Source organism: Pinus tabuliformis, chromosome 4_2 (assembly GCF_031772625.1).
Source record: "Pinus tabuliformis cultivar Carrire ecotype Pingquan chromosome 4_2, CPIR1, whole genome shotgun sequence".
Taxonomy (NCBI): domain Eukaryota; kingdom Viridiplantae; phylum Streptophyta; class Pinopsida; order Pinales; family Pinaceae; genus Pinus; species Pinus tabuliformis.
Window position 1 is genome coordinate 1,086,450,270 of NC_142304.1, and position 72,089 is coordinate 1,086,522,358.

The window sequence follows — 72,089 nt, forward strand, 5'->3', positions numbered from 1 at the left end:
ACAACATGTGAATATGTAGCCTAAAGATGTACCTAGTCACCAAAAACAATTTTGCAATAGTTTCAATACCGCAAAACTTGAGGACAATGTTGTTTTTTTAAAGGTGGGAGCATGTTAGATCCCTACCCTGACCAATTACGTAATTAGTGTGTGGTTAATGTCAAACGATTGTCTTTATTAAAAAAGGCCCACTAAGTGGTTGGTACTCATTAAAGATGGGACCCTAGGTAGTTCGGGTTTTACTAGTGAGAAATTATTTGAAATATAGGAGGCCATGTAAAATTTTGTCAACTATTCTCATGATATTGGAAGTCTACTAAGTTGGAGAATTCCCCCTCAAAGAGACTCACATACATTGGCCTCTTTCTAGATTATCAATGTAAGGGTTGACATTCTGTAGGTTTAATATTCTTGTTTCTCCTCTTTTACATTATATAGTTTATATTATCTTAGATATTACTCATGAGTTATTGTTTGAGTTGATTAAGTACACTAAGATGTGGCAATGACATCATTTTGTATCTAATAAAGAAATATTATAACTAAGCCAAAAATGCAAAGACAAATATGGAAAATTGACACACAGTGGTATAATCAAGGAAATGATTGATAAGTCAAAGCAATAGTTTTATCATGTGTTTCCCATATGTGCATTTGCACCTAAAGGCCTTGTCCATGACCTAGCATCCTATTCACAAATCAATATATCAATGAATTCAAGCACTTCAATCAAAGCCCATATGACAAGGATAAGAGATGCATGGATAAACTTTGATTTTGGTGACACAACAATCCATGTAAAATTTGTACTTTAAGCCTCCAAGGGATTTTGCACGCAATTTTGGTGATTCACATGCTTGAGGTTTTGAATCTCAAAAGGGGCTATATAGATATTTTTGGGCATGCAAACTTAAAGCAACTAATAGAATTCAATTCAAAGGCTTCCATATATAGAAGTGCTATTCAAAATTTATCTTGCAAGTATGGGTTTCCTAGTTTATGAAAACTAATAAGATGAAGATGAAATAGAGACTCTAACAACTCATTCAAAATGTATTCACCAACGAAAGAAATCAAGTGAAGACAAATCTGTTTTCATCTCAATTGATTAGGAATGTCAGCAGAAAGGAAGTGTTGAAAGACGCCTGCGAATATCGAACCTCGCCGATATCCATAGACATATACAATTACTTTGACCACCCTTACATACATTCAATCTTCTTGAACTCTAAGGCTAGGTATACCTTGAATTCTATCATGACTTACATTACCACCTATAGGGCTGCTACCTTGATGAGCCCTAATATATAATCATCTACATCTACCTATTATACCCATAACACGATTACTCTTCTAAAAACTAAATGGTTTGATAAACCAAGGTCTAATGGAAGAGTTGAGGGTGTATAAATGCAAGAAAACCAAGGGATTTTGTTGGCACTCAGTTTAATTGTTTTTAATGGTTTGTCCAAGCTGCTCCAAGGTTGTTTTTTATCTTTATCATGCTTGTACAATGGTTGTGAAATTGTAACAAGTTTCAAGTCTTGATTCAAAGGGTAAAGAACCATACAGCCATCAGAGGTTGATTGCTGTAATAAGCCAGAAAAGAACATTAAACCAATTAACAACAATGGAATGCTATGTTTTAAGCAATAAGAAATGTATTTATAGCAAAGAGTGAAAATTATGGCATGAAAATAATTATGAGGTTTTCCTTAGCTCCAAGATGGGCTTCATATAAAATAAATAAATAAATAAAATTGAAATCACTCATACAAAAAATCTTTGGTTTTCCAAGCTAGTGATTTGCCTCGGGAGGGAAAATAATTAAGTATATAGGCCAACATGCTACCAATGTGAGTAAAAGCACAAGTTAGCCTTGAAAACTAGCAAGCTGCCAAGGACAACAATCAGGTCATCTTGCTCCTTAAGGTCCACAATTTCCCTCTAAAAGACAATTTCCCTTCCATAGCCAGTAACTAGCCTCCTTAACCCTAGAACATAGTTATTAGCCTTTTTTAGACAAATTGCTCCCCTAACAATACTAGCTAGACCTAGAATCAAGCAATTGGGCCATTCATAGTCAAACTCAACAACTGGGATTTTTATTTTTGAGCTCCCCGTTAAATATAACTCCCTTTGTAGCTTAAAGATTAAGCAACGGGATTATTTAATATATAGTGCTTCCTCTTTACCTTTGTTTCTCCTCCTTTCTAATATAGTGATCTTTTCCATCTTGTTGGTAGCTCTCTCCATCCTTTAGAGCATTTTTCAAGCTTGAAAAAGAAATGGTTTATCTTTTTGTCAACTTTTAAGTTTTATGTAGTGCTCAAAGATCTTAAATAAAGTTGTAGTAAAATTTGGTATGCCAATGTGTTGGGAATTCATAGCTAAATCGTTTAGTTTCAATGGAAACTAAAGCCTTTGTGCTTACAAATGGGATTAGTAAACTCGTCTAATAGTGTGTTTTTGGTCACAATGTAAAGGGATTAATCCCCTTGGTGTCCAAAGTTGCCATAACCTAAAATTAATGTCATTGTTTGGCTGTCAAAAAATTGGTAGACAATGAAGAACTTGAATTTTAAATTAATCAAATGTGCTTTAAATCCTTTGACATTGCCAAAGGTGGGAAAAAATCAAATGTTCGCATACATTGTGAGAGACAAAGGAACTTTCACTTATCTCTTGGATTTTTAACTTCCCCTTGCAAAAAGTGAAGTTAAACCAAAGCAAATGTTCTTATACATTGCGAGAGACAAAGGAACTTTCACTTATCTCTTGGATTTTTAACTTCCCCTTGCAAAAAGTGAAGCTAAACCAGAGTGCTTCGATTTCTTGATAAGTTTTGCTAGCATTTTGGCTTCCAAATTTAATTTCTTTTCATTTGATTTCTTGCGTTCTCTCATTGTAGGCAAGTTCTTTTCATTTGATTTCTTGCGTTCTCTCATTGTAGGCAAGTTTGAGATACATTTGATGGATTTCCTGCTAAGTTTTGCTAGCGTTTTTGCTGCCAATTTTCATTTTTCAATTCATAATCTTTCTTGTGTTCTCTCATTGTAGGCAAGTTTGAGATACATTTGATAAACCCCCTGTAGAGCAATCTATCCATAAAATTGTTGGAGTACTCAATCAGATAACGGATGAAGCCATGTTTTTTAATAGCCTCTCTACTTTTAGTACTCAATCAGAGAATGTATGAAGCCATGTTTTTTAATAAAACCATTAGATAGTGAGGAGTTAATGTGTTAAGGTTCTCTTTATTTAAAAAGGCCCACTAGGTCATTGATTCTCATTACTAATGAAACCACAAACAATTAGAGTTTTTGTTATTTAGAAGTGTTATTATATTTGGATCTTTGCTCATAGGAGGTTCCCCGTAGAAGGGGCCTATTTCAAGTTTCCACCAAGGAAATTTTTAGGGGCTAATACTTACAAGTGGGTTAATTTTCTATTCTTTTTCCAAAAAAACAGAGTCGCCAATTGCCAGTTTTCTAAAAATAGTTCCCCCAAATTTATAGTATAAAATTATCTTATCTCACCAAAATTTTGTAGACACTATATAAAATCATTGGAAAATTGAATATTTTTTACAGAGTGCATATTAGGGACTAGTAAGATTCGCCAAACTTTCTAAACTTTAAATTTTTTCTTGATTTCTTCCACCCATCCAGTGAAGAAACCCAACCACAATAAAATTCGCTAAAATTTCTAAACTTTAAGATAAATTTCCATCCTTAAAAATTTTCTTGGTTTCTTAATTTCTTCTACCCATCCCGACCTAAACGGTGTTGGACCCGCCAACATCAGGGGATCTCCCCGGTATGAAGTCTCAACTAGACCTCACACTATTTCGTGTAGGAGTCCCATATGGTACAATGACCCAATTGCCATTATCTTAAAGATATGTCTTAGCACTTGCTTGTCAGCACGTGAGAGTGGTCTACTTTGTCTGAGAACAAGAAGGTTCGCATGCTTGGTGAGTGCTAGTGTTACTTGTGTCAAGGCTCTTTCACCGCAGAAAGAGAGGGCAGAAATGAGTCTCCAGTCGAAAGGGAAAAATCCCAACTCTGTCAAAGGCACACAACACAACATGACATGCACAACTTCCGGAGGAGCAATCCACACGGATGCGGCAATCACAACACACAAGAGAAGGTAGCACGTACAACACCCAGGAGAGCAGCGCGTACGAGTGTGATGGTCGTTATAACAAGTTTATGGGAAAGGTTTTGTCTAATGTCCAGTGAGGCAACCCACATGGGAAAAACAGTGTTAACAACTCATACAACACATTTCATAGATAGATGTATTAGAGCAACCGAAAGAGTTCAATTATTTTAACACGAGTTAAAGCAACATGCATTAAAATGTTCAAGATTAGTCTTACAAACAATTACAATACATGTGCGAAAACGCGTTGGCCTATTAATAGGGTTCTGAATTAAGCAAAAGTTCCAAGACACATCGATACAACATTACATCACTAACCCTGTGGGTGAGGTGTTGGAGCCACTACTCGCTCCTCAAAAAAAGATTACAAACTCCCAAGGCTATGTGGGAGGGACCAATGTGAAAAGTCTTTTGCATGTATAAATGAGGGCTATTTATAGCCAAGGGTAAAATTGGCCCTTATGACTGTTTGACATCCCTCGTGATTGTTTGAATTTCATGACTCTTCATATTAAAAGTGGGTCTCTTGGGCTTCCACGTTACATTACATTGATTTACACAATATGGCCCACAATAGTGATGTGGCCTGACATGACTAGTGACACGACTCGACATGACTCGTGACACGACTCGACATGACAGCGCTAGTATGTTCATGTTGTTGTTGGTGTGCATGTCGAGCTACAATGTTGTTGAGTAATGGATGTCCTCTTGGTGTATCACAACTTCACCTTTGCATGGTCAAGTGTGTAGAGTCCTCGATGGTTATTGGGTTTGCTTGATGTTGCATGTGCATGTTGATCCTTGCATGTGCTTTGGCATACTTGACATGTTCGTTCGTTCGGGAAAATTGCATGTTCATCCATTTGTTCGTCCGCAAACGCATCTTCACATCTCCGTCCATCCGTCCGTCCGCGGACACCTCTTCGCATGGTCATTTGTTTGCGAACACATCTCTTCGCATGCATCGTTTGTTCCTCTGTTCACGAACATGTCTTTTTGCATGTACTCCATTTGTTCATTCCATTTGTCATCATGTCATATTGGTTATTGGGTTTGCTTGATGTTGCATGTGCATGTTGATCCTTGCATGTGCTTTGGCATACTTGACATGTTCGTTCGTTCGGGAAAATTGCATGTTCGTCCATTTGTTCGTCCGCGAACGCATCTTCACATCTTCGTCCATCCGTCCGTCCGCGGACACCTCTTCGCATGGTCATTTGTTTGCGAACACATCTCTTCGCATGCATCGTTTGTTCCTCTGTTCACGAACATGTCTTTTTGCATGTACTCCATTTGTTCATTCCATTTGTCATCATGTCATATTCCTTCATGTCCCTGTATTTGCAGTCACTCATGTCGAAACGACATCAAATCCAAAAATCTCCTAGTCTACCATGAAGCATGATCGTTTTGGATGCAGGTGACCGAGAGAGCGGAAAATTGTGAAACCACGTGAGGCAAGTTTCTGGCTGGGATGCAAGCTTCAGGCACTGCTGGTGAAAAATTCGCATAAGACACTGGGAGATGGAGACAGGCAATCTGAATTGGCAGTGACTGTCTGCGGGGTTTGGCTCAGCTAGAGGACAGATCTGCGAAATTTCTGAAGGGAAGTAGTGCAAGCTGCAGGAAGGCTTGGCAGACAAATCTGCGCAGTTTCCGGAGGGAGCTGGAAGCAGGGTGCGGGAGCTTGGCAGCAAAAATTGCACAGTTTCTGGAGGGAACTGGCAGCGGGCTGATGTGAGCAGTTGGTGGGAAAAACTGTACAGTTAGTGGGAGGTTGACCTACTAACCACCTGTGTGCAATTTCTAAGCTGAGTGGACAGTCGAGCTGCAGGTGGCTTGCTTAGGAAATCTGCACAGTTTTCTGGGTGAGCAGTCGGCCAGTTGACTAAGTGACTGGCTGGGAAAACTGCAGAATTTTCTCTGGGAGACAAGGACGGGCACCGAGTGTCTGTCCAGTCTGTCTGCACAATTTTCTCAGTCAACAGAGCGGGCAAGATCTGCAGCCTCTGCGCAATTTTTTAGGGGAGTCAGTGCAGGGGTGATTGCCCAGTCAATCTCTCTGGTTGACCAACAAGAGGGTTGATTGATCAGCTTGCGAAGCAGCGCAGCTTGGAATGGCTTACTAGATGCTTCTACGATGTTCTGGTGATAGTTGGTCGAGTCGATGGTGGGGTGAAGGTCCGGTTGTTAGAGGGGGATCTGGTCGTCAGAACTTCAGCAAAGTGGCTAAGTGTGTGAGCAAGCGAATTTGTGTATACGTGACCTTGCAAACACACACTCACATGACTTGACGACAAGACGCCTCAAACCATCAAGACGCACATGCTCAACATGACTAATCGACAATGCGAGTGACAAGCACGGCCCTTGTGATAGATCATTGGAAGACAGTGACAATGCTTGTGTGACAGTGCATACAACTTCGTGTGTGAGTACGACATATGTTTACACAGAGAACACAACATGTGTGCATGGAGCGAAGACCTTGAACATCACTAGAACGAGGCCACAAGCATGACATAGCAATCAACACGCGGAAGACAACAGTTGGTTGAACAAGTGAAAAAGAAGCACGACATGTAGAAGCAACACATAAAGTGACTTTTCGTGTTTGTGCACATGCATGTTACTAAGGACAAGATGATATGACAATGACAAGCAATCCTGCAAACTCAACTAAGAGGCGTACTTCGAAAGATGTGCAATACTTACCATACTTACCCTCAAGATGATCATGCATGCAATCCTGATCTTTTCCATTACTCGATTCCTTGGTCCTTCTCCTCAACTCCTTGGAAGTGATTTCAGCATGTTACATTTTCCTGTAATCACTGAGAGGTAGATCTGCGCAATTTCAGTAGACAGTGACTGTTGCCAAAATGAGGCCCTAGGAGGCCCGTCTGCTTAGCGTGCAAGAACGACAAGACAACTTGGACAACACTGCACAGTTTTGAGGCTCAAAGCACTGTTGTAGGACAGGGGTCCCGAGAGGACACCTCTACGCAATTTCTGAGTGCAGTGCAACTGAACTACCTTGCGCATTTCTGGAGAGCAGTGTTGGATGGGGCCTCAACAGGGTGCAAGGTTTCAGCAGGCAAGGGAGGTTGGTTGATGGTCGCAGAAACAAAGTGCATAGTTCCGAGATGCTGGATGAGGCTAGGTTGCTTGGGAAAATGGCTAAGTGTGAGATCAGTGAAACATATGCAAACATTGATAGGACTCAACTGTGATCGCACACAGACACTTAGTGACACAACGTAAACCATCCAAAATACATAAAACATACTTTGCTTGATGCAACATCCATCGTGACGTGAGTGCGTGAGGTGAGTGAAACATATCTATGTGATGACAACCACTCACACACACACAAATCCCTTGAACCAAGACAACATTCCCTTTGAATGACAAACAACAACCCATGTGCCGAAATATGACACATGCTGCATGAAGATGAAAACGCGAACAACTCTTACGATCAAGGAGGGGAACCTGAAATCGTCAACTTACCAACAAGCGACCAAGGATAATTGATCGCAGAATCCAAAGTAGGCTCTGAAATTTGCATGCGAGCCAAAATTTTGGAGGGTGGTTGTAGCCGCTACAACACCACCTAGCCTTAACTTTGTATGTACATGTATGATAGATCCTATCTTAACCTTGTACTCATCAATCTTGGGAAGGGGGCGATAATGCAGGCACATGTACCCTGAGAAATTATCACTGCCATCGAGAGTCCCGAGAACACGTGCGAGGAGAAAGCTAATAACCCCAATTTATGTCCGTGAATTGAAATATTTCACAATGGACACAGGAAAGGGAAAAATCTAATCTAGATATACCTCAAGTAAACACTAGAGTGCACACAAGAATCTCGCATGTGAGCATGGAAGACAGCAGAGTGGTTAACGAGTGGGTGCGGTGATTAGAAACGCGATGAGCCTTTTACCACTTCACGCACAGAAATCAAGTTGTGTCTGTACTCGCTATAGATGCATTTTATCTTCCAGAAAATGTGTTGTTTGCTGGTTGCACCCTCTTTCCATGGTAATGGTGTGACAATAGGGTCTGGTTTGGGCCGAGAATTGGGTAACTTGGGAACAAGGGGCAACATTCGACCATCACTTGAGATGTCGTGAGTTCAAGTAGCCACAAGAGACGAACGATCCTGAACTCGTTGAATCCCCATTGAAATGCTACTGGAAATCTAGGACGAGCTCCAGATGTATGGTTCACTGGAGACAATACCTCTGAATTGAAGACAATTAAAAAGGTTTCAAGTATCTGCAGCCTTTTGCTGTTGAAGGATTTCAAAGATGTGAAGTCTGAAGCATTCATCCTTGTTATGAATCTCAAGTAATTTCACCCTTCTGATTTCTGACCTGTCTATTTATTTACTTATTTTAAATAGCTCTTGGTTGCAGAATGCTACAGAAGGATTGAGTTTCAGATGGCAAGTTCTCATGAATTTGCCACAGGGTTTCGCTGATGTCAAGGGCATGTTTGGAGGCGTACCAGGCAGCATGACTGTGGCATGGATAATCATCTACACTTTGGTCACAGTGTGCAGTGACACGATTGTTTTAAATTATCTTGGGCCACCAGGTATAAATGATCTGGAGCGAGTTTCTCTTAAAGAAAGGACACCAGCGATGTTAAATTCTGGGTGTTAACCGTGTATGGTCACCTTACACCTGCACAATCAAAAAAGGAGTACAGGTGGAGGTCGCCGTTAAAGAGGATACAGCTGATGGGTAGTTTCTCAAGACTGCGGGTCTCGCCAAAAAAGTTTCAAGATGCTACCCGTTTAAAAATGGCTTTTAGCGTAACACATATCTACGTGGATAACTAGACACAACTACAGCGTAAATATGCATTATCTGCATGGATAATTAGATAAACACCCCAATCACAAAGCAACAGAGAAATTAAAAATCATCACAAGAACTGGATTCACAATTGTTTGGGAGATCATCGTTCCAGTTCCGCCATTCCACTCACCAGAGAAATTTCCAAAGAGGAAATGTACATAAGCTATGAGGTATAGATTAGTTGGTTTGGGTAAGATTTTGTCTTTGTCAGATTACTAATTCAAATCTTAAACAGAGAGCTTGAAGGTAGAAGCCACCTCCAGAAGATAAAAGTTGAGAGTAGAAGTCACCTCTAGAGGATAAAAATTATTCCACTGAACATCCAGACGCCTCACACAAACCTTGTAACATGCTCCCACAAACCTGATAACATGCTCATTTTTCCATCCAACATTAAAACTAACTCAACCTAAATAATTGAAAAAAGAAAAGAAAAAGCATAATCAATGCTGCGCACCTTGAACCTACAAGTCATCATCACAATCACCAATCCTCCGACTTCCCATCTACCATCGACTTTAAGCTGAGTTCATGATTGCATTGTAACTATTTAATGGTATCATATTCTGAAAGTATAACTATGATGTCATTTTAAGTTAATCGCTACATTATTACATTATAAACACAGTAAAATACAATCAAGTCTTTCCGGTCATTACTTTGACAATTGAATTACATCGCATCCTTACATTATTTCATTGTCGGCACAGTAGAATACATTCAAATCGTTTTCGTCCTTTTACTCTAAGTTGTTTTACACTGCACCAGTGGTGACCATAAGATTCCTGTATACGGAATATTTCGCGGGACCATAAAAATCCTGTATATAGAATTTTTGGCGTGGGAGATAGAGGCCATTACAATATTTTGAACAGAAATTATAGGTCAGTCATTACTCTGTCAAATTGTTTTAAACTGCACTAGTGGTGACCATAAGAAATCATAAGAATCCTAGAAAAAGGCAAAATGAAAATCAATGACATTGGTCATGTGCCTCGCCGCTGTTCATTTTGATTGCAGGAACTTCTAAATTTTTCTCTGTATCATTTAAGATGGATTGATTTAAGCTGTACTCTCATTCAACTAGTCAGAACTCACAACTTGTGAAAATAAGAACGATGTAAAATTACAATTTTTCATATTTGCATTTTATAAAAATCATATTTTTAGAGTATTTCTGTTGATGTATAAGTCGAGAGACTCTCTTATTATCTCTGTATTTAACACATTATGTGTATGTATCAATTCTCTCTCTTTCAGTGCAATAAGCATCTATTTTAAGCAGTTTCACTCATTTATCAAAACGCATAATGAAAACAATTGACTAACTATACAGATTGGTGAATGAGTTTGCACAAATGATGAAACAGTTTATTCAATTATGAGAATCATATAAAACTGGTTGACCAGAAAGATTTCAATACAGATTACCCACAAAAGAATACTTTCAGCTTTCTTGGAAATATGGAAGCAAAGGCACTTCCCAATGTCCAGAAGGGTATAATAACACTTTCTGTTATATCACCTGTCAAGTCGAACGCCTCCTGCTACCTGCATATACAATTTCAGGTCTACGAAACGTATAGCATACATACTCAAATCGGCAGGCTCATTATGGCATAGGAATGCTAGCACCAGGACGATTTATTGCTTTCGAGTGGTGGAACAATCAGGGTAACAAAGAATGACAACTCCAACACCCTCCAGTCACATTATGAAAAGAAATTCTCTGTCTAATCCAAATGGCCTATATGTTATCGGTGCTACAATTTTCTTCCCTTCCAAAAGAGGTAGCTCATCTAAAGGAGGTAGCTTATCATGCCATATGAATTCATTTTCATGCTCAAACTTTCTGAGCATCTTATCAAGAGCATCAATCTCTTGCCTGAAAATCTGCCTCCAGGAATCTTCACCTGAAATAAAGAATAGATTCACATACATGACGAATATACATACTTGAAATATATTATGAAAACATACATGCCATATCTTACCTGAAAAAGAAAATAGATTCTCATACATATTAAATGTATATACCTAAACGGTTAAAGATATTATGAATATATTATAGGTTTTATAGATAATCACGTAAATATTCAACAAAGCTCAACTTACCAGGCAACCTCCCTTGGAAATTGCTCTTGGCGTATCGCAGCACTCCTAAAGCAATGCCCAACTGCTCTGCCGCTTTCAATTCACTTGCAATGTATCTTTGACTCCGAGCCTCATGGAGAACAATGCAACCAGAAAGAAATCTCTGCAACCACCACAAAATATTATTGCCTATAGTTCTTCAGAAAATGCATATAATACTGGACACTCGACACTATTTGCTCATGTGAAGAAGACAACTGCAATCAAGAAAAATGGTGACTGATAACTAAACACCCCCACCATTGAAACCAATAAGTGCAATACGGGTAAAAATAAATTCCACTATGCCTAAAAGTATACTCCAGTGGTTTAAATATTAAAACCACCTCCAGGTTTCAAGTCGCTACATTTTCTGCGTGACTGTCATCCCACTTATTACAAAGTATTTGGGTATATTTGCAAGCATAATCTTAGAAGCTCTCTAGACCCTCCTATGTGCAGTCTTCAAACAACTTTGGAGCTTGTATAACTTTGGTCTAATCTACAGGACTTTCATCAGGAAGTTCGTCTTTTGTCAATCACTAATTTTAAGGTAATTCACGTCACCAGTGGAAAAGTAGAGACACTGCCTACGACAGAGAATTGTCATAAACATGAGCCTCTTAACATGAAATAGACTTTGGAAGCAAGACTCTGAGAACCTCCAACACACAAATCATTAATTAAAGAATGCTGATATTGTCCAACATGAATATGAAAAATAAAACAGCGGAATGTCCACAACAGTATGAATGACGTGTTTTGGGGCCCACAAAACAATCTATAATTGAATAAAACTGCATACCCACCCTGAACCGGTCTGAAATGTCGTTCCAGTCTGCAACACTGAACCTGAGCAAATTGCTGGCCTCTTCAACAAACTGTGCCACACCATAATGCAGCTTTGCAAGAAGACCTATACTCGTAGCTTTTTCTTCTGCTTTTCGAACTGTAACAGCCTGATCAATAGTTCCAGGAAGAAGACTGATTAGGATGACAGTAAAATATAATTTAAGTCAATAATACAACTAAACTCAGTACCTTTTACAGGTTAAATCACATATTTGAAACGTATAAAGTGATTCTCAATGGTAAGATTTGTTATTAAAACACGGAAAAAGACTTTAAAAAGGAGAATGTATGATAGGCTTTGGTGTCAAATACCGAGCTTACATCAAAGGCATTTACTTGAGATTGTGCCACATGCTTGATGTCAAATTTCGTTGAACACCAATCAAACCCATTGCATTTCAAGTTAATTTTGAATAAACATTATTCTAATTTACAATTCTTTAATACCTCTTAACCAGAGTTTTGAAGATCTAGTTTGCTATTTGTTAGCCAAAAACAGAAGTGTTGGACAGGGACCCCTATAACATATTATAACTTGGTCTGCTGGGCTAAATTAAAATGTTTCAGCTGGCCAGAATATTGCCAATTCCCACAAATTTATCATCTACTTGTTCCCGAGCTACATGCTCTTTGGTCACTTAACCATTGTAGCCATGGTTATTCCAATGAACATTCTCAGTTTTCCCTCGTAAGACATTTTTTTCTGGATGCATTGGGTACACTCGCTTATGTCTTGCTCAGACATTGAAATATGCCATGCATGTTTCCTTAATCGAGGGCAACGAACCTTTATTTATCATCGTCATCCTGAGCAAACTAGCAACTTGGGGTTACACCATGTTACTAACGCTGTCCAAGAATGTGCTTAGGGCCAACAACATAGTTTAAGCATATGTTAAAGAACATTTGAGCAGCAAATGACACAATTAGTGTATCCAAGTAGGCACGACTATCAAGAAATACTCCATGGTTAAGCACACTTGAGCCAAAACAGACTTGCATTGGGTAACCTTTCCAAGTAGTTGTGAACATTACGTGAAGTTACAAAAGCAATGACTGATGCCATGCGTTTCATTTGACTAGTTTCAATCCCACATCGCCACCTTTCTGAGCATCACCTGGTCCAATGAAAGTGATAATTGATGCCATGTGATTCATTTCACCAGTAATCCCATGTCTTCGCGTTAGGATGGTAAAAAATTTAGCTTCATACTGAAAGTCCATGTGTGAATACAAAAAGGTTGCCAAATTAAGCAGATGGAATTGACTTTATTAAGGAGATGATGGAATTAACATTATCGAACGGAATATGAGAGTTAAAGAAAATTGCACTTCATAGTTGATAAAATCATTATCGAAAGGAATATGAGAGTTAAAGAAAATTGCAATTCATAGTTGATACAAATCTGATAAATTAGAAGAACACCAACGAAGCACTCTTCAAAGTGTTAATGGAGGAAACAACAATTTGAATTCAAGGCTTTCCATGTAAGGAGATGCCATAATGCAAATCTAAACAAGTTCACAAATCAATGGTTGTTTTCCAAGATGGCCAAGTATTGGTGAATCAATACTAATGTGGCAATTCCTGCATCAGTACCTATACTTTATGAGCTAAGCTTTGCTTGGGGTTAATGCCTTTCAACTTTCAAGAGATACACAAGCCTTTCAAATTCAATGTTATCAAGATTCAAAACCAATGGAGCCAACTCGTCCAACCATTTTCAGTTCCTAATTGCTTTGACTTGTAGCATAGAATCGGAAAAGGCTAGTTCAGTACCAATTTCCAAACCATCATTTTTCCATACAATGCGACAAGGGACTTGTTGTCTCAAAATCTAGCAGGTCTTGTGAGAGGCCTCACAAGACAAAAGCCAAAGTAAGACACAAAAAAGAGGTGGCTGTCATTGTCACCTCAGCACTCTACCTCTTGCTCTTTAGTGGAATTTCAACACATGTGAGGCTTCCCAATATATCTAGGTCAATAAAATCAATGTGACACTTTGATAGGCTTAATCAAGGTGCTCAAATTGGGAACAAGGCTCAATTTGTTGTGATATAGAGTAGCATACCTATGAAGAGGCCTTGTAGCCTAGGGTTTTCAAGATGTGGCTCAAAATTTCAACAATGGCACATCTAGGCATACAAGTGGAAAGGAAAAGGTTTGCTTGAAACATATGATAAACAAGTAGAATGCAAAACCTTCAAATGACCCTAAGTTGAAGCTTTGATGCAAAATTAGGGTTCCACAAGCCTTGGAATTGCCTACAGTTGATGACATCAGCCCTAGGGAAGCACTTTCACCGATGCAATTTGCTAGATTTTGATAATTTTTGAAGGGCCCAAATTTCACAAAGGGAAAGAGATAATTTTTTAAAGTTTTTTATCACAAGATGGATGCCAATGCCTTCTATCTACTTGGGTGATGGAGTCTTAGGGACTTTGATCATGGAAATGTCAATCCCTCGAAGGGAGTAAGTGGGGAAACCCTAGGTTTTTCACTTGGTAACCCTAGCTATGAGGGAAGAAATTCACTAGAAAAATGCTCTTTAGGAGGTTATCTAAGGAATTCAAGGATACAAAGTAACATATGTATTTAGACAAAGAACACAAAAACACTAGAAATAATCATTACATGTAATAAACATAAATGATATTCAACAAAAAGTACAGACAATATATCCAAGAACATATCTTCTTTCAATCCCAAAATGACGTCTTTGCAACAAGCACTAGTCTCCAATAGCCAAAAATCCACATAAGATCACATCTCCACAAAGTAGTGAAGTGCAACAGTTAAGCCGAGTTCTCTAAGAGAGGTTGAATTCCACACAAGTGACGATGAATAAATGAGTGGAGATACTCTATTTATATAAAGTCTGCCTCTTCTAATTTATGACTAAAAGCCCCTACACAAGTTTGAATTTTAGGTGGACAAAAAGTAAGTGGGCTACAAGCCAACCCATTAGCTTTACAACAAGATACGCCAAAATAAGCCCACATATGTGAGCCATAGGCCTAACTCTTAGAGCTCCAAATGCTCCATAAGGCTGAAAATGCCTCCAGGCATCATAATCATCCTCCATTTGAGGAGAATCTCCAAAACAAGCATCAAAGTAGCTCCAAGGGTCCAAAATCCAACTGTGGGTGCTACACATCATCTCCATGGGTGCGAAGTAGGCAATGTGGTGCCTTCTCTCTCTAACATTAGGGCTCCATCAAGTGTAACAAGCCCTCCTCAATCATCCTAAGGATGACCATCCTCATCTAGGCCCTAGATAATGGTGTTCTCAACAAGTAGTGTCAAGGCCAACCTGGGGGCATGTTGGGTCCACTGGTACATCATCAAGAATCCTCCATGCTAAGCAAGAGAAGCTCAATGTTCTAGCTCCTAGGGTGCTCTAGGATGTATATCAATTGCTCAAGTCATCAAAAGGCCCAACACTATGCCAAAAGTGTGCAACGCTGCATCTGTGAAGTCACCATACTCTTTAGAATGTAATGTATGGCCTGGGCATCATGGGGAGTGGGGTACCCTCAAGGCCTCTACTGCTCTAGACCACCTGACAAAACCAACTCAAACTCAAGTGAAAGCAACCATTCATTAGAGACTAAGATCATAAATGCATCTAAGTGGCAACCATTCATTAGAGACTAAGATCATAAATGCATCTAAGTGGGCCATACTTAGGTGTTAAGGGTGTATTAATGCTAATTGAGATCACCTTCAAATATCTAACTAGACCAAGTTCCGTAAAGGTGTTCCCTATCTTTGTGGGGGTAGCTAAGCAGTCAACCATATTAGGTACTTCCAATGACGAAGGGGAGGTGGCATTTCTAGAGTTAAGGATTTAATCAATAAGTGTTGGTGTAAGTGACAATGGAAGGTAAAGACTTCATGGCCAAATGCATGGTTAGGGGACCAACTAATGGGAGTTTTCATCCTAAGTGCATAGTGTAATGATGGAAGTAATCGTTGACCCTGTTTCAACATGCTTTTTCTACCCTTTTGGTTTTACTTTGTATTTTGGTGCATAGATCAAATATCAAAGCTTGCTCTTATGATATAGCATTTAATTTATCCCTTCAGATGAGACAATTTATTGCTCATCAAGGTTGGGACATGCAAGGGTTCCTTTTGATAAGATGGAGCATCAAGCACTCAAGAACCAGTTAATGGCTAATGAGCATAGAGCTCATGCTCAACATTTGCCCACACGTTATCTTATGTCCCAGCCATCTTTTGCATTTTAACTTTTACTTTTTTTAATTGTGGCCATCTTTGCTTTTTCATTCTTTTAGTTGCATCAACTTCCAAGGCAATGTTTTTGGGCCTTGCTTAAGGATGTGGACAAGAGAGTGCCAAATCCCAAAGAACCAATGACTATTGACCCAAAGAATGATTCAATGGAAATGGTATCAAAGGATAATAATGTGTTAAAGTATGGTAAGGGAGAATGGACATGTTACTCCAATCCATGTCCTCCAAGTAGTGCCCCTCCTATAACCCTAAAGGAAGGTCCTATTGGACTATGGCTAAAGACTAACCTCCTCGGTAAGGCTAGAGAACAAGTTTACAATCAAGATCGGTCAATCGTCCAATTCATAACCTTATCCATACTAAACGACAAAAACATTAAGTAAAAGCACTCAATTGCAAAATTATCGAAGTACCTGTTGAAAGTTGAAACATAGCCCACCTTCATCCAAGAGGAATGTCGGATGGTGAGAGGTGTATGAATGGTACAGATGGTAGAAGAACTGGCATATCATCATCGATAAGCAAATGTGTAGGGCTATTGACTAGTTAGCTACCCAAGATAGGGGTCACCAATTTTGGTGGGTAACAAGACCCTCAACACATATTTAAATTTAAAAAAAGAAAACCAAAAAAAAAGAAAAATTATGAGTGTGACAACTTAGTATTCAACCCTAGGGCCCTACTAATGCTATGCAAATAATGATAATGTTAAATTCTTGAAATTAAAGGATGAAAATGAAAGATAAATAAGAATGTCACTTATCATTACCAATAATTGTTTCGAGATGTTTGAGAGTGGTTCCAACATAAATAGATTTCATATAGAGAAGTAGAATTTTCAATCCCACTCAAAATCCAGTAGACTTAACACATTTCGAGATTCAAAATTGGGGGAATTCTTATGTTTCCATTGGATTATGTCATGTATGAGGGTATGCAACTAGCATTTAATCAAGAGCACCAAGCCGTTTGTGTACCTCAATGTTGGTGGCATTGATTTGTTGAACTCCCCTGTCATGACCTAGTAAAAATGTACCCATCACTCAAGCAAAATCACGATTTGACATGTTAATCTTTCCCTATCTTATATTAATTCTTATAGGGGGGTATTGATGATGAGGATCCCAATACACACAATGATTTTGATGATATGAAGGTATTTTTGTAGCATGTGATGAGTTCTTCAATTACCTTCTAATTTCTTAATAGATAAATGAGGAAATGTACATTTAAATAGCAATCTAGTGTTTGTTTGGAACTTGCAAACTTTCGTGCAATGTATACGCTAATACAATCAGTTAGGTGCTACTAATATTGCATAATTAATTAATTGATTGATTACAAAGTTTTAATCAGCTTTCTTAAGTCACTAGATAAAATAAACACTCCCTCCCAATTAGGGAGAACTTCCCCTGCCAAATTGTCTGGAAATTTGTACCATCAGCGTCTCTACTTTGCTCTGTTGAACTATGAAGAAAGAATAAACGATCGAGAATGTATCATACCATTCTCCACTGACCCAAAGTCAGTCTCCAATAATAGAGTGTGTCATACCACTCTTAACTGACCCAAAGTCAGTTTCCATTTATCCCAGATCAATATCAACATCCTAGCATAGGGAGTGCGGTAGTACACGATGCGTCCATCGGTAGTACCATGGTCCCTATCCTCATTTCCCTACTCATTGGACAAATGAGAGGTACTTCCTAGAGTCCTGCACTGCATGGGTAAGATGTGCCGACAAGAGAAGGTGAACCACTCATCCTGCTCATATGCCATAGGAGAAGGTGAACCACTCATCCTATGCAAATGCCACCATGGGGTATCACAAGGGAAGGTGAACCACTCACCCTGTACATCGCGCACCAATAGGGGAAGGTGAACCACTCACCCTATGGTCGCTTATCGCTCCAAGGAGTACCCTAAGCCCCCCGGAGCTCAACATCCATCTCATACGAGGGTCTCTCCACAACTCCAAGTCGTTCATAAAAGGTTAAGAATTTGACCTTCCCTAGGGGCTTCGTAAGAATATCGGCGACCTGATCATCAGTCCCAATGTCTTGGAGCCTTATTGCTCCCCGTTGTACCATATCCCGAATAAAGTGGTACACGATATCAATATCCTTGGAGCAATTGTCGCCAAATATCACAGTGGTATCCAGCACATTTCCAAACAGCTCACTAAAGAGCTTCCTCAACCAAACAGCTTCACAGGAGGCCAAACTAGTCGCAAATTATTCAACCTCAGCAGTGCTCAAGGCAACTAACTTCTGCTTCCTACTCATCCATGATATCAAAGCAAAACCTAGAGAGAAGCAACATCCAAATGTGCTTTTACGATCCACCATAATGCCAGCCCAGTCTGCATCAGAGTAGCCATGGAGCCTCACATTCCTGGTAGTGTATCTCAGTCTTGTATCTCATTCCATAAGTGATTGTGCCTTGAAGATATCTTAAGAGACTCTTGGCAGCAATCCAATATATGTGATGAGGCTCGACCATAAACTGGATCAATGTATTCACTGCAAAACATATGTCCGAACGAGAGTTCACCAAGAACATCAGGGCACCCACGAGTTGCCGATACTAAAAAGGATTTCCCAAATCAGTCCCAGCAGCACTTCCGCATAACTTCTTGAAGTTAATTTGCATCGGAGTAGTCACGGACTTGCAGTCAACCATCCCAAATCTTTCAAGTATCTTCACAATATACTTTCCTTGAGGAAAATCTTCCCAGGCTTTTGCCAGACCTCCAACGTAATGCATCACTCCTAGGTCCTTCATCTCGAATTCAGAAGCCAACTCCCTCTTACATTGATGAATAAAAGGGTCAAAAAGAGATCATCCACATAGAGTACCAAGACGAGAGATCTATCATTCTCAACCTTAAAGTAAAGGTTCGAATCAACTTCACTTCTTGTAAAACCCAGTTTCATTAGATAGCTATCGATCCTCTCATACCAAGCCCAGGTTGCTTGCTTCAACCCATAGAGGGCTTTCTTCAGCTGCATGCATGTGTTTGATGATCTTGAACTTCGAACCCCTCAAGTTGTTCTACATAGACTTCCTCCTTGAGTGAACCATGCAAGAAGGCAGTATTGACATCCATCTGGTGAAGATTCCATCCTTGCAAGGTAGCAAGGGCTATAATCGAACGGATGGTGGTGTAGTGGGCAACCGGTGCAAATATATCATCATAGTCTACACCTTCCTTTTGAGAGAAGCCTCGAGCAACAAATCTGGCCTTGAACTTTTCAGCACTTCCATCAACTCCATGCTTGATCTTGAAGAGCCATTTCGAGGTGACAACAAATTTGTCCTTGGGTCTAGGAACCACATCCCAGACATCACTCTTCATAATCAACTCATACTCTTCATTCATTGCATCCTTCCAAACTTGGTGTTTGGCAGCTTCTTGCAATGGTGCTCATTGCAATTAAGTAACCTTGGCACCTATTTGACTTCTTGCTTTCACGAAATGTCCCCCAGGTGCAACATATCTCTCGGCATCTTCGAGAGTCTCCCTAAGCCATGACGGTCTCCTTTTAGAGAATGAGGGCTCATGAGGGGGTGGATCAATGGGATCCACTAGTCCTTCAGCATCAGGCATCTTCTCTTCCTACGGTTCTCCCTACTTTCCAGAATCTGCTTCTTTGTCCTTCCTTGGAAGAGGAAGGTTACTAATCTTCCCAAGGGAAGCATCCTCATCGAAGGTGACATCATGACTTATCTCCATTCTCTTTGAGCAGGCACATAGATTCTATATGCCTTAGAAGTTTCGTTGTAGCCCACAAATGTTCCTTTCTTCCTAGAAGCATCCCATTTGCTTCTCTTTTCTTTTGGCACATAAAAATATACGGGGCTACCAAAAATTCTAAAGTGAGAAACATCAGGTTTCTTACTGGTGAAAACTTCTTCAGGAGTCTTAGAGTCCAATGCTTGATGAGGGCATCTATTTTGAACATACACAGCAGTTTTGTAACTTCGGCCCATAAGAACTTCGGAAGGCTTTGATAATGAAGCATGGCACGGGTGGCTTCTATGATAGAACGGTTCTTCCTTTCAGCAACACCATTTTGCTCAAGAGTATATGCAGTAATAGTCTTCCTCTTAATGCCAGCGTCTCTACAATAATCTTTGAACTCATTTGATTCGTATTCAGTCCCATTATCGGTCCTCAATATTTTATTATTTTGATTTTCTTCCCTGTTTGATTTTCGACCAAAGCTTTGAAAGAATGGTACCATGAGAATACTTGGTCCTTCTTCAAGAAATATATCCAAGTCTTGCGAAAGAAATCATCCATAAAGATAGCATAATATAAATATCCTCCTAATGAGTTCACGAGCATCGCACCAGATAGATTAGAATGAACCAATTGCAATATGTCAGTAGTCTTGTTATCACTTGAGGGGAATGGTCCCCTTGTATGCTTTCCTTCGGCACACCCCTGACAAACACCTTCATGTTCTACTTTAAATTTGGGCATACATGTCACCATCTTCCTCGCATCAGGTAGAGCCTTATAATGTAGATGAGCAAACCTTCGGTGCCATAATTCGGATTGAAGTGATGTGTCGCAAGACATAGCTCCCAATGGGCTTCCTCCAACTTGATATAGGTTATCAACCCTGAAGCCAAGTGTAAATGCATCTTTGAAATTTTTATTCCACACACGTACCTTTCCATCGATGAATGCCACCTTGAATCCTTTGTCCTCCATCGTTGAGATAGATACCAAGTTCTTCTTTAGATCGGGTACATATAGTACTTCTTGTAGATGAATGGTGTTACCCTGATTCAATTGAAGAGTAACATTCCCAACTCCCTTCACGGGATAGGTGGCATTGTCTCCTAGGATAACTTCCAAATTTGTATCCTTTTCAATCAGATTTGAAAGAGCTTCCTTATACCCAATGAAGTGCCTTGAGGCACCACTATCAATCAACCAATTTCCCAAAGTGTCCGAAGGAGATGCAGTAATTCTTTTTGCTTGTTATCAACAACATTAGATTCATCATACCTGGTGTTCCTTGATCTCTTGGGAGGGAAACCATGTCCTTGATGAGGAGCGGGAGCATTCCTTTTTCCTCGGTTGTTGAATTTGTCATTCCTTTGATTGTTGTTGCCCCTAAAATTGTTGTTGTTGTGGTTCTAATCATCATGAGGTGTATCCGTTCTATTAGGACACTCCCTAGCATAGTGGCCAAACTTGTTGCAAATGAAGCATCTTCCCTTCCTTCCATATTTGAAACTCGGCCTTCCTTGACATTGCTTGTTAGAACCTGCATTGTTCTTCCTTTTAGCATGAGCGGAGAATGCAATAAGATCATTCCTATTTGAAGGCGCATATCTAGTTTCATCATCCTTGTGTCTTCTTGAGAACATCTAGTCAGCAATTCCTCAAAACCTAGAATCATGTCGTTGTTAAGAATAGTAGTGTTGAACTCATGCCATTCACAAGGGAGTCCTCCAAGGGCAATGAGAGTAAGCTCCCTATCAGCAATAGCTTCTCCAATCGAAAGATCATTTTTTATCTCAGTAATTCTCCAATCGAAAGATCATTTTTTATCTCAGTAATCCTCATGTGGTAGGATTGAATATCTTCATTTCTTCCCTTCTTTATATCCTTCAGCTTGTTCTTGAGGAAAAGAACTTGGTTTGCATTGCTAGATTTGAACATGCCAACCAACCTGTCATATATCTCCATATATCTCCTTTGATGTATTCAAATAGGAGATGTGAGCATCTAAATGCTTATGAATAGAATCCCTGATGATCTTCTTGGCTTTGACTTCACCCTTCTTGTACTTTGTCTTAGCAACAGCCAGTGCATTTGAAGGAGGTTCTAAAATCTTCCCCTTGCACATTATCCATAACATCTTGCTCTTCTAATGTTAAAATCAAGAGACATCTTCCATGCATGATAATCATACTTATCATGAAGCTTGTCACCAGACTTGAAGTAGGATGTGGAGGCAATTGAATCTTGTCCTTTATCAGTGATTGCTCCTCTTAGTGATTGCTCTTCTCACTCTTTCTTGGGCTTTGTCTTCACCTCAGCTTTGATCCCATGTTAATTTTAGGATAACAATGGTATGTTCTATGCTTAAAGCAATTTTACTTCAATTTCTTTATTAGCCCAATATCAATATCCAGTTTAGCAATCACATCATCATGATAGTAAAATGCAGATAGAACATAAACAATAGTAGTAGAAGACAATCCAAAACAAGAGGACACAAGATATGGCACCAGACAAGGACAAACCCCAATGTGGGGAAACCCTTGATCAATTCTTCTTATAATTCTTCACAAGTTCAGCACAGAGAGAGAGTACAATATACAATATTCACTTGCCCAATCATAGTGAAATCTGATCAGTCAAATAGCAGTAACCACAAGCTCTAACTAGAAAGTCAACGACGGTCAACAGGGAAGAATTCTTCCTCCAATACAGCTTGGTCAAACCTAGTTAACTCGGCCTCCAACAACAAGATAATGCAACACAAAACAGTCTAAAAATAACCAATCAAACCTAGTCAACAAAAGTCAATGCAACAACCAAAACTAGGACAAACACTAGGGTCAAACAGCCTCGATTTTTGTGCCCAAAATTGCGGCCTACCCAAACAGAAGCCTCCCTCACAAAACCGCAGTCAAATAGGGTCAACATTGGTCAAAGTCAGCCTCCTAAATTTTTGGTCAAATCTGGTCAACGCAGCAACTAGAAAAACCAGTCTTCCCTTCGCATGTGTGGAGAGAGAGAGGTGCCCAGAAATTCGTACCCAAACAACATGAGAGAGAAAAAGATGAATGAGAGTGATGCCAAAATGAGGAGGATGCTCCTTGTATTTCTATGCAATGTTGAAGGCTGGAGGATGCTAATTTGATGGTTGGCCAACCTTGACAATTTGTCCATAATCAAAATAAATTCATAACTTCATTTGTACATGTCAGAATGGGATGATCTTTAGATCAATCCTACACCTCTCGAAAAGAGGAATCCAAGAAAAATATGAGCTGCCTCATGTGCGCTGTCCAATGTGAAGTTTGGCCCTAGTTGCCAAATTTAACAACTACTATCAATGGTTTCACAGTCACACAGAGGAGGTGTTGCAGTAATGCGGAGATGTTGCAACAATTTACTGCATTGGTAGCCTTTGCCAATGCCTCCAGCACACAAGCTTTGTCTAGATCATTAAAAATGACAGTCACAAGAACATTGTACCTCTATCAAAAATGTATCATTGTGAGCAAAATTGGTTGTGAGATGACATGAAAATAAGAAAAGGAGGGTCAAAAGGTGGTGAATGGGTGCAGAAATGAGGTCAATTTGGATGCCTACCATCTCCCCCCAGTTGAAAGTGTTGCATGTCCTCATGCAACCAGATAGTCTAGATTGGAGTAAGAGTGACTCCCATGGAGCTCATTGATGTTGTAGTCAACCTCCCTTGCTTCATAGGTGAAGAGATAACCCCTTCTTCACTCAATTTCCCTCCAACAAGTAGCCCCCTCTTTCTTAGTCATGTAATCACTTTGATAATTTGGGACTAGTAGTGGAATTTGAGGCATATCCATTAACATGCGCAACTCTCCATGCACTTAATATACTTGTGCACTCTTTCCAAGGCCACTACAAGGTTGTTGGGATTAAATGGACCTCTTCAACACATATCTTTTGAAACTTGTTCCCCCCTCTAAGCACATCCCTCTACAGTTGTTTTGACACCACTAACAAGTCATTTCAAACACCAATCAGCATGATTTTATTTTTAGGGGGCACTCTACAGGCCATCTAGAGCCTCTTTATTGATGTACTTTTGGTACAAAAATGAATTGCACTTGATGTTATTTTGGTTATATGCACCCTTCGTATATGTATGAGATGCATATCTATGTATAATGGTTTGAATTCATATGGATGCACATAAATATATGTTTGTGGTTTCAAAATTTGCATATTTATTTATTTTTTGAATAATCATTTTTTTCCCAATTCTGGTCCAGTTCTTGGTTCTACAGTCCACCAGTTCAATGACCAACCCAATTCAGATAACATTGTTCACAATTCACACATGCCAAATCAAAGATACATGAATGCTGTGAACAAAAAATGCCCTAGCCAATGAAACTTTACCACTAAAGTGAGGAAGCAAATTCTCTAGACCTCCAATGACCTTGCTCTCATTCAAGACCAAAGTCATGGTGATTGAAAGAGTAATTGACCAAAAGTTAGAGGGTATGCCATTACATAAGATCCTAACTAGCAAATTCTCTAGACCTCCAATGACCTTGCTCTCATTCAAGGCCAAAAGTCAACGTGATTGAAAGAGAAATTGATCAAAAGTTAGAGGGTATGCCATTACATGAGATCCTAACTAGTTCCATTAAATTGTGAAAAGCAAATGCAATGGACAAAATCTAAAGATTCTCGACAACTTGAAAACTAGAAAATAAGGAAAGTGGTGAAGTTTATTAACACAAGGACTTCTAAAAGGGATGGCCATGTGTAATGTCCTCTATGAATTGAGGGCAAATGGGACTCATTAGACTATCCATCCTCGTAAGCTATAGTCCAACAAAAAGGGGGAAAACCCAAAATACCCATTGTCGAGCAAGTTTTGGGGCAACTAGGCTAAAAAACCCAAGTTTGGAGTAAGGTTTACTCAATCACTTAAGGAAGATGAATCCCTATAGGAAATCTATAAATAAAGATGGATTGAGTTCATTTTGGCGATCATCAAGTGTGGATCATTTCTTAATATTTTGAGCATTAGCTCTGGGGGCTTTAAGACCCCATTCTCTCTTGTCAATTTCGGTGGCGAAAGATTCCACCCTAGTTGACAACTCTTCTCTCTTTCTTTGTTCTGGGCACAAGGGTCACTGGCTAGGCTATAAATTCTGGGGAGATTAAATTATGTTTGGCAAAGTGGTATCTCTGTAAGGTCAGTGAATTTTGTCTTGGAATAGGGTTTTTCCTCAAATTGGAGGAGAGAAGCCTTTATGTACCATGAAGCAGGTTGAGCCTTTCGCTAAGCAGGTCGTCCAAATTTTATGAGAAGGTCAATTAACCTATATTAGATGGACTTCTGAGATTGCACACATTACAGAACATGCGAAAAAAACGAGTTTGGGTTATACTCTAGGGAATCACGAATTTCAATGGCCCGAGGATATGCAAGTGTTTGGATCCAGCAGTGAAGGTTTTACACTTCCAGTGAAGGTCGAACATTAAAAGGCTATGGTTTTTCATTTATTTTGGCTTCGCTACAACCACAAATGCAGCAGGATTTATGGTGGAACAATTATCTGATATAAGGGTGTCGCTCTCTCTAACACTTCATTTGTTCCCTAAAGACTTCAAGTTAACCAAGGCGTCAGTATCATGGGACAAAGGAGGTTGCCAAGTGGAGGATCTTATGTTGAGGACGATCAAGATAGCCCTGTTAACACACGCAGAAAGGGTTTCCTGTGACAAGTTTCTGCCACGAGGAGGTTCTTACTAAGCCAAGATCATCAGCAAGGATAACATCAAGAAGATACCTTAGGTCTATTGTTTAGTGTGTTAAAGATAATCCTTGAAAACTATTTTGTGATTTTGTGGATATTTGAAATTGTGAGTTCATTGTTTGCATTTATGCGAGTATTCTTGACTTCTGTGGGGTCAATTGTTTGTATAAAAAAATTGGACTTGAAGAAATTAAAATTTGGTTGAATAATTTATTATATTGTGGTTATATTAAAATTTTAATTTTATACTACAAATAAAGAATTCTTTAATGGAAGCGGTTGAAGAAAAAGATTAGAAAAACCTAAATGTCTAAAGAAGCCTAGGGTAGAATTGTCATAGCATTATACAATCGTATCAAAGCATTGGAATCCTACAAGCCTATGAGTTTTGTGCATGTCCCCAGGAGATACGAGTAACATTACAGTCAAGGTTCCCAAGAGATACGAGTAACATTACAATCAGGAAGAATAAGGGTAATCGCAAGGCAACCATAGAAGCAAGGAGGAACGAGGAGATCCAGACACCAAGGACCTCTTACATGTATTGATACATGGATAGACAAAAATATCAATTTGCTATTACAAGGGCAGCAACAAGGACAACAATTAATGCAAATGTTGGCCCAGGGACAAACAACAACTTGCTCAACTAATGACTCATCTAATAGGAAATGAAAGTGTTGCTTAGAACAACGAAACTAACATGGAGGGGAATGGGAATCATAACCCTAGTCCGCCTAACACCAAGGGAACCAATAGAAATAATCATCGACCGTTGCTTCCTCAATCCACAAATAATCAAGCCACAGCAAACCAAGAAGTTGCGGAAACAAATACACTGTTGGACGATTACTTTCGAGAATATGCAACACTAGAAGAGAACACGAGTTTCCATAACCTTCAATGAATACAGTGATTTCAAATTCAGAAATAGCCCATGGGGCAATGTAATTCCGATTTAATACGCAAGGCAAGAAAACTTTACCTTCTCTCATTTGATGGATCATCTAAATGTACAGTAAGAGCTTGGGTGCAAAAATCAGACACCTCCTTCAAGCTCAACCCTATGGCAAAAGCAGATGCAATCTAAATTGCCACTTTGCATCTAGAAGGGGAAGCGCATGAATTGTGGTACAATGGTCTAGGGGATGCCAACATTACCTCCTATGAAGATTTTATGCAATGGTTGATAGAAAGATTTGATCCAAAGAACCTAGACATCCACTTCAGAGAACGGGAACTTCTCAAGCAGACATGATAACATGAAGAGTTCATTTCAAAATTTGAATGTATCACTGACATAGTAACAAATATATCCGAAGAAAGATTAGTCATGTTTTATTCACAGAGGCTTTAATTGAACCACTAGAGGGCTGGGTAAAAGCAACCCCACTACCCTTCACGAGGATATCAAGAAGACTTGTGAAATGGGGAATGCAGAAATCAAATCTAAATCTCCTCCCAAACCTTTCATTCCTCCAAAAGATAAGGAGAAGAAGTCCCCTCAACGTGATTTATCAGGTTAGATGACAAGACCCAAAGCGAACTAAGGAGGAAAACGTTATGTTTCACTTGCAAGGAACCATGGGAACCTGGACATTGTTGTTTAAAAAAGGGGAAGATCTAGTACATGTTTCACTTGCATGGAACCATGGGAACCTGGACATCATTGTTTAAGGAAGGGGAAGATTCACTACATCGAAGTGCTCTTTGATGACGAAGAAGAAGAAGAAGCCACCTCAAGTATCGAAGAAGAGCAACCACAAAAGGAATCAAAAGAAGAAGAAAAACCTAGCAATTCCAAGGAAGAACCACCAAAGAAATGAAGGGAGAAGAAAAAGCCAGTAAAGAGAGGAAGTCTCGTCCCCAAGTCAAGATTGCAACCCTTTTAGGTACACCCAAGTATTACACCTTCAAGGTCAAGGGAGTTGTCAAGGGACAACACATCACAACACTAATTGATGGAGAAGCCACACACAATTTCATTGATGCAGCACTAGTGGCCAAAAGAGGACTTTCCACCAAAGAGTTCAAAGGCCTAGATGTAATAGTTGCAGATGGATACAACTTGGATTGCACCCAAATGATCTTAAGTTTGCGCATAACTCTCAATAACTATACTTTTACTAGTGATTTCTATGTAATAAGCCTTGCAGATCTCAATATGGTATTTGGGGTTCAGTGGTTGTAATCGTTGGGCAAGCACACAATAGACTACCAAGCACTAGAGATGGAATTCACCAAATGGCAGTAGAGTAGTCTTGAGAGGCATGGCAAATGGGAGCCCACAGGTGGTTTCAGCCAAGGGATAGAAGCACTATTTAGGCATGGTAATATAGCGCACACAGCTGAATGCAAGATGAAGAGCCAAAAGATCAAGTGTTTGGTGATATTCCTCCAGGATTGCCTCTTAAGGGAGGATTCAAGCACACTATAGAACTGGAAGAGGGAGCTATGCCTATGATCATCCCTACCGACACTTGAAGAAATTCAAGGATGAAATAGAAAAGACGATCCAAGTGCTGCTAGAAATGGACCACATTAGACCTAGGTCAAATCCATTCGCCTCATCCATGGTCATGGTAAAGAAGAAGGACAACACGTGGAGAATGTGCATTGATTACCGCACGCCCAACAAGAAAACTATCAAAAACAAGTACCCTATCCCCAAAAGATCGATTATTTACTGGACAAACTTCACAGAGCAGTTTACTTTTCAAAGATATATTTAGATTAAGGTACCGTCAAATCTGAGTTCGGGAAGAGGATGTGCCAAAAACAACATTTTAATGCCATTGTGGACATTTTGGGCTAACCAACGCCCCCGCCATTTTCCAATCATGTATGAACAATATCTTTAGCCAGCAACTAAGAAAGTTTTTATTAGTGTTCTTTGACAACCTTCTCATTTACAGCGAAACATAGGACAATCATCTAAAACATTTGGATACAATTTTGAGCATTATGCAAGAACGGTCTCTCTTTGCCAAAGCATCAAATGCGAGTTTGGATTGACATAGATTCTTTATTTGGGGCATATAATTAGCGCAAAGGGAGTACATGTTCATCAAGAATTATAAGGGTTCCCCAAATTTTGCAGTTACTATTAACGATTCGTTAAAGGTTTCTCTCAATTAAGCACACCTTTGATAGACTTAACCAAAAAGGGAGCGTTCAGGTGGACAAAAGAATCTGACAAGACATTTAACAAGTTCAAAGAAATAATGAGCTCATGTCTAGTCTTGGCTCTTCCTGACTTTGGTCAACCATTCATATGAGGGTGTGATGCACCAAGGGAAGGAATAGGGGTTGACTTAATGCAAAAGGGTTACCCTATCGCATTCGAAAGTCGGAAAGCCTCAAGGCACAGAGAAGATTTACTCCATATATGACAAGAAGATGTTGGCTATCATGCATGCTTTGACAAATTTTAAGCAATATTTGGTAGGAAACAGGTTCATAGTCAGGATAGACCACAACAGCTTGCATCATTTCTTGGGGAAAAAGGACCTAAATGAGCAACAACAGAAACGAGTAAGCAAGATCCAAGCTTATGATTTTGATATTGAGTATGTGAAGGGGAAGAAAAATGTTGTGGCTGATGCACTTTCCAAAAAACCAGCAAAATATGCTCCCATGGAGTAGCTCACAAAATATTGGAAGGCACACCTCTTAGCAGAATATGCCAAGAACCAATTTGCCAGGACACTAATCAACAAATCATCCAGGATGACGAGTTAAACATGATATTCCTTCAGCTGGGCATCATGGATTCTTCAAGACATCGACAAATTGGGGAACGATTCTCACAGAAGGGGCTAAAGGAAGATGTGATGAAATATCTCAAGGAATGCATGACATGCCAACATAATAAGGTTGAGCATACACATCCTACAGGTCTTCTCCAACCTCTACCAATCTTAGAACAAAAATGGGAGAGTATCTTGATGGATTTCATCACAAGGCTACCCACAGTACAAGGGAAGGACTACATCTACAAGGTGGTAAAAATGCTAACTAAATTCGCACACTTCTTTGCCATCTCAGTTGATTACTTGGCCAAGCAGCTAGCAAAATTGTTTTTCAAAGAGTTCTTTAGACTACATAGGCTGCCAAGAATATAGTCAACAATCATGACAGTAGATTTACAGGCGCATTTTGGCAAGAGCTTTTCAAGCTAGTAGGAACTGAATTGACCCCTAGCATTAGCTATCACCCTCAAACTGACAGGTACCTACACAACTATGTGACAAGCCAGCAAAAGGCATGGATTAAGTTGTTGTACCTGGGGGAGCATTGCTACAACGCCACCAAGCACTTATCCCATTGTGATGACACCCTTCATAGCTCTATATGGATATGATGCAATGTCCTTCATCGGTAGAATTTTGGTGACAGCAAGGCACCTCTTGCCAAATGTTGGATACAAGAGAGTCAGGAATTTCTCAGTGCACTCAAGGAAAACATACAAGTTGCTCAAAATCAGCAAAAGATGTACGCAAACCAACATTGAACAAAGCACAATTTTGAGGTAGGAGATCTTGTTTTCTTGCAATTGCAACCAGGATTTTATGGGCCTTACAAAATTATTCGTAGAGTGGGCAAGGTGGCATATGAGTTGGAGCTACCGAGTAACAACAAAATCCACAATGTATTCCATGTGTCTTGCATCAAAAAGGTCGTGGGTCAATAGGTCACCACCTCTGTTGAACTACCACCATTAGATGAAAAGGGGCAATTGAAACTGATTCTAGAAACAATCGTGGTTGTGTGAGGAAAAAAGTTAAGAGGAAGAGTAATTCCTGAATACCTCATCAAATGGAAAAATCTACCAGACGAGGATGCGACATGCGAAGGAAAACGGATTTTGCAGCACCCAAACTTCAGGCAGGGGGGACTGTAATGTCCTCTACGAATTGAAGACAAATGGGACTCATTAGCCTATCGATCCCTGTAGACTATTATCCACCAAAAAGGGAAAAAACCCAAAATACCCATTGTTGGGCAAGTTTTGGGGCAACTAGGCTTAAAAAACCCAAAGTTGGGGTTTTGAGCAAGGTTTACTCAATCACTTAAGAAAGATGAAGCCCTCTAGGAAATCTATAAATAAAGAAGGATTGAGTTCATTTTGGGGATCATCAAGTGTAGATCATTTCTTTGTATTTTGCGCATTAGCTAAGAGAGTTTTAAGACCCTATTCTCTCTTGTCAATTTGAGTGATGAAAGATTCCACCCTAGTTGACAACTCTTTTCTCTCTCTATTTTGGGCACAAGCGTCTCTATTCTAGGGAGATTAAATTATCTTTCGCAGAGTGGTATCTCTGCAAGGGCAGTGAATTTTGTGGAGAACGAATTTTGTTTTGGCACAAGGTTTTTCCTCAATTGGGAGCAAAGAAGCCTTTCTAAACTATGAAGCAGGCCAAGCCTTTCGCTAAGCAGATCATCAAAGTTTATGAGAAGACCGATTAACCCTACAAAAAATACAAGCATAGATCCATCTTAACAACGGATCTAACAGCATACAAAAAATACCAGCATAGATCCATCTTAACAATGGATATAATATGAGCCGAGAGGGATCAAATTTCTTCTCATGCAAAAGTATTTTAGAGTGCAAAAAACAATGTGTAAATTTTTATTGTTTAAATTGTACTTTTAAATGTTATAGAGATTACATAACATGTGCATCGAGTCATTTTATCAGTGCACATTAAACCGGTATTTTTGTTATTAATATAGTTTCAACTATACATCAATATTTATTCATATTAAAATATTATTCATAACCCACATTGGACAACATTAAAATATTTTTCTTTTTACATTTTTTTCTATACATAGATATATATGAAGTTGATATCATGTGTTAAAATATTTTTGATATCTTACATATTTTTTTTACTTTTTAATTACTAATTAAATATGCATAGCATAGCCAACATTACTTTTCTATTTTGGGAATATTTTATTTTTATTTTAAGAGAGATGGACATACTTACACATTGCCTTCACACTGGGCTGTAGAATGTGCCTCTCGGCTCAATGAAGTCTGGGTTGTACAGATCTGGGAATCATGAATTTCAGTGGCCTAAGGATATGCAAAGTGTTTGGAGTCAGCAAGGGTTTAAACTCCCAGCGAAGGTCAAACACTGAAAGGCTAGGGTTTTTTGTTTATTCTGGCACAGATACAGCCACGAATGCAGTAGGATTTATGGTAGAACAATTATCTGGCATAAGGGTGCCGCTCTCTGCAACACATCATTTGTTTCCTAAAGACTTCAAGTTAACAAAGGCATCAGTATCGTGGGACGAAGGACGCTGCTGAGTGGAGGATCATATGCTAAGGATCATCAAGAAAGAGGTCTAACACACGCAGAAGGGGTTTCCTGTGACGAGTACATGTTTAAGGCTCAAGTTTCTGCCACAGGGAGGTTCTGACAGAGCCAAGCTCACTGGCAAGGATGACGTCGAGAAGATACCTTGGGGTTTGTCATTTGGTGTGTTAAAATAATCCTTGAAAACTATTTTGGGCATTTGTGGACGAACTTGTGGATCTGTTGTTCGCATTTATGCGAATATTCTTGACTTCTGTGGGGTCGATTGTTTGTATAAAAAATTGGACTTGAAGAAATTAACATTTGGTTAAATACTTCATTATATTTAGTTATATTGAAATTTTGATTTTATACTGCAAATAAAGAATTCTTTAGTGGCAGTGGCTGAAGAAAAAGATTGGAAAAAACTAAATGTCTAAAGAAACCTAGGGTAGAATTATCATTGCACTTTACACCACGCCACTACAAGGACCTCTAAAAATGTACAAGGACATTAGAAAATAGCCTGATTTTTAGAAATGTTCAATGGAACAGTTTAGATACTTCACAGTACATCAATTTTGCATCAGCTACTGAATTTATCTAATGCAAATGTTTTTTGGGAGAAAAAAAGAAACAAACTGAATGATAATTGGTAAAATAAAAATGTATATAATTAATAAATAAACAAACAAACTAATAAGATCTTCACCTGAACAGTAAAAAGAGGAGAGAAGAATTCTTCAACATAGATGCCACGAAGGTATAAAGAAGATTGAAACATGTAATGGCACACAGAAAAAGAAAGAATGATAAGAGGATTATGATGAGATATATTGTCAAGGAAACTGAAAATAAAAATGACAGAAAATTTGATGAGGAATCTCTACAAACTGTACATACATGGCAAAAAGAATTCAACTCCCAGTATATCTCAGAAATTTCTAAAACACAGAAAATAAACTCAAAACAGAAAATTACCTGTGCCTCTGCCAAACAAACAAGACTCATAATAGAAGCCATGGAAGGTGTTGCCTCCGGTGGCCTCTCTGGAGGAAGCTTAGGTTCCAGGGGGGGAGTACATCTTGAGACAGGTACTGATAAACTCCTGCAGCCTTCCTAAAAAGGGTGGCAGATTCAACAAAATCTGCAGTTCATAAGGCAGAGAGAATATTGGAGTTATATTCAAACATTTACACAAATTTTCAATCCCTTGTAATAGTTAGCTAACTAAAGACGAGGATAGTAGATTAGCACGAATTTAACCTGAACTCAACATTTCCAAACCACGCTCACGCAAGAGTGCGCCATAAAGGAAAAGGGCCATTCCAAGTTCAAACCGTAAATTATCAATACGAAAGAACTTGGGCCCCCCAAGACTGAAGGCAGGAGATGAATTTAAGGCACTAGTCCATTGTATTTTGAGATTGGTGGTCCACTGAAGAATCTGGTACTTGTCTCCCACTGATTCTACACTCATAACTAAATTCTCCAACAAAGGCAAATATAGCTCTAGCTTTTGCAGATCCTAAACAATCCTGACACCAAACAGTCAGAAAGAGTTCCAAGATCAACATGATAGAAGCAAGCAATCCACATCATAGTTGAATTCTCACCTGCTGAATTCGGGATGTTGTTCCACCTGCCATTTCTCTTGCAATGGCTGCTGTAATAAAACTACTTCCATTGACCGACTCCTCAACTGCTCTTCGCCTGGAGCTCAGTTCCTTTAACTGTTCCAGTGTACCTGAATCTCGTGCATAGAAGGTTTCTTCATAAACAACCTGGACAAAGTTTACTAAATATGTCAGTCGTCTCCAAAACCTTTTACTGAAATTGAAAAAAGTGCAAGACAACCATGTCCCCAACAGCAATGAGCTTAATACAAAGTCAAAATCATCCCTATTTTTTTCTAACAATGCTTTCATTGATATGCCACTAAAATATCTAAAAATATACTTAGATATAGAACAAACCCTGCAGTAGTAATAATCCCCAGCAGCAATGAACTCACAATCATCCCTATTTATTCCTAACAATGCTTTCATTAATATGTCACTAGAAAGTTTAAAACTATACTCATCGAACGGACCCTGCAGTACTAATAATTGGCATTGCATCTAATATAACCTATGTCTTTCTAAAAGAAATTATTTTCTTTTTGTTTTTCAATCTATCAAAACAGAAAAGGCCCATGAGCAAGGCAGGCAGTGTAGATGAGATCATTTTATTAATATCCAGTGAATGTCCAAAATACATCAACAAAACAGAAATAAAAGTACATTCAACAAAATAAAAGCATAATATCACCTGAAAAGTACCTTTTTGGTTTTCAGTTTTGCAACATCTTGAAAATGAAGCATCATCGTTCTGTCATGGAAGTTCTCTCCTAGAACTAAAACATTTAACAATAGACTACTAACAAATCCTAAAACATACTAGACTGGCCTCTACAAGGCTATGACACTGTACGACTAATACTCGGACTGATACAGTTTGTCACTCTCAAATCTCTCACGAATCAGATAAGAGCTCTGATGAATCTGCTGTGCTTTTCTCACTTTTCAGTCGCTGCTCAATATCATACTTAAGCATTTCCTCCCTCATTTTTTGCTGGACAAAAAGAAGAATCAAATAATCAGCAAAATGAATCTTGGCAAACATATAAATGGAGCAAAACAAACTTTAATATTTTGAGGTCAACAGGCAATAACCAGCATCCTTAGAAAATATGAATTATATTATTTCCAGAGAATAGAAATTTCCTAAAGTTTAGGAAAATTAATAAATGATATCCTGAGTGGAACATTTATAGGAACATAAATGAAATACCTTAACATCGAATAAAATGGCTGATGAAATGATCCTAAATATATCTCTTTCTAGTCCTACACACTGATACATAGTTACTGGATTTTACAGTTTAGCTCAATAGAAGAGAAGTGTTAGTACAACCAAATTCTAATATCAGAGTCCATAAAACCAAAACCTCTTAGTTCACTCTATTGCTTCAATTTATTCTCAAAACTGTAAGGAACAAACATCTTAGTTCAACTCGAGCTTAAGCATTCCAATGTCTAGGGTTGGCATACATATGATTATTATAAGTTATGAATATGGCTCAAGATCAATTTGGGAGACAACCATCAACAAGAATCCTAAGTTAAACAGGGTTAAACCACCTGCCCAATGCCAGCCACTAAAAACTTGCTTCCGTATAAAACATTCCTACAAACTATGGAATGCTACTTCAACAGACACTTGCTGGATGTATTATTTCAAAAGTGCAGTGCAGCAAGAATTTCAGGAATGGATTACAAACACAGATTTAAGCAATGGCAAAGTAAGAGTGATTGTATTAATACAAAGGACTTGATAGAAGATACGAATTCATGGGCTCGTCAGGATTCAGAAGACCCTTTGATGAGCCCATGTATTCATATAACTCTGCACATTCCTATCTACACAAAAACTCGGAACCTATGGAACTTATTTTTACCTACGTACTCCTATGACCCTGCACATCCCTATCTACATATAACCTCAAGTTTATGTAACTTCCTTAGTTTCTCCGATGTGGTTTATTTATTTTTTAAGCATCTGTCTTTTATTTCCTTTCTCTTACATTCTAGTTTATATAAATATCTTCCATCCCAGGCTGGAAAGTGCATTTCACTTCACTTCTCTCAGTGCAATTAGACCCTGAGACTTACTTAGAAATTACATATAATACATTAATATTAACATGAATATTATTCTAACATCCCGTCATACCCTCCCTTGATGATCATACTGATCACCACACTAAGCATGTTGCTTGATCCATAATCCCTCTATTCTGCCACAAAATACCAAAATCAGTCACCTCTGACTCATCTGTGAAACAGCGCCTATACAGAGACTAAACATGAAACCTGATGTAGACTTGGTCTCTTTGATCAATCGTCCCTGGTCTGGATCCGTGTAACTAGACAATATACGATCATCTTTTTTCTTCGAATTAATTCAATTGAAATACCCGAGGACTTTTGTGGCGTTCCAATGTACAAGCACAGTGACCTATTTTAATCAATACAATGAAATTTTAAGCTTGCAAACAGGATGTTCCTTACCGTGATCTTAAATCCATGAAACTGTGAACTGTTCCATATAGACCTCTTATTCCAACTAACCATTCAGGAAACTGCTTTTGACACTCATTTGATACACCGTCCCCCCAACCTCTGCTGCAATTGCTATCATATACCCAATTGCTATCACTGTTGGTGAAACACATGTCTTATCATAATCAATTTCCTCCTGTGCAGATCCTTTTGCCACTAACTTTGCCTCGTGCTTGTTAAGGATCCATCAGCCCTATTCTCTGTTCTGTACATCCATCTGTAACCAATGTCTTCCTTATCTGGAGTTGATTCAAACGATTCTCAATTGGTGTGCTCAATTAATTCATACTCTAGTTGCATAGGCTTGTCCTACAGTTTAAGTGCATGTCAATGCCATGTGAAGTGGTGCACAGTCTGATTTTGCTCTCAACCCTCATACTTGCTCTAGATTAAACGAGGACAAATTGAAGACTCAAGAGTGATTAGTTGGGGAAAAATCTTTTATTCCACGAAGGCACCTGATTTGTTGTAAATTTAACCAATTTACGATAGTAGCATAATATGATCATTTCAGCGAAAACCTAATTAGCAACTCTGACAATGAATCGGAAATCTACGAAAAACCCAATTTGCCTTGTAAATATTATAGCCAGACTGTTGAAGACCAATCTAAAAACTCTTTTACATTAGATAGAGGAATCAAGAGAAACAGAGCAAGTTAATCCGTCAGAATTCGAAAGCCAACAATTTATAAGTGGAATTTAATTAAGAAATTAAAAAGCAGAACGGCGGACTATTTAAGAAAACACACAGAAGAGAAGGCCTTGATAAAGGAACGAAATTTCAGTACCTTGTAACGAAGTTCAACGTGATACTTGATATAGAATCCCAGAGCTCCTCCTACTAAGGTGCCTGTGAGGATCCGAAAGTGCGCCCAGGTAAACATCGCCATGCTCTCGCTTTAAAAGCCCCTCCCAAAGCGGTTCGTTCTCACCATTCGTCCTTTCGTTGCCGTGTGCAAAGGTGATCCATTTACTGTTCCTTTCATCGCAAGGGCGACCGCCCATATCCGGTCACCGCGACGAGAACCGCGGACACGTGCCTGGGATGGGACGTGATATTAACATGGACATTATGATTTCCTGGTTCCTTCGTTGCGAAGGAACCACAAAATGATCATTTTTCACAACCGTGTTGACTTTGGTACGCTTGAGCCATATTTCCTTTGAAATAATTTAAAGCTTATTGCGAAGTAAAGCTTAACCACACTTTTTTTAATAAAGGTTTTTAACCACAAGTTTAAAAAAAAAAAAAATTATTATTATTAGTATTATTTGATTTTAAGGCTTTTTTTTTTTTATTGGTCTTTTCTTTTTGTGAGCTTAAATTATTTAAAAAAAAAAAAAATTTTAATCTATATTGATAAAGTGGCTAAGTCATTCTAAATTGGTGTATGATATTTCTTTGTTTGTGGGATAAGGGGCCCACTCTCTCTTTGTGAGTTTCCACAAAGTTATTTCCTTTGAAATAATTTTAATCTACAAAGGCTATATAGTAGTTACTACTTGTCTCTTAAGCTTGAATATAGCTTAATTAAATTAAAACTAAAAAATTATTATTATTAGTATCACTAATTTTAAGGTCACAGCTAAGTCGTCCCAAATTGGTGTATGACACCCCCTTGTTTGTGGGATAAGGGACCCATCTCCACGCAGCAATTTGACTGCTATGAAGACATACATACTCTACCATGTTTTAGTTTTGAACTTATAACCTCTTAAGAGGAAACACATGCTCTTAATCATTAGGCCCACTCAAACTATATATAAAAATAAAGTTTCATCACAAAAACAAAACAATACAACCAATAAAGTGTTGTATTCTTAAATGTCATTACCAAAAATTAAGAAATATGATTAGCTAATATTATCTGTATTAACATATTTACACTTTAATATATATGTTTTATATATATGTGTGTGTGTTTTATATATATATATATGTTTTTAATATAATAATGAGTCATTTTAAATTAAAAATATGAAGAAAAAAAAAACAACAACAAATACTATAATTCATGAAAATGAACAAAAAACAAATAAATAAATAAATAAGAAATAAACCTAAAAACAAAAAATTAGTAACTAATAGAAATGGAAGTTACTAAAGAGCCCATAATAAGACCTCAACTAGTCACTTTATAAATAAATACATTTAAATAATAATAAAAAATAACAAAAATTGGATTGCAAATATTTTAGTCAAAGGCAAAATAATAAGTAGTTAAAGCAAAATTGAATACATAAGGTATAAAAATTATTTTTAATTCATTAATAGTTCATTTGCTTAGATTGTTATGAAAACATGTTAATGGTCTACATTTAAGTTTTTGAACTGTAAATTTTCCCTCTTATAAATTATTAGTAGATTATTAGTAGGTTATTTCAAATGGTGATGTAGTTGCTTCTAAAGGTTTTGAGATTGTATGAAAGTTTCCCCTAAGACTATTAATGAGTTATTTCAAATGATGATGCACTTGTTTGTCACGGTTTTGAGGTTGTATGAATAGACTATTAGTGGGTTATTTCAAATGATGACATAATTGTTTGTAGAAGTTTTGAGATTGTACCAACAAAGGCTAAACTAGTATCATTGAGTATTATAAGCTTTTCTTTGCTTTTGAGAAAAAAAATGTCAAGGGGGATCTATCAAGTTGTTAAATATTGAGCATTGTTAATGCCTCCACTAAGATTCAAGTTTGCCCCTTGTGGGGATGTGTGTGTAACAGTACAAAATAAATATCTAATTAACTGTCCTAATTAGCATTAAATTTAAATCAGAGTGGTACTTACCTGTGGTAGAAGTAGGCTTACCGCAACAAGGTTTGGGGACGACTCTCCACCCAACCATAGGCTCAATTGTGCAACATCTTGCTACAACTGGCCACCCCCGAGCCCTCAATCAACATACTACTGCCAGTGACTCCCAGGTCTTAGTATACCATTCTCCCAAGAGAATGAAAGACATAATCTCGGAAAGATGGAATGCAAGCCCCTCTCATCTTCCTCACCATCTATTAAATAGAACAAAACATTGGAAGGGGAACCACATGCACACACTCCATGTGTCTGCATGCAACTTTTTTTTCTTGTTTTATTTCTTTACTTTTCTTTTGATTTTTAGCTTTCTTGTTTTATTTCCTTCTTTTTGATAGTTTTTTTGTTTTATTTTTATTTATTCTTATTTAGAGCTTTAATATGGTTATTACTATTTATTTCTTTTTATATAATTTTTAATATATATTATTTATTATTTAACATTTATGATTTATTATTTTTATTATTGATTATTAAGTGATTTATTTATTATTATTCATTATTTTTATTGTTAATTATTATTTTTGTATTATTTTTATTATTTATTATTATTTATTATTTATTATTTTATTTTTATTATTTATTATTTATTATTAAGGGGAGGGATATTACATACTCTCCCACTTTAAGGAACTTCGTCCCGAAGTTAAGTTGAATTATTTATTACTTATTATTTTTATTATTTATTAACTTCATGTTGCCAACACCCTCTGTTGAACTAATATAACCAGCAGGCATCGAAAGTCCCCAACACCCCGGGAAATCTCAAGGAATCTCTGTCCTTTTTCCCACTTTCGGCACCAGGCTAAGCCTGACCCGGTCTGTATCCTAGTCCAAGGCTGGCCCCAAGGCTCGCGCCTGACTCAGACCTCATCTGCCCCAAGGCAGGCATCCGGTCCGGTACTCAATGACCCCGGGCATCTAGCAAGGCTGGCCCACTCCCTCCACAACTACTAAGGCGCACAGCTCCAGGCATCGAAGTCCTTTACATCCCTTCCAGACTTCGGCATCCCAATCCAATAACAGGCACCAAGCCTAGAACATCAGGCACTTGGCCTCCTCAAGATGGTCCCATAGCTCTTCTAGAGCTATACACAAGACAAAGGAACCACTGGCATATGTAGTGTTGATTGAGTTTGTCCCCAGCCCATATGGTGTTACTTATTCTCCCTCGTGCGTATGGGCTCGCACAAGATCATCAAATAAACCGGCCCTCTCGGCCCATTTGTGGAGTCCTGTGAATCATCACACCTCAACATGCAACCAATGCATTAGCTATACCATCATAGTATCATAGAAAATAATCCACATGCCAAGTCTTGCATGTCATCATGTAACATTCATCCTTGTTAATATTTGCACATCAACATATTTGCATCAAAGACATATCATGACTTCAGATAATAAATGAACCACATGTCAATAAACCTCATATTATAGCATCACATTATGCATATCATATCCATCATGAGTATTCAACATCAAATACCTATCATCACTTAGTAAATGAATGTGTCAATATACATAATACCTATGCATATCGCTATTATCATATGGATACATTATCACTATAAGAACCATATGTAAATCATTATCTCCTACCATGGAACATCGTCAATATGAGAACATCTCAATACTTTAGAATAATACTCTATAAGCATTCTTATCATGGCTCATTTTTTTGGTTTGTGGGAAAAACAATTTCATTTACTTTACAAACATTCAACTATGAATTACGATTATTGAACATCCATCTAGGATCCATGTTATCTCATCAGTGTTATTAGTGTTATGTTTTTATCAAGATACCAACTACTTTTTCAATAATCATTTCCAAAGTTTTTTTTAACTAGGAAGTTTACCATTTACACCATAGGTATAATAATCTAAGTGCATCTTTAAATTTCACATGAGCCTCATCATCTTGAGTCTTAATCTCTCGCCATATATTCTTCCTTCCCCAAGGAAATTCTGATGAAATTCATTGTTAAGATATTACTAGCTAAAATCCCTTGGTTTTACATCCACTCATCAATACCCTTAAAAGAACTTTCTTCTTGATAGAACATCCCTTCATTTCTTCCCACTTCAAACTATATATAAAAATAAAGTTTCATCTTAATTTCCTAATGTTACATTCAAAAATGGAAACTTCTTCTGTTCATTTCCAAAAATTCTTGAAAGTATGATTAGCTAATATTTCTGTATTTATTTACAGAAATATATGTTTTATATTTGTGTGTTTGTATTAATATATATATATGTTTATATAATAATGATTCATTTTAAATTAAAAATATGATATAAAAAAACAACAACAAAACTATAATTCATGAAAATGAACAAAAAACAAATAAATAAATAAATAAGAATAAACCTAAAAACAAAAAATTAGTAACTATAGAAATGGAAGTTACTAAAGAGCCCATAATAAGTACCTCAACTAGTCACTTTTATATAAATACAAATTAAATAATAATAAAAAATAACAAAAATTGGATTGCAAATATTTTAGTCAAAGGCAAAATAATAAGTAGTTAAAGCAAAATTGAATACATAAGGTCTGAAAATTATTTTTGTTCATTAATAGTATTTGCTTAGATTGTTATGAAAACATGTTAATGGTCTACATTTAAGAGAACTGTAAATTTTCCATCTTATAAATTATTAGTGATTATTAGTAGATTTCATATGGTGATGTAGTTGCTTCTAAAGGTTTTCAGATTGTATGAAAGTTCTCCCCTAAGAATTTAGTTATTTCAAATGATGATGCACTTGTTTGTCACGGTTTTGAGGTTGTATGAATAGACTATTAGTGGGTTATTTCAAATGATGACATAATTGTTTGTAGAAGTTTTGAGATTGTACCAACAAAGGCTAAACTAGTATCATTGAGTATTATAAGCTTTTCTTTGCTTTTGAGAAAAAAAATGTCAAGGGGGATCTATCAAGTTGTTAAATATTGAGCATTGTTAATGCCTCCACTAAGATTCAAGTTTGCCCCTTGTGGGGATGTGTGTGTAACAGTACAAAATAAATATCTAATTAACTGTCCTAATTAGCATTAAATTTAAATCAGAGTGGTACTTACCTGTGGTAGAAGTAGGCTTACCGCAACAAGGTTTGGGGACGACTCTCCACCCAACCATAGGCTCAATTGTGCAACATCTTGCTACAACTGGCCACCCCCGAGCCCTCAATCAACATACTACTGCCAGTGACTCCCAGGTCTTAGTATACCATTCTTCCAAGAGAATGAAAGACATAATCTCGGAAAGATGGAATGCAAGCCCCCTCTCATCTTCCTCACCATCTATTAAATAGAACAAAACATTGGAAGGGGAACCACATGCACACACTCCATGTGTCTGCATGCAACTTTTTTTTCTTGTTTTATTTCTTTACTTTTCTTTTGATTTTTAGCTTTCTTGTTTTATTTCCTTCTTTTTGATAGTTTTTTTGTTTTATTTTTATTTATTCTTATTTAGAGCTTTAATATGGTTATTACTATTTATTTCTTTTTATATAATTTTTAATATATATTATTTATTATTTAACATTTATGATTTATTATTTTTATTATTGATTATTAAGTGATTTATTTATTATTATTCATTATTTTTATTGTTAATTATTATTTTTGTATTATTTTTATTATTTATTATTATTTATTATTTATTATTTATTATTTTTATTATTTATTATTTATTATTAAGGGGAGGGATATTACATACTCTCCCACTTTAAGGAACTTCGTCCCGAAGTTAAGTTGAATTATTTATTACTTATTATTTTTATTATTTATTATTTATTATTTATTATTTATTAACTTCATGTTGCCAACACCCTCTGCTGAACTAATATAACCAGCAGGCATCGAAAGTCCCCAACACCCCGGGAAATCTCAAGGAATCTCTGTCCTTTTTCCCACTTTCGGCACCAGGCTAAGCCTGACCCGGTCTGTATCCTAGTCCAAGGCTGGCCCCAAGGCTCGCGCCTGACTCAGACCTCATCTGCCCCAAGGCAGGTATCCGGTCCGGTACTCCATGACCCCGGGCATCTAGCAAGGCTGGCCCACTCCCTCCACAACTACTAAGGCGCACAGCTCCAGGCATCGAAGTCCTTTACATCCCTTCCAGACTTCGGCATCCCAATCCAATAACAGGCACCAAGCCTAGAACATCAGGCACTTGGCCTCCTCAAGATGGTCCCATAGCTCTTCTAGAGCTATACACAAGACAAAGGAACCACTGGCATATGTAGTGTTGATTGAGTTTGTCCCCAGCCCATATGGTGTTACTTATTCTCTCTCGTGCGTATGGGCTCGCACAAGATCATCAAATAAACCGGCCCTCTCGGCCCATTTGTGGAGTCCTGTGAATCATCACACCTCAACATGCAACCAATGCATTAGCTATACCATCATAGTATCATAGAAAATAATCCACATGCCAAGTCTTGCATGTCATCATGCAACATTCATCCTTGTTAATATTTGCACATCAACATATTTGCATCAAAGACATATCATGACTTCACATAATAAATGAACCACATGTCAATAAACCTCATATTATAGCATCACATTATGCATATCATATCCATCATGAGTATTCAACATCAAATACCTATCATCACTTAGTAAATGAATGTGTCAATATACATAATACCTATGCATATCGCTATTATCATATGGATACATTATCACTATAAGAACCATATGTAAATCATTATCTTCCTACCATGGAACATCGTCAATATGAGAACATCTCAATACTTTAGAATAATACTCTATAAGCATTCTTATCATGGCTCATAAAAAAAAAAAAAAAAAACAATTTCATTTACTTTACAAACATTCAACTATGAATTACGATTATTGAACATCCATCTAGGATCCATGTTATCTCATCAGTGTTATTAGTGTTATGTTTTTATCAAGATACCAACTACTTTTTCAATAATCATTTCCACTTTTTTTTTAACTAGGAAGTTTACCATTTACACCATAGGTATAATAATCTAAGTGCATCTTTAAATTTCACATGAGCCTCATCATCTTGAGTCTTAATCTCTCGCCATATATTCTTCCTTCCCCAAGGAAATTCTGATGAAATTCATTGTTAAGATATTACTAGCTAAAATCCCTTGGTTTTACATCCACTCATCAATACCCTTAAAAGAACTTTCTTCTTGATAGAACATCCCTTCATTTCTTCCTACCCGATATTCATAGATATATTTTATTTTTCTCCTAGTCTTAATTTCCTAATGTTACTAGCTTCAAAAATGGAAACTTCTTCTCTTCAAGCTTTCTTGTTTTATTTCCTTCTTTTTGATAGTTTTCTTGTTTTATTTTTATTTATTTTTATTTAGAGTTTTAATATGGTTATTACTATTTATTTCTTTTTATATAATTTTTAATATATATTATTTATTATTTAACATTTATGATTTATTATTTTTATTATTGATTATTAAGTGATTTATTTATTATTATTCATTATTTTTATTGTTAATTATTATTTTTGTATTATTTTTATTATTTATTATTATTTATTATTTATTATTTATTATTTTTATTATTTATTATTTATTATTAAGGGGAGGGATATTACAGTGTGCTTGTGCTTGTGGCCATGTGTAAGTTATAGGTGACCTTGGTGAAACAAATATCCATTGTCACAGTTGCTTAGCTCAAGGGATGCTCACATAGCTTGAGAGATGTTATGTAGAAATTCTCACTGTAGATTAATCTGAATATGCAATGTACCAAAGCAAAATACTTAATCTACTTCTACAATCAAACTTGTGGAAGCTTAATCAATTTGAGCAAGATCAAACAAAACACATATAACAAAGAAGAAGAATCAATCACACATGAAACACAGAAGAATACTCTGGGGAAAGCCTCAGCTAAAAAACCCCGCTATCTGTATTATCATACAAGTGGAAATATCTCAGGATCACACAAAGCTTTAGCTCTCACAGCTATCCAGCTCTCAGTACAATCCCTCTCACTGTTCACAGACAGACTAGACAACTCATATGCCTTTCCCTCTGTCCTCCAAGCCTCCTATTTCCTTGCGCTATTTTCCCTGGGTGTTCCTACTGTAACCTTGTGTGACACTGATCTCACACACTGCTCCAACACACTGTAAAATTGCGTAAATCTCAAGGAATGAATTCCTTCTGCATGCAAGAGATTTTCTTGTAGGAAAATTCTTGCAATTGATAGTACATTGTCCCTGCCTTTATTCTCAACTAGGCCTTTGTCTGAACTGACATGCATGAGTTATTTATGAGAGAATATTCAGTTATCTAGAGTACACTAGTTTCATGCATGCATGCATTAACTGACTGAACTCACAATCAGTTCCACAAACTGTTTGGAACTAATCTAACTAGACTTAACTCAATTAACTAAGCTAACTAATTACAACTCAAACACAACTCATCCTTATCTCCTTAATTAAGGGATAACTATTGCATGACTTCACAAAGACTTCATGTTTGAATTTCTCCAACTAATTAACTCACGATGAATTAATTAATTATTTTTCAAACAACTGGTGAGACTAAATTCGAATTTTAATTCAAGGACAAATTAAAATTGGAATATCCTAAAATGCTATCCTTAGCAATGTTATTTTTAGCATTTCTTGTTGCTATTTTCAACATTTACCGCATTGTAACATCTCATATCAAAGCCATTCTAATAAAGGAAAAATATATTTATCTTAACATGGTCATGATTTAATGGTGATGATGGCACATGTCACGCTACTCACCAAGGCCTATTATCCTCTAAGAATGAATTAGCAATTGGGACCAAGCGCAAGCCTCTAGTAATTTGGAGAGAAAAAATATAGTTTTGTCTAAATCCTAGTTGTTTAAAATATGGTTGTTGGAAAGGAGATGCAAAGAGCACAATTCAAGTGTACAAGCTGTTATCACAAAATCAAGCACTGAAGGGCTGCTGATCAGGTAGACTCTGTGTAACTGTTTCAGACCAATCTTTTGACTAAGGCTTAGCCTCCTTAGCCTGAGAGGGCTCTCTCAAAAGGTTATTGATTTTGACTATTGATAAGATGGCTAACTCTTGTAAAGTGAATTTAACAAACATGCTGGCTGGACAGACATTACAAAGACTTCCATTGGGCTTATGGAGTTAATCATACTTCAGTAAACTATAACACTGCTCATACATAGAAGTCAGGGCATGTGATGTTTAAATACTCAAAACAACATCTCATAGAGAACCTCAGTTAACAAATACACACAGGAAATCAGAGCAGCATAAGTGAATTCTGAGTGATTGTGTATTTATACAACTGTAAAAACATAAAGGATAAAGCAAAACCACATATCTTGAGCATTGAAACACTGTATGAATCCTGAGAAGAAAAGCAGCAAATTGTATTACTGAAACTGAGTTTTTACACAAGCCAAAACAATACTCTGTTTTCTCAAATATCCAACCCCCATTACATAAATGATTCAGCTATATATAGAAACATAATTCTAACTACTTGGAGCTTCCTCCTCCAGCATGAGGGGAGCTCGATGACTGCCACTAATGACACCTATCTGCTTTGTAACAAACTATTAAATACAATAACTGATAATTGAAATTCTAAAGAGTTCTAATCTGATTATGACTCTAACTCTATCTCCTTCGTAGAATGATTCCTCCTTGCAACTTTGACACCTGGTTTCCTTTTCGTTTGGCTGAGATGGCTGAGATGAGCAGTTAATGCTCCATGTTGGCTTTGGATACTGAAGGCTTTAACTGCTCAGTGATGTTAGGGAATATCCCTTGCTTTCCGGTTCTAGTCCCCCATCACTTCGAATATGCAGCAGCATGTCTTTTTAGTCCCTTTAATAACCCAAAAATATAGAACACCGCCATGTTTCCAGATGAGTCGGATGCTCCATCGATAGCCAAGTGTGCAAGCCAAAATTCCATGTATGCAATTCATTCAATACCCTATGACCGGTAATAAAGTGGCTTTATAACCGAAAAAATTTTAAACCTGAGTTAAACATTTCACCTTTTTGAAGGCACACCTGTCTTGATCAGAATGGCTGGGATGTCTTCATTTGATCTTTACATATCCTTTAGGTGTTCCCTTTTGGAAAAAATCCCGCACATATTACCAAACTGTTTGTTTGCTTTAAAAACACCACCTACAGCAGTTTCGTAGCGCGCTACGAAACTGCTGAATTTGTTAAAACAGCTTGTATTTGCCCTGAGGTATTTACTGCTTAGACCTTTAATTGTTAAAACACCTTTACATATAGCAGGGATCTACATGTCCTCAAAACAAGAAAACTAAGCAAAATTTAACAAAATTCGGAACAACACCTTTCTTTGAACAGCAACTTCATTTAGCAGCTAACTGACCTAGCTGTGCCTTTAAGTCTGCAACTTTCTTCCTCATGGCTTTATTTTCAGCTCTAAGATGCATATTTATCTTTCTGATGAATTTGGCCTCTTTGAGAGCTGGGACCGTCCATGTGTAAACATCAGCTACTGAATCCACCTGGTTTACTAGGTTTTCACTTCCTTTCAATACAGCTTTACGATAATTTGCATACCTGACTGCAGACTCCCTAGTGGCATTCTTCACCTTAGCAATTTCATTTCTAGCTGCTTCTAATTGGTTTCTTATAGCTATAATATTACCTCCTTGGGATATGATGACTGTTCTATTTGTGTCTTTTTGCTTGATTTTCTCTGCCTCCTCTGTTCTGGACAATTCCTCAACTACCTCTGTTCTAGGCAGTTTCTCAGCTTCCCTTACTTGCTTTCTTGTAATAGGTCTTCTTGGTTTGAAGATGAATTCATCATCTGGTTCATCAAACCTCAGTCTTTTTGAAGCTCTAGACTTCTTGGTGCTTTCTGGTGATGACTGTGTCAAATCAATGTGCACCGGTTCAATTTGCTCAAACTCAATGGCCTCCAACAAATCACTCAGGCTTGCCTTAGATACCGGGCTTTCTTCAACAGCTAATGCTTTGCCTTTTTCTTTGCTTATTTGGCTCCTTGTCCTTACCCTTGACACTGTTTCAGATCCACTTGGTCCAGGTACAGTCTTCTTATGATGAGCTTCTTCTTTTGCTGATGGCTGAGGTTGTTCTTTTATGATCAGTGGCTTCACTGATTTTCTTAACTATGACTTGGCTTTCTTTTTACCTTTTGCCTCCTTTTGAAGCTCAGCTAGCGTGAGTTCTTCGACTGATTGTTCTTTTTCTCTAACTGGCTATGGAGTAAGACCTGTTTTACTTTGGAAACCAGCCATGAAAATGAACAAGTTCCAGTCTCTACCTATTTTCTGGAGACCATCCAAAACTAACAATTTAACCAAACCATGGTGAAACAAAGATGTTTCACAATCTTCCTTTCTTAATTGCACTTTGTCACACATTTTGCTCAGACTGCGAAACAAGTAAAAGGGAATGTCTATGGATGCTTTACCAGTAAAATGTAACAGCAACTTGAAGTGATAAGAGTAGACCTTATTGTATCTTCCCTCACAGGTCAAGTACTTCTAAATACAGGTGAGAAGAAGGGCATAATGCTCCTTGACATAGTTTCTAGGCACTGCTTTTGTTAGGTCTTCATTCACATATGCCTCTTTTAAAAACTCTTTGCATGGATTCATATCAAACTTAAAATTCTTAAACCATTCTTGCCCCCCTCTTGGGATCTCAGTTACAGCAGCTATTGCCTCCGGAGACACTTGAACTTCCAACATAGCTATTTTAGAATTTAAACCGGTGAAGTTTAAAGCAAAATCTTTTGTTACCTGAGCATGGCCACCTTGCAGCTTCTTACAGAAATTCCAACACCCAGCATCTTTGAATGCTTTCTTCACGCCTTCATCTCTTAATGCGAGGTCTAAACCTTCAGGTTCTGTTCTCTGACATCTTCCAGATCTATGTTCTTTCCTCTCCATTTTGCTTTTGAAATCTTCGCACAGACAATGACCAACAGCTTCAGTTAAAATGGTGATTCAATTCTCTTTGACTCGGCCTCGCTTGTAATCAGGCTCGCTTGGAAACAGGCTCGCTTGAAAACTCAAATACATCATCACACAAGCTGGTCACTTATGCATTGTTTACGATCATCATAAAGATCCATGCACGGTAAAATCCATTTGAATGATATTTCTGTGCATGTCTACAAATCTATTGGTGGAATTGTGGTTAATGACTGACATGAGAGGACGGAATTGATGACTCATCAACAGACTTGACACTTTGGGAAAAATTTGCTGCCAAACGCACGAATCTACGATTTCGCAGCGCGGTTAGTTTTGAATTCTCATAACGCGCTGCGAAACGGCTTAATGATGACGCGCTGCGGAATGGCTGAACAATGATTACGCTGCGAAACTGACCAATAAGAGACTGCGCTATGAAATCACGGAAAGAGCCGGTGACTAGGATATGACAAGACATGGCTTATGAAACCATGATGGTGGAGGACGACCAATAGGATTAGAGTATAATTTAAATCAAACACCTTTAAAGCTCCAACCCTAAGTAAGAAACATAAAACAAAAACAATTTGACACCAACTTTTGACATTGAACTTAGAACAAAGGATTACATGCAAATTTTTATAGTTCTAAGTGATAACACAAGCAATAATTTTTTAATAATTGTCCTATTAGTGAAGGTGATGAGAGAGCTTTGTTACTTACGGCTCTTTTAAAGTTCGAGGAAAAATTGTTTGATATGACCTCAACTTTACTTATTCATAATAATAAAAAAATTGGAAAGCAAGAGTGTGATGATCCACCTAAAGCAATCCTATAAATTTCTTCCCAAGGTGTACCACAATATAATGACAATACCTATGAGAACATTTTTGTTGATATGCCCATGTTTTAGTATGATGTTTGTGATTTTTATAAAAAGCATACACAACTTAGGTACTTTATCGATCACATACCTTTAGAGGCCAAGATTAAGCCTTCGATGAAGGAGGTAAGGGAGTGACATGGATGGCATTTCCATAGTACATATAACATGATTAAAGCCTCTTTTTGTGTTTTGGATGAGAATTATGATGTTGTCATAATTGCTCGTGATTATGAGTTTATTGAACACCCTTACCACCACTTCCTACTGAATGAAAAAAAAATTACATTAAGCGAAGTGCATGCTCCCTATGCAATTTTGGCCCTTTCTTGAACACATATCTACCTTGATATGCAACTTTGTATGTTGTTAGTTAAACTATTTCTTTAACCATCAACCTTATAAGAGGGGTGTGACTTAAAGTTAACAAGTCCAAGAAGTCAAGTTCATCTTGATATAGGGTGGGTATTGAATGATTAAGCAACTAAACTTGTATATTTAGCTGTCCCATCATCTATGTCTAACACCAAAGCACAGATCATAGATTTATGAGTACCCACTTATGGACAAGACAAAAACACCTTGAACCCCAACTAAGCAATCAACTTAAGCTTGGGCTTCAATCAACCAATTAGACTAATTATGAATCATACGAGGATGGGTTTAAGCAATTCACCAGAATGTTTGGAACTAATTTGTTGCAACCCAAAAGTCTCAACTTAACAAGCCAACAAACTCTGATGCACTAACGTTGACTATAGTTGTGACATTAACCAATGGGAACAAGGTGGCACACCCCTTTATAATGACTCCTCTTGATAAAGTAGCATTAGTAATCATTTCCAAGCTCCTATTTTGAACTCCCAAGCGTCATCAAATCCCAAATGGTCCCAAAAGAATACAAAAATATGTACCTTGGAGGATTGTTGTGTTCCAATCCTAAAGGACCTAACAACTATGAATTGATTAGAACCCTTGGTTGCTTGGTTTGGGTAAGAATGTTGATAAATTACATGAATATCACAATTATTATTGCTTCTCAATGATGGTAACATTAGCATGGAATATTATTTGGGGACTCACTCACCCCAGCATAAAACAAATGACTTGTAAGACTTAGTCCCAACTTCAAAATATTGATATGTTGTGTTTGCAAGACAATTAAACTTTTAGGATTATGTTAAGGAATCCATTAATTTATATCTAGACAAATGTAGCTGCTTTTAGATCCATCCATGATGAGAGCAAAGGCGGGGTTGTGACTTTCATATTACATTTTCTCACCTCTACAATCATGACCAAGCATTAATTACAATACAAAGTTCTAACTTCCTTTTTTGCGCCCCATTTTATGCAAATTGAAAAATGGGATGTATAATGGTCTTCACACATTTTGTTTTTTTGTTCCCTTATGTCCAATTTTACATATTTTTTACGAATTGTATCTCTACTTTACATCTTATACATCCATTTTAACATCTTGAGTTCCCATTTCTATGTCATTGTCTCTATCACGCATCTTACTTGCACTTTATTTGCATCCTTTTATGTTTATTTACACTCCTTTCCTTCTATTTAGTGTCTTGTATAAATCAAATTCTCATCTTATTTGTGTTATTGTTTCCTAGTCTATGTCCAATTTTGTGTCCCCAGTGGTATTCTATAAACTATCATGGATATTCCACTAGAAAAAATCATCACAATAAAAATTTACAATATTATGAAATCATTTATTGTGTAGTTTATTACCTTCTTATTTTCTTGTTACTAGCTTAGTGCTCAAACTTATAGAAATAATAAAACCATAATGAAAGAACAAGCAAATGAACACACCATCAACTTGATATTGGAGAAAACCCATCTAGAAGCTGAGGCCTATGCCATACTCTGTTTTCCTCAATTATGAAATACAAGTACAAAGAAATAGGCACTCATTATGGAGTTGTCATAAACATTATGCCCTGAAAAGTTGCTACAAAATATCCTACCTCATCTAATGTGCTTTAATATTTCACTCCTAGATGCTCTACTTGAATATGGAACGATAACAATGCAAAAAGAATGGAATCCCTTCTCTTCCCAATAGCCCAATATTTAACATAGCCTAATAGTCATCTAGGGTTAGGGTTAGAGTTTTTACATGCCTCAACCCTTGATTAGCATTAGGGTTTTGGACCTTCTAGAACCTTCTTGAAAATCCATATGTAACTAACCCTACATGTGTGAGTAATGGGGACTAAAGTGACATCCACCCACTGCCATGGTGACTAATTAGGTAGGTTATATTACAAGAGGCATAGCTTTTGTAATAACCCCTGGTTGTTTTTCCATGTAAATAAATAAGACCAAGGTCATGGGACATGTATTCCAAGCTGAATGGTGGGCAAACATTATAATGGGCATCACTTGTGGTTTATTAATGGCTATGGAAATTGTCAAAGGTATTGGAAAAGGCAAAGAGGCAATAAATGGCATGTAATTATGAGAAATAAACAAAAATAGGAGAAAAGGAAAGTGAAGGGACACAAAATTGCATGTAAGGGAAATTAGAGGAAAAATTAAGGAAAATGAAGAAAAATGAGACATTCATAATAAAAAGGCATCAGAGAAATACTTACTAGCTTTTTGGACAATTTTGAGTTGAGCTCTTGTTCATTCTCTCTTGCACTCTTGCACGCTTAGAGAAATCTTGGAGCACTCTAGCATTCACTTAGATTTGGAAGAATACAAGCAAGAAAAGAAAGGGAAAGCAAAGGAAAGCAAGGAAGAGCAAGGAGATAGTTAGACCAACATCTACAACAAGATTACTTTGTAGGTAACAGGTTGCATGCATGATCTCCTTGTTGGTTTTTGGATGGATGATATATGCATGTGATTCCTTGGTTATGTGTTGTCATTGGCATGGAGATTCATCTGGATTGACAGTGGTTTCAACCTTGCCTTGCCATTTCTTGGATAGTTGAGCTCTTGTTAGTTCTCTCTTGCACTCTTGCACACTTGCACGCTTAGAGAAATCTTGGAGCACTCTAGCATTCACTTGGATTTGGAAGAAGATAAGCAAGAAAGCAAAGGAAAGCAAGGAAGAGCAAGGAGACAGTTGGACCAACATCTACAACAAGATTACTTTGTAGGTAACGGGTTGCATGCATGATCTCCTTGTTGGTTTTTGGATGGATGATATATGCATGTGATTCCTTGGTTATGTGTTGTCATTAGCATGGAGATTCATCTAGATTGACAATGGTTTCAACCTTGCCTTGCCATTTCTTGGATAGTCATGGTGTAGTGGGTTCCCAATTTAGTTTTCTGATTGGTTCTCGGGTTTCATATGGTTGTGGGTTGGGACAAATTATCTGGAGCCCTTAAACAACTTGGGTTCCTTGGAGGTTTTGGGTTGAGATCAGAGATCATTGGAGCCCTGTAATAACTTGGGTTCCCTGGAGGCTGTGGGTTGAGTTACTAGTTCCTAGAGCCTTGGACAACTTGGGTACAAACCAATCTATTTGATGTTAGTGATTTCTGGACTGTATAGGTGAGATCATTGTGCTTGAGGGTTGAGGTGGTTTGGCCTCTGGAAGCTCTAGTTGGTTCTATTTTGGTTTAAATCTTATGATCCCACATTCATGCTTGGAATATGGCATGGGGGTGATTAGATGAAAGAGAGATTTGGTTCAACCCAATCTATGGTCGGGTGGTACATGGAGTCCCTGACTTGGTTGGCATTTGCATATGTTGATATGAGCCATTTTCCTATTGTGATCTATGAGCACTTGTACTGACTATCATGTTGATCTTATGGTTGATTTTTCATGGTTTCTATTTTGGTTATGTGTTGGTTATATGCATGGTTCTATGATGTTCTCTTACTATGGATCTCTCTCATGATTTGATAAGTTATTCGATGGTTGATGAATGAATGGACTAACAAGTGTTGTTGTAGTTAGCTTGAGAGGGCATTGAGTCTTCTTGGTGATTTTCATACGAAGTTCAGAAGTTTATGATCAGATATATATTCATGACCTATAGCTTCCATGTTTACTATTTGTTTGACGAAATGTCTATATTGCATTAGGCATGTACTGGTCAAGATCTTGCCCAAGATTTTATTATTTAGCATTGTTATCATCATTGTCACAATTTTGGAAATTTACAGGCAAATATGGACAGTGGTCTAGAGGCTAGCCTGAAAATGTGCATAGATCTCGCGACCACGTGCTAGAACATGGAATTTTAGGTCATAACCGCATGGAGATAGGCTTGTGGGTGCGGTTATAGCCTCTCAACTGCATGCATGCAATGTTTTAGGTGCAGTTGGGGAGTAAACCTACTGAAAAAGAGTTCCAGCTCAGGGATTGATCACTTGGGGTGGTTGGTAGGCTCCTAAGTGATCTATAGTCTCTAAGGGATGTCAGTTTACTTCCAGTTTGTAGGCCCCACTTCCATGTGATGCTCTTTATTACATAGAGCAGGAATCCCAAACTTAGGGGCCATTTCCTGCATGGTTCCACTAGGGGAAGTTATGTAGCCTGCACCAAGCTTGATGGAAATCCAAATAAATATCCCATATCTCAATTTCTTATATATTTTTAGTAAGTTATTCAGACACACTAATTCTGCTAAGGTAAACTTTTAAATTATTAATTAAATTGTTGAAGTGTCTATCTGGCATATGTTGGTAAAATTTCCCTTCCAATTGATGAAATTGAACTTCACACAAACAATAGTTTACCCAGAGATCAAACCCATTCTAATGCATCTAATAGTAGGAAGCAAAGCGCTTAATCTACTTTCAATTTCACCATTGACACTTGACTAATTGTGCTACAATTTTCTATCATTCAGGTAAGTGAAATAATGATTCAATTAAATATGCCTACCATTAATATAAACTAACCACATATCATGCCAAGCGGAGAACCAAATAATAATTACTAGAATTTAGAACAAACCTGTGCTAATAAGAAAATAGTTTTAATATTAGAATTGATCATATTTCTGTAAAAGAAAGGCATTCAATGAGATATGAGTGAATCTTAAGACAGTAGTAGCTAATTATCACTTAGTTTTTCATCAAGAGAAATCATCTAAATTTTATATCTACTTTGGTGTTATAACACAAGCTAATTTTCCAATAAAAGAAAAATATTGTTGTATCAATAACCTAAAAAGTAGGAAAAGAGAGAGGAAGGGAATACCTTTGTCATCAGGGTCTCCAACCCATTTTCATGCAGTGTGTTTAAATGATCTAGTTATTCCTTCACTTTGTTTCTAGTTAGACTTCACCCATTGAATCTCACACCCCTATTCAACATACAACAACCATACACGCACAATTTTTCAGATCCTAAACTCATTTTTTAAACAGAAAACAAAAACATAAGTGCAACAAACAAACCCTACTTTGAGAAAAGACGATCCTTCTTCAATAGCAAAAAACCCCACGAACTAGAACCTAAAACACTATTTGGGCATGTTATCCTAACACATCTACAAAATATGAATGACCACCACATGGCCTAATAAGAATAATAATGTAGTATTCTCAGCTTGAGTCCTCAATTGACTCAATTAATACATACAAAGATCCATCATACTCATATACCATTTACTACAAAAATCTATCACAACCCATAGTGTGGGAAGGGCACTGGCATCACCATGCTCTCTTAGAGCCGTACAGACCCTCTATATTCTATTAACGACCCCATGACATTAGATACAAGTAACACTCACATACATGATATACAAAAGGGTGGAAATGTAGTGAGTTAAAAATGGAACATACTTTGGCGTCGTCAATGCGTTGAAGATCCAATGGTGGGGTTCAATATCAGGTCTGATAATGGTAAAACCCTAATTCACAACTCTTCATTCTCATTTTGGCTCTCGCCCTGTGAAAAGCCAACATATACTACTTGTTCTAGAACGTAAACGAAGATTGGGGTTGGGAGGGGTGCTATAAAGCAAAATTACCACTTAAGTTTTCAAAAATGCTAAAATTTTACTTCTTGAAAAACAATAAATATAATAGTATTTTATTTCCACTTAGTTTTTAGTTTTATCTCATAAACTAACGCCCTCTTGCATTTTTTGCTTGTGTTCGAAAACATATTATTATTATTATTATTATTATTATTATTTTGCATATTTATCATAATAATAATAATCTAATTTTAATATTATTGTTTTGATTGAATGACTTTGTTATTAAAATTATGGAGGTAGACATGTTGTATTTTTGAAATTTGAATGCGACAACCAGAGACACATGCTCTTAACTTGGTTGTGTTGAAAACATTGAAGTGTTCTTGCTTATTAGGTGGGTGCAAACAAAAGAGAGTATATAATAAGTGGATTTAATAGTAAAAAACAAGTGTTAGTTTATTAAAGGTCATGTTAGGGTCCTATAAATATATTGATCAAGGTATGATTATCTAGCTATTTATCCCAATGGGATGTTGTAAATTATTTTTTCATTTTTAGTTGTTTTAGCTTTTGGAAAGAAAAGAAAAGAAAAAATAAGAAACTAGAAAAAAAAGAAGAAAAATAGAAAAGCCATTAGGCTTGTTGGGGCCGATGTGGCCCTCAGCAGACAGAACACCGTCGAAAGGGTACTTAGAGCACAGGAAACCCTTGCTAGGGTTCCCCCATGAAGTGGGTATCTTTTAACTGTAGGGGTTTAGCTAGCCCCTCCAAAAAATTAGCTCTAAAGAGGCTATTGGATTGTGAGCCTTGTGATATCATTTTTCTACAAGAGACCCTCGGTATGGCTGAGCAGATTACCCAAACCCTACAATCTCTGAAGCCTGGATGGAGATTTCATGCCTTGGATGTCTTAGGGCAATCGGGGGGCATTGCTCTGGGTGTTAACTCTCGTACCATTAAAATTATCTCTACTTGGGGTGGACATGGTCTCCTTGGGTTGGACATCTTCTCCACAGAGTTGGGCAGGAATCTCCACATTATTAGTATATATGCTCCTAATCATAGTAGACTGGATTTCTAGCATAAGATATTAGGGCACTCCTTGATAGACAACTCTACTATATTAGGTGGAGACCTAAACTTTACCATTGGACATGAAGAATCCTGGGGTCATCATTCTCAGTTAGACCCCCTCTTTGATCAGATGGAACAACTATTGGAGCAGTATCGCCTTATTGATATCCCTATGAACAAAAAGATGTCGACCTGGAACAATAGAAGGACTTTTTGATGTAACATTAGGCATAATATTGGATCGTTTTCTCATTCATGAGGATTTGTTAGCATCCTTCACAAATTACAGGCAGTGGGTGGGTTTTGGTGGGATTTCGGATCATTCCCCCATCTATTTAGAGTTGGCTGGTCCTTCACAAAAGCCCAAGTCTTCCTTTAAATTCAATACGACCTGGTTAAAGGACCCTGATTATCTCAGATTAGTTACTGAGTATTGGAGAGACCATCCACTTACAAATGATCATTGTGTGGCAGAGGGTTTTTGTCATAACTTGGTGAATCTTAAAAGACTCTCTATAATCTGGGCAAAAGAAAAAAAGGCCAGGGATGATCAGACTCTTTGTGACATTGAGCATCAGATGGATGAGCTGATGGATGACCATGGGTACACCTCAATTGAAGCTAAAGTCTATTTGATGGGCTTGGAGGCCCAAAGATCCAAGATTCTGCTGGATTGGGAAGAGACATGGAGACTCAAAAGCCGAGCTATATGGCTTCAAGTTGGGGATGACAACGCAAAGTTCGTTCATCAATGGAAGGAGGGCCAACAATACCATATGGTAGATGCCAACTGAATAGAGGCAGATGGCTAATACCTTTAATCAATTGGCACATATGGGAAACACACACTTCAAGCAACTCTTTAAAGCCCCCCTGGAGCAACACTTGCAGAAATTATTCACACAATGAGAAATTTCCTAGATTTGTGGACCCAGACTCGGTGGAGGATCTTATTAAACCTGTAACTATGGGGGAACTAGAGAGCACATTGAAATGGTTCAAGAAGGATAAAAGTTCGGGGTCGGATGGATGGTCAGTGGAATTCTATCTATCCTTCTTCGACATCATTGGCCCAGACCTTCTCAAGATAATTGAAGATTACAGAACTTCTGGGAGAATGTATGAAGCCATTAGCACTACTTTCATTTCCTTTATTCCCAAGATGGACTCCCTGCAATCCTTTAGCGATTTCCGTCCCATCTCCCTCTGCAACTGCCTTTACAAGATTATTGCCAAGATCATTGCAAAACAAATCAAGTTGATCTTATCTAATAACATATCCTCTGAACAATTTGCCTTTCTCCACAACTGTTAGATCCATGAAGCCATTGGTACTATCGAGGAAGCCCTCCACTCTATCAAGCTGAAAAAACTGAAAGGAGCCATTCTCAAAATAGATCTCTCAAAGGCCTTTGACCAGGTCAATTTGCTATACATCAGGATGATTTTAACTCACTTGGGTTTCCCTATTCCTTTCATTCGATGGATTATGTGCTACATTACTACTGCCTCTTTCAGTACACTCATAAATGGATATACTTCCTATTTATTTCATGCAGAGAGGGGACTTAGACAGGGCTGCCCACTCTCCTCGCTACTCTTATTGATTGTCATGGAAGGTTTAAGAAGGCTAATTTCTTTTGAAAAAAGAGCAGGGCGGCTAATGGGACTCAAGATCACAGACCAATTCATACTTACTCATCTTCTTTTCGTGGATGACGTTCTTATTTTCCTCAATGGCGGCATACAAGACTATAACACTCTCTCTAAGGTTCTACAATTATTTAGCTCAGCCACAAGGATGGAAATAAACAAACTAAAATCCACCATCACCCTTTCGAATTGTTCCCCACAAGAACTTCGTCATGCATATCAAAAATTCCCCTTCCAAAGACTACAATTGGAGGATGGATTGAAATACCTGGGCTTCCGTATAAAATCGCATGGATACAAAATAGTTGATTGGACTTGGTTAGTTGCCAAGGTCGAAAGAAGATTGAACAACTGGAGCCATCGACTTCTGTCCAGAGCAGGGTGTCTAGTGCTTATTAAATCTATTCTTGAAGCCACCCCGGTCTATTGGATGTCTCTTGCCTGGATTCCTCAAGGCATACTATCCCGGATTCAAAGGATATGCTGCAATTTCTTATGGAAGGGACACAAGGAAAGGAAACCCTATGCATGGGTCAAATGGAGCCAAATTGCAGTCCCTAAAAAATGGGGGGGGAGATGGGGGGTTGGGGCCTCAAGGATCCCCCGGAATTTACTCATGCACTGGCGGCTAAACTGGGCTGGCTCCTCCCGGAGCACAAAAGCTTATGTACAGAAGTTGTTACTTATAAATACATTTGGCCTTGGAATATCATGGACTGGGTCCGGCTACCATCTTGGAACAAGCAAGGAATATCGATAATCTGGAAATCTGTCATACAAACTCTCCCCATTATCAGGAGTGGGCTAACTTGGTGAATTGGCAATGGTTCAGTTGTCCGCATCGAGGTTGATCCATGGATTGGCTGCTGCAACATGTACAACCTTCCTCCAGAACTGATAGCTTATCTTAACAACAGAGGTGTGGCCTCCATAGCCCATATCGTGGACCAATTGAATACTTCCATTTATCAACAAGCTTGGATGTATGCAGATGAACTTGGCATACCTGATCAGTGGAGGCATTACACAATTGCATTAACTGAATCTCATGTGAGGATTAGGGACGATGAGGATGAATTGATTTGGGCTCCAGCTGTGCATGGGGCATACACTCCTAAAGATAAATACCCCATCATTCACGCGGCTCATAAGCCTAATACTCTAGAAAGTTGTTGGCGAATGATCTGGAAACTCAAAGCATCGCCATGCACTCGCCTCTTCATGTGAAATATGATCATGGATATGACCCCTACTGACACTAACCTTATCAAAATATCTTTTTAGGGTCCATCGTGGTGTGTTTTATGTCATCAGGAGGAGGAATCAAACAAGCACTTATTCCTAACCTGCACCATCACACACTAGATTTAGGAACAAGTGTTGTACATACTAAACATCAACTAGCGATGGGAAGGGGAATGTATTAAGGATGTGTGGAACAATTGGTGGACTATAGCCCCCACTATGAAAACTCGTAACCTCCCTCTGATTATGTGCTGTAATATCTGGCTATGCAGGAACAATATCATACTTAACAACAAACATATCAGATGGCCTCTTATTGTCTCAAAAATTTGCAACAGTTATAATGAGATCCCAGACAAGGAACAACCTCCCTCGATTCAAACAATCATCCCTGAAGTTATAGATCACGCCAATCCCTGGGCCTACTTTGATGGTTCTGCACAAGAATAGGGGTGTGTGGGGGGGGGGGTGTTATTCCACCTATATGAATCACATCTTTTCTGCATTCGTATGGGATTGGGCACGGGCACAAACAATTTTGCTGAGCTCACCTTGCTTCGCCATCTATTATATTTTGCACTAAACCAAAACTGTAGACAATTACAAGTCTTTGGGGACTCTAAGATTGTCATAAATTGGTTCAACTGCATAACTGCATGCCATGTTCACTCACTTAGGAACATATTGGATGATGCATTGTTTTTAAAAACACAATTTGATCAAATTTCATGTACTCATATTTACAGGGAGCACAACAAATCTGCGGATCAGCTTTCCAAAGAGGCAGCGCACCATCCCAGAGGAGAATGGATGATACAGGAGGAAAGACAGGGATAGGCCTATCAGTACTATCACAGGCCTTATATAGAAAAGAATCAGCAAAGGGTCGATAGGCCCTAATTTATCATAGTATTTTGAGGCAACAACAAACACAAAACTCACAGAACTGAATATTTTTTGAAATTTTGTAATCATATGTGTAAATACATACTGATTTATGATGGTACACCCTTCTTGGGTTTTATGTACAGACTTACACTACTTTGATGACTACGGTCACACGTATAGCATATGCCACTGGCATCTATAGTATGTAATTTTCCATTATAATAGAAAATTACGATTTTTCCCAAAGGAAAAGAAAAAATGAAATAGAAAGAAAAATAAATTATGAAAATAAAAAAAGAAAGAAAAATAAAGGGGAATAAAAGAAAAATAAATAAAAATAAAATCCCCAAAAAGGGGCGTGCCAGTTTAAATACTTCCATAAGTTTAATTATGTTAATGATTGATTAATTCGGTAATAAATTTTGTTTAAAGTTCGAAATAAGAATGGATGTGACATTTTGTCGCTTTCAATAAAGTGTTTCCACCTTTAGAATGTTGAGATCGTCCCCGCCTGGATCAAAGATGGGGGACGATGTTCACCCCCACCGAGCTTTCGGGACTTAACGAGGGGTGGGGGGTCTGAAATGTAGTTTACAAGAAACTATCTCTACCCCACCCCCACCCGAAAACCACCGTCTGCTACCTCCCGCTCCATTTACGGCACGCCACCCACTATCCTCCCAACCTTCCACGTCACCCTATTGTTGGCTATTGAATTCTCCTACCAACAATCATATAGACTTTGGCCATTAAATTCTCTCGCCAACGTACAATTTCATTAATACCACGCTCCAAAATGGTAATATTTATGTTAATCGCCCACCTTTCTCACTTTAAAAATCATGTATCACCCGACATTATTTCCTTTTGCCACTTGTTTGATCCATGCAGGTTAAGTTTGAAGGTTTCCAAGCCCACCAGTTCTCTCTGCGGTAGCATTCCTCTCCTATAACCATTCAATTGTAGCCTGGTAATATTGTTTTCCCAAGCCTCCATTACAGTTAAAGATGTCTTCTCATAAAGGAAAGGGAAAAATGGTTGTCGAGAGCCCTGTTTTGCCTCTTGTCCATAATTTAGATGAATTCCCTTTGGTCGACACATAGTACAAAATAGCATAAACCCAGTGTGAGTTCGACTTGTATGAACTTCATAACTGGGCAAAAAAAAATCTTTAGACAATAATGATGAATTGAGTATCTCACAGTCATTCTTGCCTCAGTTTATTTTTCCCCAGACTCATGTTTTCCAGGAATTCGTTACATGGTGTCATCTTAGGTATCTCCCTAGCCAGCAAGCTGTAATAGCCCAGAATAATGAAATTTTATTCTCAATTGCACTAGAAGCCATCTGCTGAGCTCTTCAGGTTAATCCCCAAGCTCCCTTACATCCTTTTTTCCACTGATTCATTCATGGAAAAATGCCAGAAACTTACCTTCTCTCATCGAGCCCATATCTTTGAGTCTTTTCTGCCTAAGAACTCTGAATTACCAAGACATAATACCCCATATTTTGCTTCCATTTTCCCTGAAATGTCAAGGCATGTTATTTCTATGGTTACTTGTCTATTAGGTTATCCCACAGATCAATGGGTAGATGAAGTAGTGTTAGGATTTTTGTCAGTATTTTCAATTGGTCAGAAGCCATCAGTTATTTTTAACTACAGTCAATACCTATCAAGTGTAATTCATGATCAATTTCTGAAATTTAAAGCTGAAGGTGCATTCAAACACTAGTTAGTCCTCGTATATTTGATGTTGTTCTATCAAGAAGACATGTTCAAATTTCAGTTGCAGAAGATGGATGAACAGGGAATACCACTATCAGTTATTCATTGGACTTCCTTAGTCAGAAATAATTTAGAAGAATATTCATTTAGCAATTTTGTAGATAAGTTTTTGCATACATCCTTGTGTCCTTTAAGTAACAATATTATACCAAGGATTTCACTAGAAACCAAAAGAGTTTTTCATCTCAGAACAAGCCAAGGTTGGAGACTAGTATATTTACCAGAATTATACAAAATTCAAATTTATGGATGTGAACTCCCTCCCTACAGGTTGCCAGTTTTTGTATCAAGAAAGTTGAAAGCACAGTTTAAACTGAAGGCCCATATTGGTCCTTACATTGTTAATGCTAGAGTAGCGGCAAAGGAAGCATGCGAATTACTAATGAAAATGAATTTCAAGCTGAGTTTTACATGGTCTTATGATCCATTAGGGATAATTTCAAAACTGAGAGTTGAGCAGAAGACGACACCACATGCACATACACCTAGACCATAAATATATCAATATGCCAATTAGGAGGAATGGACAGAGAATACACTGCAAGAGGCTGAAGAGAAAATTATCAGTCAAACATCTTTACAAACTCCTATTTCAAAGGACAAATAAGCCAAGAGATCAAGGGAAAGTATGTCTCCTATAGATTCAGGGTCTCAAGCTACAGACTTTCATGTTTTCAAGAGGAGAAAGAAGGATCCAAAGACAAATACTAAGACTGATACTAAAAGTGATACTCATATAATAAATATTCAAGAGGAATCTTCAGAAGAAAAGGGCTCACAGGAGCAAGCCATAGTTGTTTTAACAGGTATTCCCACCACTTCATTCCCATATGTTGAGGAGACAACAGAGTCACCTGTGTCTTCTACATCTCAAATTGCAACACAACAGAACATTTTTGCCAAGTACAAGGAGATTAAGAAGAAGAATGAAGCATTGAAGGCTACTACATATACAGAATTTTGGAAGCATACTTCTACTACTCAGCACAGGTTGTTGTTTGCACTTGATACAGAGAAGGGACAGTTCCAATTAGCATTCTTGGAACCTACAGTTCTAGTCCCTAAAGGTGCAAAAGACTACAAAGCCTTGGTCTTTTCTTTTGATACTAAGAAAATTCATGCAATCAACCAGATTGATTTTGCACAAAGAGGCCAGAAAAATGATATACTCTACTTTAACAAGTTCAGCCATGGTAGCCTCCAAGCTACATGCCTCTCTAAATAACATGCATTCACAGCTAAAGATAGAGTGAACGTCATCCTTGGCCAAAGAAACTAGAACCAAATCTATGGAGGATTTGATAATTAAACTAGGACATGATCCTAGTGAAATCAAAGCAGCCGAGGAGATGATAAAAAATAAAAATGCAGATATTCAAGCTTTAAGAAAGCAGCTCAAGCTCCCAACAACAAAGCATCCATAGACTGAATAAATCACTCAGCTGGAGACAAGAAAATTTGTTTAGGTTGATAGTTGAACATAATGTTCAAATTCAGAATATGGAGACAAACATGGAGGCACTTCTTGTTGAAAAGTGTATCTAGGTTCGACCTTCATAATGACATGTAATTATGATTTTATGTAATGAGATGTAAAGAAGAAAATGAAAATATTATATTGACTTGCTTCATGGGTTTCATGAGCAAGAGATTTTGTTTTTGAGTCAAGAGTCCTATTGAGAGTCTTTAGGAATTATTTGTCATCTAGTCATAAAAATATAGAGTCATTGTCATGTAATGAAGTCATGTTATACTTTGTAAAAGGTCAAATTTGTCTATGTAAAGTATCCTCCAAGACCTTGTCACTTATCCTCTTCAAGTCAGACTACAACGATGGAAGAACATGCTAAAAGAATTCAGCCTAACCATAAATGCTTATGCTGGCCTAAAGGACATGATGAAAGGTGTACATATAAGCCACACTCGACCTCGCTTAGAAAAAAAAACTAGACAAGCATTTGATCAAGAAGAAGTGCAAAGTAGAGTCCAACAAAAGAAGTGCAAAGAAGGTATAATGAATGAAGTAGGGTTTCTTCTGGGATCAACGAAGGAGAGATTCTTTTGGGGCAGCGAAGAGGAAAGGTTTCTTCTGGGAAAGCGAAGAGAGGTTTCTTCTGGGCAAGCGAAGGAGAGGTTTCTTCTGGGGCAACAAAAGAAGGATTCTTCTGGGTGACCAAGATAGAGATCTAGACACCAAGTTTCTCTAGAGAAGATCAGTGAAAGCCTAAAGACCGAGATTCTCTAGAGGAAGCCAAGAAGGAGCAGTGTGAAGAATAGAGATCGAGTTTCTCTAGAAGGAGCCAAGGAAAGCAGTTCGAGATCAAGAAGAAAGTCGAGGAAGGGAAGAGGCAGAGCATCAAGGTTAGTGACAAGGTTCTTGGGAGGATACTAGAGTCAAGGGTCTGTGTCATGGTCTTGGTACTCGTCAATTGAAGATCTAGAAGAATAATTTTGATTGGATTTTCCTCTCGAGAGGTGAGAGGTTTTGGCCCTCGATGACAAGCCTACACACTTTGTCATTTGTCTTTACTGTGCATATTGGTAATTGTCTTGATGAAAAGAACATAATAGTAACATAACAAAGAAAAGACTATAAGATAAGAAGTAAAAGTGTATCACAAGCAATTATCAAGCAAAGAAATATTTTAACTATTTATGCCCTAGATTTCTCAACACGGTATCAAAGCTAAGGTGCTAAAGTCAAAGGAAGGGCATCTAATCAAAGAGACACTCAAGGATCGAGTTTCAAGAAAGGCGTCTAAGCTAGTTGAATGTTATCAAAGCAATAGATCAAGATCTACATTGAAGAATAAAACCCTAGATTGAAGAAGCAGTCTAAAACAACAATTTTTTTTGGATCCTCTAGTCATCATCAAGTTATCTACAATGCAAGGTAGCTCGAAGGACTTTAAAGATGAAGATCACATCATCTTAGAGAAAGTCGAAACCCTAGAAGCAATTTTAATATGCACTCATTCACTACCAAAGTAGTTGAAGTATCTTGAAAGCAAGAAGGCATTATCATCATCTTCAAAGCTATGAGGCAAGTTCCCTCTCATTAAAGCAAGGATCCTATCCTTGCCCTTGAAAAATATCATCCAAGGAAGCAACAAAGAAATCCTCATCAATCACCATCATCAAAAGGAGCTAGATCAAAATGTGTTGTCTTCTTTATTGAAGAAAGGTTTTTTAATTTGGAAGAAGATCATCCAAAACGGAGCACTAATACATCTTCTTCAACCATCATCAAAGTGGTCAAGATGAAGATTTCATCTTCACTTGTCAAGTAAGTATCTTTCACTCTTTAATCAAATTTGGTAAAATGACTTCGTGTTTGCAAGGAGATCTATAAGTTGGTTGGGTCATCAATTTCTTGCATGAAAAAGGAGAATATACATAGTCCTCGAAGAAAGTGAAGTCGTTGAATATGATCCAGGTCCGGGTGTGATGAGGGACCCTTCCAAGACCTTTTACTTTCGTGATGTGTTAAATTTCATTTTTAAAAGAACATGAATGAATATATTTGCATGTAGAAAAGAAGAGGAACATGTCAATCATCAACACATGAAAACATAAGCCATTGATAACGGAGTTCGTCCAAGAGGGACTACGTCTCTAGGCCCCGGTGTCAAGATGGTGTAGGCCACTGCACTAAGTGCTGTCAATAATGGTGATGTACACAGAGATGATGTCTCGACCATACAAGGAAAAATGGCCTCACGCAGGAGTGGCTCTAAGAGATATTCCACTACTGGAATTCTCAATCAAAAGACTCCTATCAGTTTGACACAAAAACATGCATGGTGAGCATCCCGTCAACATGGCACAAAAGGGATCTCAATGCCAAACACATGCATGATAACAACAAGAGTATCCCAGCAACATACACCAAGGTATCTCAAAGCATAACATGATGAGTTATGACAACAAGTACATCACATAAAAGATTTTGCATCAAACCAAGCAAGGAATCATGACAACATGTAATAAACAAGATCCTGCATCAACATCAGTCAAGGATCTATACAACATAATGCATAAAGAAGAAGTACATGAACACATCATATACCATGCGACCAAGGTCCATTTGAAGAAGCGGATGTCACACTGCTAAAGCTGTTCGAACCTTCGATCTCACAGCATCGATCGCATGAAAAAAGACTGCTCGCACATGAATGTGGACATCTGCACTGGCACTTAGAAAAGTTACTAGAAGAAGAAATGAGGGAATGACAACTCTGAGTGTACCATCAGATTTGTGGCATCAAGTAGTGTTGAATCGACTATCCAAAATTCGAATTCTGAGAAGTTGAGAATTCCGGGCTCAAGGAATATTTTAGATTCCCCCAGGATTCCTCAAAGATTCTGTTCCATGGATGGACTGGAAATCTGCAACTCATATGGCAAATCTGATCTCGCCATTGCGATCCCTACGGAAAACCATGAAAAACAAGTACAAACTTGACTATATTCTGACAGGGCAAAATTTTACCTCATTGGGAAAATTTCAAGGCTCATGGTTTGTGAGAGATTTTTCGGCGAAAACCACATGGAATACCATTTGTCAAATGGTATTCCATGTGATTTTCGTTGAAAAATCTCTCACAAACTTGATATGGATCACAGAAGCCTGAACTCTATAAGGCTCATGGTTCCGCTCCCTGTTTTTGCTGAAATCATGGTTCCACGTGCATTCTGAAAATTACCAAAAAATTCAGAACTTTGATGGAGAAACGAATAGCACCATTGCACTCGTGGCGACGAGAGGTGTAGAATCCATATAAAATTTGTCAATTTCTGACAAAATGAAAATTTTGCCCTCCTGCAAAATTCATGGTTCCTGCATTAAAATATTAATTACTTTTCTCAAAAAGCGTGCCCACCTTCTGCCTCGAAATCCATGCCCTATAGTCTCTCTCTTCCTCCAACTGCATGCACTTGTGAAGATGACTGTTTAAATAAAATTATGGGCGGATTAACCAATGTGAGCAGTTGGCGCATTGGCAAAAGAGGCATATGGTTGAGGAGAGGTCGGGGGATCAAATCCCGCCCCTCCGTATATATTTTTAAGAACTGCAATGATATATTAATGGGGGTCCGGTCCGCATTGGGCGGCCCACCCCTTAAACCCCGCACTAACATTTGGCACCCTTATATATATATATATATATATATATATATATATACAGAGATATATATATATATATATATATATATAAAATGCCGCATTCAAAATCGGTGATTGGCGCACGCTGTCGGCATATATGTCGGCAATTGACGTTGTTATATGGTATCGGGGCATGTTTAAAATCAGCGATCGGCATATACGGGAGGTTGGGGCGATGGGGTGTGGGGCGGGTCCATCGTCGATGGCCCGCACCCACCCCATACATAGCTCCATTTATAAATGGTATGTAGCATATTAAAGGGGTTGGGGCGATGGGGTGTGGGCTGGGTCCACCGCCGGTGGCCCGCCCATCCCGTAATACAAAGTTTCACATATATTTATGGTATGCGGTGGTTTAGAGGGTTCGACGGGGGTAATGGCCGCCGACCTGAAAAAAGATATATGTTTTGATTATAGATGCGATTAGGCCGGTGGAAGGTTATGGCCTGTCGGCCTTATATGTTGAAAATGCAACAAGATGATGGAGCTTAGTGGAAAGGAGTCGCCTTCACTAAGTGGGCCCGTAGGCTATTTTTGGCGCAAAGTCTATTTTTAGACATATGGATCATGGTCTATGAGTTGCAGGATGCTATTTGTGGATGATTGGTCATGTTGGTAAAATAGATGGACTTCTATTTTTAGACATATGGGCGAAGTCTACTTTTAGACTGTCAAGCTAAAAATAGAACAGTCGAATATTATTAGCTCTTAATAATATTTGGACTATAAACATTATCTTATCCTCTTGAAGCACTTCAGTTCGAGCTACAGATGTGGCACATGCAACTGCCAGAAGGAAATACGCTTTTCTTATGGGTCAGTTGAGCTATTGCATGATGGACTTCAGTTAGAACTCAAGTGATTGAGTTTGGTGGAGTTGATTGAGGAGTTGATGGAGTTGTGTTCAATTTGACTTAGTTGAACTAGTTGTATTTAGTTTAACTACGAATACACTAGTGATGAGTGATGTGAATTAATTGTTAATTAATTCACTAATTAATAACTCATAAAGCAACTAAAGAATACATCAGTTAACTCAGTGCATGGATAATTCAGTGGAGACAAGTGTTAGAGGTGAGTGAAAGGGCAAGACAGTTGTCAGTTGTGACTATAGTTGTGCATGAGATTTGCACAATCAATGGATTGAGTATTGCCAATGAGGATTGCGTGGTTCATCCAAGGGAAATACGAGTTTGGATCAGTCATTCTCATGCAGGATTGCGTAGTGGAGGCAGGCAAGCAGCGGAGGAGATTTGAACCTGTGATTGATTCATATTTGAGCTAGTTTGTGTGTAATAGGTGGAGATAGTACTGAGCACTTGTGAGGAGTATTGTACTATGTATTGTTACATGTTCTCAATCAATATAATATACAGATAGTTGGGGGTTTTCAGCTGTATGCTTTCCCCGTGATATACTGTGTTGATATGTGTGATTGATGCTTCAATGTGCGCATGCGATTGTTTATGAATACTGCAAATTGATGATCAATAGTAGAGGAGGTTATGTATTATGCATGCATTCCGCAAATAGTGTATAATCAGGATAATCTCTGTGAATAAGTGTCATATTATTCAAAATTTCTACATGGTATCAGAGCAGAGTTGATCATCAGATCTATTATTCAGAAAGTGTTTACATTTTATTTCTTCAGGAAGAGTCTGTAATCGAGCCAGGTAACCTCTGGATTCATCCTTCTTTTGGAAGGTGAGATGTCTAGTAAAAGCCCATACAGTCAATCTCTGTACAAGAAATACTTTGTTCTCACAAATTTTAGATTAGAAGCGGTTGAGTTTTGAGCTAGTGGAATTCGAATTTGCAGCAGTGTTTTCTTGGTGTCAAAGTTGAAATGTCTTTCAACGGATTGTGATTGGAGTATGCTCTTGAGGGTAGCTCGAATTATATTGCATGGAAAGACAGGATGGAGGCGGTGTTAGATGACAATGGGCTGAAGGAGTTCATAGAGGTTGAGGTCCCAAAGCCTACTGATGTTGCTCACGTTGAGGTTTGGCAAAAGAAGACAGCAAAGTGTCGAAGGATTCTGTTGGAGGGCATGAAGGATCACATTGTGTCCATCCTGCATGGAAAGGCTTCTCCATACTTGATGTGGAAAGCGTTGACAGATCTATTCCAAAGCAAGAGCGACCAGAGGAAGTTGGCGCTCAAGGATAAACTCAGAAACATTAAGTGTGAGAATGGAGACAGTATGCCCAGGTATCTCACGAAGTTCACCCAATGCCGAGATGAGTTGGGAAGTGTGGGGGTGACTGTCAATGATGAGGACTTGGTGAGCTTGGCTCTCCTTGGTCTTCCGAAGAGTTGGCATTCCTATCAGGACTCTGTCAATGGTCGGGAGAAATTGCCAGGATGGGAGAGACTTTGATCGGATCTTGTGCAAGAGGAGATCAGGCAGAATACCAGGGATGGATCTTCATCAAAGGCATCTGATGAAGAAAATTGCGCTTTGGCTGCCAAAGCAAAGAAGGGGAAGGAGAAGGGTTCTCTATTTGAATCTAGTTCTTCCAATGATGGGAAGAAGGTTGACAAATCGAAAGTGCAATGCTTTCGTTGTCATGAGGTGGGCCATTATGTTGTAAATTATCCACGGAGGAAATCCAAGAAGGGATCTGGGGAAGGATCTGAAGGTGAGGCACTTGCTTCACAGTTCGAGTTGGATTTCACACTCTTCGCATGCATGGTTTCATCCATGGTGGGAAGTGGTTGGTTTCTTGACAGTGGAGCTTCTTTCCACATGACCGGTGACAAGAGTTTGTTCAGTACTTTGGAGGAGAAAGATCTCCAGATACTCATAGCGATGGGTAATGATGAGAAGTATAGTGTCTCAGGTGTAGGCACGATTATTTTTCAGAGGGAGCATGGAGCTCGCCTTACCTTGACCGATGTCAAGTATGTACTAGGACTGAAGAGAAACTTGGTGTCGATCGTGATGCTGGAAGACAGAGGCTATGATGTAGTCTTCAGTAAGGGAAAGGTTTTCCTTAGACACATCATCACTAGACAGGTGAAGCAGATTGGTTCACGGGTCAAGAAACTGTATGCTCTTGAGGTTCAAGATGCATGCAAAGCCTTGAGCAGTGAGGCAACTGATGGAGGCTTGGTGGTTGAGAGGGAGCGCATATTACCTCTCAACATGCAGAGCCAGAAGAAGTCTCAGACGATTGTGGAGGAGCCACGATTGGTGCAGCAACTTCAGGAGGTTGTGCAACAGCCACAACAAGGGAAGATGAGAGGAGATCGAGTAGAGACATCTACTCATGCAGAGACCTCCAGTAGGGGGAAACTTCAAGCTAGGTGGGTGGAGGGATCACATGCAGCCATACCTCCAGGTAGGAGGTGGGGAGATATAAAGTGATCGTCCCAAGGAGGAGGGGCAGGATCCTTGAGGTACCCAACCTCTTGGATGAGAACTTGCTACGGGACCCTCGATGTGGAGTAGCAGGAACTGACTGACTGGGTAGAGACAGATGCGGATGGAGCGGCAGAGAGAGCGACAGTGTAGGGAATCCCAGGATAGCGCATAGCTAGCAGGCTGCAGTAATGCGAGAGGCACAAGTGTTTTGCACAGTGCTAGGTGGCACAGAGAAGTGTGCAATGGTTTGAGATGCATGGAGATGTTGTAGTAGCGCAGATGTCAGAGAGGGAGCACTTGTCAGCAGCAGGTAGAGCTTCAGCATCAGAGTATGTTCCTAGCCCAACAGAGTGGTCAGTTGGGAGTGTTTTTGTTCCAAGTGTTGTTGGAGCAAGTGGACCGGGCAAATGTGTTGCATGCAGAACATTCCAGAGTTACAGGATAGAGGTTGCAGATAATCCATATCTTGTTGAGAGGGAATGTTGAAAATACAACAAGATGATGGAGCTTAGTGGAAAGGAGTCGCCTTAACTAAGTGGGCCTACAGGCTATTTTTGGCGCAAAGTCTATTTTTAGACTATGTATATTTTTAAACATATGGATCATGGTCTATGAGTTGCAGGATGCTATTTGTGGATGATTGGTCATGTTGGTAAAAATAGATGGACTTCTATTTTTAGACATATGGGCGGAGTCTATTTTTAGACTGCCAGGCTAAAAATAGAACAGTCGAATATTATTAGCTCTTAATAATATTTGGACTATAAACATTATCTTATCCTCTTGGAGCACTTCAGTTCGAGCTACAGATGTGGCACATGCAACTGCCAGAAGGAAATATGCTTTTCTTATGGGTCAGTTGAGCTATTGCATGATTGACTTCAGTTAGAACTCAAGTGATTGAGTTTGGTGGAGTTGATTGAGGAGTTGATGGAGTTGTGTTCAGTTTGACTTAGTTGAACTAGTTGTATTTAGTTTAACCACAAATACACTAGTGATGAGTGATGTGA

The 72,089-nt window shown here is 38.1% G+C and overlaps 1 protein-coding gene across 1 annotated transcript; it reads right to left on the reverse strand.

The window, feature by feature from the left end:
* Window positions 1–10,406: 10,406 nt before the first annotated feature.
* LOC149173414 (Endosomal targeting BRO1-like domain-containing protein) lies at window positions 10,407–36,596 on the reverse strand. Its single transcript, XM_089424593.1, is given in 9 exon segments — window positions 10,407–10,960; window positions 11,163–11,304; window positions 11,990–12,139; window positions 33,102–33,199; window positions 33,202–33,267; window positions 33,387–33,648; window positions 33,737–33,904; window positions 34,442–34,733; window positions 36,233–36,596. Coding segments are annotated over 8 exon segments (1,137 nt in total). The 5' UTR covers window positions 34,487–34,733; window positions 36,233–36,596; the 3' UTR covers window positions 10,407–10,754.
* Between the last annotated feature and the right edge of the window lie 35,493 nt (window positions 36,597–72,089).